The 69548-nt window shown below is 44.2% G+C and overlaps 1 protein-coding gene across 1 annotated transcript; it reads left to right on the top strand.

The window, feature by feature from the left end:
• Window positions 1-14544: 14544 nt before the first annotated feature.
• On the top strand, window positions 14545-43964 carry CCND2 (cyclin D2). The gene is made up of 5 exons (XM_006862678.1): window positions 14545-14989; window positions 16731-16946; window positions 19561-19720; window positions 31069-31217; window positions 42784-43964. Exons 1-5 carry the CDS (start codon window positions 14795-14797, stop codon window positions 42931-42933), a joined length of 870 nt encoding a protein of 289 aa, XP_006862740.1. The 5' UTR covers window positions 14545-14794; the 3' UTR covers window positions 42934-43964.
• Window positions 43965-69548: the final 25584 nt, after the last annotated feature.

Below are 69548 nucleotides of genomic sequence, written 5' to 3'. Positions count from 1 at the left end.
TAGAGGCCAAGATGGCCAAACTTCATCTCTCATACTTTGGACATATTGTCAGGAGGGACCAGTCGCTAGAGAAGGATATCATGTTTGGTAAGATGAAGGGTCAGAGAAAAAGAGGAAGACCCCCAATGAGATGGATTGGCCAGGTGGCAGCATCGACGGACTCAAGTGTGGCAACAGTAGTGAGATTGGCCCAGGATCGGACATTGTTTCGTTCTGCTGTGCATAAGATCTCTATGAGTTGGTGCCGACTCAGTGGCACCTAACAACAACAACAATATTAATAACAAATCTTGTCTAGTTTTCCATCAGTACTTACACTTTGCGAAGGCATTACGCTACGCACACTATAAACATCTACTCCTTACAGCCACTCTGCTAGGTCGGCATTGTTATTCCCATTTGCAAGCTACAAAAATTGAACTTAGAATAAATTAATGACTCACCAAGCATAGAGCCAAGGTTTATAGCTTGGTTTATAAGGTAGTTACTTTTCTTGTAAGCATACCAGTATGCCAAAACCTCAGCCATTCAAGTGCTATCATATCTTTGCCACAACAGTGGGCTAGACTGTATTATTACTTAGTTCAGTACTTTTCTTAAATTGACTCATCTTTTTTATTTAAACACTTTGTTGTTAAAAGGAATGATATATCATTACTAAAAATGGAAACCAAGCATTGATATCTGAAGAATCTCAGGATGATATGTTAATTGTCTTTTTAAAGTTTGCTAATATGAGATCATGGAGTCCTGATGTAGCACTGCAGGATAACTACAAGGTTGGCAGTTCAAACCTACTAGCTGCTCCTTGGAAACTCTCCACAGAGTTGTTACATCAACTCAGGGGCACTTAATAACAACAATATGAGGCCATCACTGCTAAAAATAAGAATGTCCTTCCATTAAGCACATAAAATCATCTTGTTCTACCCATGGGAAACACTGCACTATCCTGCTTGTAATCCAAGGCCTAAAAAGAACTATAGATGTCTCACCCAACCCTCAGTTAGGTGCATGAATTCCTTGCAAACACCCTTAAATGGCTACTATAAGGAGCTCTGGTAGCATAGTGGCTACAAATCGGGCTGCTAACCTCAAGGTCCGCAGTTTGAAACTACCAGCTGTTCCGCGGGAGAAAGATGAGGCTTTCTGCTCCCGTAAAGATTTACAGCCTTGGAAACCCTGTGCAGGGTCACCATGAATTGGAACCGACTCCATGGTACTTAACAGCAACAACAACATAGGCCATTTACCTAATCATGGAAGGCAACCCCCACCACAGTGTGATGCTTTGTAGGGTAAACTTATTACATGAGTAGCATTCTGACTTCTTCCAAAGTTTTATCAGAGATACCAGTTTGTTTTCTGTGACCAAAGAGCATAAATAAGGTAAAATTGTCCATAGCTTAGTTCATCCAATTTGTAGATAAAAATGCAATCTTGGGTTTTATTAATAAAACCAGTCTCTAGAAGACGGGATAGGGCCATGGTTCTCTTTTAGGAAAGACAAGTATGTCTAGACAAGTATGTCTCCTATAGGATGCGGGGATGCTTGCTCCAGGAGAGTGGATTGAACATGGGAGGCAGAGATAAGTGGTCCACAGCCCGAGTGTACTTTGTTGTGATTGATTTCATGGTCTGCAAATTTTTGAAGTTGTTCCAAGTTGCTCTTTCTTATTAGCTACACTTTCAGAAGGAGACCACACTTTAATGTGGCTGTCAGTGAACTAGTCAGATCCAGAGAAAGGAATCTACTACTGAATAGTTGAGGGGAAGGAGGAGTCCAGCATGGGGAAAGAGAATGAATGATGGCACCTCCAACATCTGACCAACTATCAGCATAAATGAGGAGATGAAGTGTTGTACCTTGTTAGCCACTAACTAGCTGTATAACCTTAAGTAAGCTTGCGAACATAGCACCAGCTCAGGATCTTAATATTACATAGTACTTAAGAATATTCTTTAAGACTAAGGACTTAACACATGACCTGGCACGCATTAAGTAGATGCTCACCAGTGTTGCAAAGCTTGGATTTTGATGAAGCATCCTGTGCAGCCAAAGAAAAGTCTTAACACTGAATTGTGAGACAGTGGGATTGCCTTTTGGACAGGAGCTCCTCATCAGTAGATGTTGCAGACCGTGTAAGACTAGTCAGAGGTTCGAGGCCCTCTAGGGCCGAGTGTAACAAATGAGGCCACTGGCAGTTAATGGAAAATTGCTTTCATCTTAATATTCAGGTATATATATTAAATTAATACACTGGAGCCTTTGAAAATCCACAGATAAATGTGATATTGTCCTAAAGCCGAGACTAAAGGTTGCAAGGTTAAACCTTTCTCCAAAGGATTAACTAAAAATATCTTAGCTACTTCTCGGTTCTTTGTTCTATAGACAAAGAACCCATCCTCCCTAATCCCTTTTCCAGGTGCAGCCCATTCACCTGGGCGTCTCCTGCAGAACTCTCAACTTCCCCCAACTGACCTCAGGGGCTATAGATATGTTAATTGGGCCTGAGAATCCAAGTTACTGGCCTGGGATTCAAACCAGTGAAGTACAATGTAAAGTTACCTGAATGTCTGGAAAATTACTGATGTTAGCTGTATCCTGTTTTAGTCCCTCCCAGCTTGGTGTGAAACTCCTCCCCTAAATAAAACAGAGGCCCGAGCCTCCCCAGGTGTGCATTACTGGTTAGCAGGCATGGAGTAAAGATCGGTGCATTACTGGTTGGCAGGCATGGAGTAAAGATCTGTGCATTACTGGTTGGAAGGCATGGAGTAAAGATTGCGGTGCATTACGGGTTGGAAGGCACGCATTAAAGATTGCAGGGCAGTGAGTCGCTGCCTGCAGAGGCCATGATGCCTGTAGTCCCAAGCCTGCCCACCAGTGATGTATCCACCCTGGCTTTGGGGTGCCTCATTGTCTCCCTTCTTCTGTTTGTCTGTGTATTCTTTCGCTATCCCTATCGCCGCTGGATCTCCCCTCCTCGTGAACCAAAAACTCGTGACAACTATGTCGGGGTCAGACCCCGGCAAGTAGATATGTGGGTGCAGAGGCATCATCATCATTTGTTAAGGATGTTCTAAATGGTCTTTCCATGATGGATGGGAGCTTCGGCTGGGAGACCCATGCAGTCCCATGGAGTCCCTTATAACTCTTATAATGCTGAGATTTCCATAAGAGACTTGCCCAGGCTACACAGCATGTAGAAGAGTGGGACTAGAACCCACCTCCCCCAACATCAAGTTCCTTGCTCTCTCCAAGATACTGTACACGATTTTTTTTATTGTATAGAATCCTGCTTAGAAACCATCCCAAATGTGATTAGTAATTACTACAGATTTTTTTATTCTCAAAAGTCACATGTTAATAAGAAAACTTGTGTCTGAAAATACATAATTCTGTTACAAATAATTTACAGTTCAGTGGACTTCATTGGAGTGCACAGAATTCTAATGGTTGAAGTCACTTGTACTTCAAAGCAAGCAATGAAAAGTGAGAGAGGGAAACGGGGCACAGGGGCAAGTTTTATTTTTTTCCTATTTGTTAGGACATACCAGAAAGCAAGTCTTGCCTAAGACTGTGACTCTGGGAAATTTGCTTTACTCCATTTTCACCAAAGGAGCCACCCAGTACCCTAGGAGCTCCAGAAAGCTCAAAATGAGCCTCGAGTAGAGTCCCGTGAGGATTTTGAGCTGCCACCACATCACCTAAGGATGGGTCTCCATGTTAGGAGAAACAATCTATCTGTATATACTCTAACAAGGGCTCTGTTTGAGTTGTAGGAGGAGCATTAGTTTAACCTGTGTGCTGGGCTTCCTTTAGGCATGCTAGAACAATGTTATTATATTTCTCAGAGCTCTACGTTCCATGTATTTTTCAATACTGTTATCCTGTTCTGGTGTGACATGATAGGATAAGCACTGGACTGCTAATGAAATGGTTGGCATTTGAACCCACCAGCCACTCCTCGGGAACCCTATACAAGGTTACTAAGAGTTGGTATCAAATCGAATGCACTTAACACCAATAACAATCCTTTTCTACTAACTTGTTAGTAGAAAAGAATTGTTGTTAAGTGCCATTGAGTTGGTTCAACTCATAGCAACCCGATATAGGGTTTCTAAGGAGCAGCTGAAAAGTTTGAACCACTGACCCTGCAGTTCAAACTGACCTTATGGTTGAGTGCTTATCCTACAGCACCACACCAGGACTCCTGACTTCTTGTTGTTAAGTGCTGTAGAGTTGGTTCTGACTTATAGTGACCCTGTATAGAGTTTCTTAAGAGCAGATAGTGCATTTGAACTGCCAACCTTGTGGTTCTCAGTCTAGTACTCTTCCTACAGAGCAAAGCTCCTGATTTAGGACAAGGAAAGTTTCCATCAACTGACAACATGCACCAAATGCCCATCTGTATGAAGAACTGAGCTTATGAGTTCATGATCAGTAAATATCTGTAAGAACATACCTAAATTCACAATGTAAAAATCCAAACATAAGACATAAAATATATAAAAGAGGTTAGCTAGGTGTCATTCCTAGATAGGGATAATTGTGATAAGAATAGACACTGGAATTTTAGAAATGTAAAGCTGGAAGGGAAATTAATGATAATTTATGGCAGACAGCTAATTTTGTAAATGAGCAAGCTCAGACTCAGAAACACTTAAGCTATCCCCAGGGTCACAGTGCTAGTTGGTAGCAGAGTAGGAACCAGAATGCAAGTGTTCTTACTTCTAGCCTAGTCCTATTTCAACAGCAAGATGTTTCTAGCAACAATGATTAGTACAGATGCTAGGAGATACCGCCATAATAATCAGAAGTCTATATTCTGCTCTGTCAGTGTCTGGGTGACCTAAGACAAGTAAATGAGCTAGTGTGATCTCAAGGCCCCTAACCAAAGGAGGGAAACACTAATCGATACCCTGTCACAGATTCAAGGAGGCTTCATTCAGACAAAAACCAGATGCTTTGGGAAACAGCCACTCAAAGAAAGGAATGCTGCTAAAAATGATGGACTAAGGGAACAGCTTTATCTTTGACTACTTTAAACAGAGTATCTGACAGATATCCAGCTAACAAGCTCTATTAATTTAATACTAATATTTAAAAATAAGAACATAATTTTAAAACCAGGAAATTCAAGTAATAATTAGTTGACTCAACTACGATTTAAAGAGAAGATACATTTCCATCTCCTGTTATGGGGTTATAGTTGCTGTTAAGTGCCATCAAGTCAGCTCCAACATATAGAGACCCTATGCACACCAGAATGAAACACTGTTCGGTCCTGTGCAATCCTCATAATTGTTTCTCTTGAACCCATTACTGCTGTCATGGTGCCAATCCATCTCATTGGGGAACGGGGGGTGTCTTCCTCTATTTCACTAACTTTCTACTTTACCAAGTATTATGTCCTTCTCCAGAGACTGGTCTCGCCTGATAATATGCCTGAAGTATGAGAGACAGAGTCTCGCCATCCTGGCTTCTAAGAAGAATTCTGGTTGTACTTCTTCCAACACAGATTTGTTCTTGTTCTTCTGGAAATCCATGGTCCTTTCAATATTCTTCTCTAACACCATAACTGAAATACATCAGTTCTTCTATGGTCTTCTGTATTCACTGTCCAACTTTCACATGCATATGAGGCTACTGAAAATACCATGGGCAAAGAAAATAATATAGAGTAGGCTTTATAATATCAGATCAAACAACAGTATCTCATTCTTTTCCTTTTATGTTTTGTTTTTTTTTTTTCCCCTAAAGACATTTAACTTTTCTGGGATATTGATTACTTTCCATGTGTACTTATAAGGCAATGTAATTCTCAAGAGTAGGGACTACATTGTTCAACTATTTTCTTCTTCCTATATGCTTTCCAAAATATTTATTATCTACTGTAGGTCTGGACTCCTGGTGTGGCACTTAGGATAAGCACTGGACTGTGAACCACAAGATCGGCGGTTCACACCTAACAGCTACCGTTTGGAAACCCTGTACAGGGTCGCTATGAGTGAGAACTGACTCAGTGGCACTTAACAACAGGAACTACAGGTCTACCACACCCCCAATGTCTTGCACAGCATTTATAGCATGTTAGGGACTTAATTTTCATCAAATAAAAAAATGAATAAATCACAGAAATCAAAGGCATTCTCCAAAATGTAGAGACCGCAGCCTATTTGACTTTTTCATCTAAACCATTTAAATTCTATCTTAAAAGATCTGAAACATATCCCTGATCTGCTCCAATGTATCTCTGGACAGACCTACGATGTTATCAATTTAACACATATGTCATCTCTCAGTGTGAATAACCTGGATAAATACTATATAGAATTTCAGTTGCTAACTCCCAGACACAGAAGGCATATTCAATGACTGGTCAAAATGTCATGAGGTCCTATGGTTCATCCCCATCTCAAAGCAACTGCATCAACTCTACAGCAAAGAACGATGCTTTCCTAAATCTTAAAGAGCTCCATTAAATAAAACAAACATACAGTCTGCTAAGGTAAATTCTAATTTGCCTTGTCTAAATGGAAGGTCAGATTTTGATTTCTTGAGGTGAGTATGGTTTTCATTCCAAGTGTAGCAGATTTCACTGGAGTTCTGTTACCACCTTATTTAAATAATTTTCTAGATGACATAAAATTGCTGGTAATTACACTACAAAGAGAAATTATATGATCCTTTCTTATACAAAAGCAAGTAAATTTGAGCCCTATTCAATACTCTGTTAGGGAAATTTTAAATTATATATACCATCTTATTTTAAAAGAGAAACATTAGAAGAATATATTCAGAAGAAAGTAGGATGGGGTAGAGAGTAGAAAAACTTGATATTCCCTCTTTATTGGAATCACACACTAGAGATCATGGGCTGATACTTGATACATCTAAATTTCCTGAGTTTAAATGATTTTCGGAAAACCCACACACGAAACGGCCTGGACAGACTTAGTCCATGATGTAGGCACCCCTCTCTCAAAATATATTTTTTAAAAAATAATGTTTCATGATCCTGAAATAACTGGTAACCATGGGATGCCAGATGTAAGGCATTTCATCTGAAACCTTATGTAAACTAACCCAAACCATTTGCTTCAGAACATCTTCCTTGACACTAGGAAAGAGTTTGGGTCCTGGGTTTGTTTCTGCCTGTCGGACCAACTGGCTGCTGTCAAAAATGGAAACATATGTGGCTATGATGAAGGAAAGAAAGTTTTTAAGAGTGAAGCAAAGGAATTTTCTTTTTCCTTTTTGGTTTTATTTTTCTTCCTGTAGGCTACAGATATACTAAATTGTGGTGGTTTTTAATTTTCAAAAGGGCAAAATTGAAAGCTTTAGTTGTTACTTCCCAGAACAAACATTTAAGTTTAATAGCTATAATTTCTTTAGTTTTTGAAAACTATTTTTTAAAAAGGAATAAAATGAAGGTTCACACATACATAGCCACTGCAAGAAGATGATGGAGAATAAGAAGAATAACTAGATATAATAAAAATATTATTGCTGCTATTCAGTAGGGCTTGAAGGAACTCACTTCTATACATCACAAATAACTTAATTGGTTTATGGCTGATCAGACTACAATAAAAGTGTGATATCAATGAGTAACAACAAAAAGAAACTTGGATTTTCTGCTCTAATGTCACCTTCCAAATAAATCCCTTTACTCAGGATTTGTGCTTTTCTAAATTGTTTACATACTGCATAGGTCATACTTTGTTTCAAGTTCATGTAAGAGCAGGTGCCCTTACTTAAAACTGAGTCTAAATCCAAGCTAGATTGGATTGTACAGCATACTTAGACAAACTGCTTGCTTTCAAGTCAATCCTAAAATATAAAGAATCTCTCTCTCCAGAGGTACAGATTTTGAAGATTATAAAACTTTAAAAAGAACCCGTTCCACATTTCTAAACTCATTCTTTTTAATACCCACAAAAGGCCACCAAGAAAATAATTGAGAAAAATTTTAAATCTGCCTCCAGAAATTTGTCACTGAGGGAAGGGGAGGCTCAATAAAAATATGATTTCTCCAGTTTTTATTAATTAGTTTTAAAAGTTTGGAGTATATGGTTTCAGCATGTTGTAGAATTATGTTATAAATTGTACTAACAGATACTGGCAACTCTTGTTTTAAAGATTGAAAAATAAAATACGAAATAAATATTTATTTGAAATATTTTATATTACTTCAATTTGGTTTTAACTGATACACAGCTGAACAAAATCATGAAACCAAAAGAATACTCAAATACAGTTAGAAATTATATATAGGGGAATGAATATGTGAACTTAGACACAAAGCTTTAGAAAACAAATAAAAATGACTATTTCTTTAAAAAAATTTCTAGTGCAGGTAGTCTTGATATTTTACTAAGAAATATAAGCTACAAAGGGCTTAACTTAACTTCCCATAACTTAAATGCCTAAAATGAAGCTGGAGCAAAACTTAAAGAACACTTGTCTTTTGGGGTTTTTTAATACTTCCTTTGACTCCTTCCCTTTTTTATTTTAAATAATTTATTCTATTTTTCTACACACAAGCCAAGTATCCATCAAAACAGGCACCAAAAACCATGCAGTCCTATATACAATTCGTCTAGACTCAGCTTCAACGCAATTGTTGGCATTTTAATTTATTTTAACTTTTATTTCAGAAGAAACAAAAGAAAGTCTTTTTGGTTCAGACCAGCAATCATTAAACGAAAAAGAAATAAATAATTAGTCAAAAATAGAAAAAATGTGCTAAAACGAAGGAAGAAAGTAGCATTCATAACCAAACTCTTCTCACTTTAAAAAATAAACATTTCTACACTTCTAATTCATATCTAATTCAAACAGAAAGCTTCTGCCTTACATATGAAATAATTACACCTCAAATCCACATTTTCAAAGAATCCCCTAGCATTCTGCATTTGATGCCTGTAATAGATTCTTTTTTGCCTCATTGAGGTAAAAGCTTGTTCACAATTACTGTTTTTCTCAAATATACCCACTGAAAGTTCCTTGTAAATTTCAACATAAAGTCAGTATAATTCACAGGGTGGGTTTAGAAAATAATGACACACTTCAGAAATCACTCCCTAATTGAAAAAAAAAAATTTTTTTTTTTCAATTGCCAAATTTAGGGGAAATGACAGTGCCTGGACTCACTCTGCACTTGCCGTTTTGTTTCCCCCCCCTACCCTCAGTCTAGAGGATTCTGTAAGAGTACGGATACCACATGGGTATCCAGCTAGGGGGAGGGGATCCGCTTTGCTCTATTTGTGGAACTCTTGAGAACCACATTTCTTCATGGATTTGCTCCCAAGAGAGCAAAATTCATTCAATGTTACTCACATTCAATAACTGGAGACAAATATTACATGTAATTTTCATAGTTTTTAACAAACTCAGAGGATACTTAATTAGTGAATGGGGGCAGGAAGGGATATATCGCACGTTTAAAATTCCTGGTGTAAAATGAATTAACAATTTACTACTAGTAAGAGAAAAAACACATTCCCATTTCCCTGCCTGAACCGAGAAGGATAGAGAGCTAGTGGCGAGCGTCGCGACCAGCAATCGCGATATTCGGTCTGATGTCGGTATCAAGCGGAAATCGACCACTACCGAAACAAAAACCTTTTTTTTCCAGAGCAAAAAGGTGCTCGCAATTGCACAGTAAAACAAAATAAAAAATGAAATAAATAAAATAAATGCCTTGGGGGTGGGGACTGGAGGAGGAACTGAAGCTGGCAAGGCGGAGGTGGGGGGGTATAGTGGGAGGATCTGGAAGAAGGGTGGCAACTCCTGGGAAAACAACCAAAGCCTTTTGCACCCCGCGGGGCAGCGGGCCGATTTTGCCCGCAGCTCCGCAACTCGCAGCACCAACCGCGAGGGCAGCCGCAGCACCGCAAGGGTGCCAAGGGAGACGCAGAGGCTGCCGCTCCCCGCCCGCCGGCCCCCTCCCCCGCCGCTTCCTCTCGCTCTCCCAGCCCCTTCCCCCACGTGTAGGTGACGTCAAAATTCCGCGAAAAAGCCGCGTGGTGGCTCCGCGAGCGGAGGCGCGATTCTGCGGCCCAGCGGCCCCCTCATAGGGGGCGCCCGGGGGAGGGCAGAGGAGCCTGACGGTGGCTCTTTTCCCCTCCAGGGAGGCTGGGCCCCGCCAACGCCAGCATCCAGACGCCCCCCACCCCAGATCTTTTTGGAAAATGCACTTTTATAAAGCAAATTCATGTCCAGGGCTATTTCCGATCTTGTGAAGCATGTCCTTAAACTGAATCAGACAGGAAGAGGGGGAAACTCGGGTCTTTTTAGTGGTTCTCCTCCGTCCCCCACTCCCTAGGGTGGGGAGTAAGATGCTAGGTGGGTGAACAGACGGCAGGCGCTGCCTTCCTGACCCACGCCTACGGCATCTGCTGCCTCCGGAGTACGCCCGCTCCCAGCTGAAATACAGTTTAAATAAAAAGGACAGGCTGGCTCTGCCCCCCACTGGATCCTTAGCCGCCCCCCCCCCCCATCCGACAAGCTGGAGGCAGTGACTGAAGGGCCCGGAAATGCGGGGCTGGGGACTGCAGCGCGTTCACACCTGGAAGCGCATTGCGGGAGTATCCGGGAGCCTGGAATCGCCTGCTCCCCAACCCACCCTCCCATCCAGGCGCTTTCGGGTTCCTCACCTTTCCTTTCTCATACCGCCCCCCACCCCCCACCCCATTGGCATTTATTTCATCCCCATTCCCTCTCAATTCCTCTTTCTGTTCCTCCTGTAGTTCCTTCTCCAGCACTTCGCCATCTACATTTAAATGACCGTCGGGTTTCTCTGTTTTTAATTTTTAGACCAGAGAAATATACAAACGCAGTTTTACTTTTTGGGAGAGTTGAGGAGGGAGTGGTAGTCCCCGTCCCTGCATCTGAATTGGATTCCCACAAACCTGACCTGAGCGCCTCTGCGCAGAGGCAGCCAGGCAAGACTCGAACCCACGTGGCTCCTGAGCTCTGAGCCGACTGTGGGATCACCTGGCTGCCCGGCATCCGCCAGGTGAGCTTGGGAAGTGTGTGTGCTTAGCTTTTGCAGGTTACTGCAGAGATGTGCTTATAAACACCCAACACGCGGCTGCACCCTCCACCTACAGGGTTTTGTACACTTTCCAACCGAAACTCCGAAACCTAAGTGGGGGGTGGGGAGCACGCTAGGAAAGAGGGAATAAAAGTCCAATAAAAATTACATTTGCTAAAGTTTATCACCCATCCTACAAAGGACAGGATAACCTTTTTCTTTTTTTTCCTTGAAGGGTGAGAAAGGGATAAGGAAGAACCAACTTTTTTTTTTTTGCCTTCCACAGTGCCCAATTGACTTAAAAGTCAGAGCAAAGGAGCTAACACGTTTTCTCAAAAAATTGAGTGTACACTCAAAATGTTCACGTTTGCCCAGGAGGGAAAGTGCCTTTTCCCCGTATACTAGGTGGATGTTTTTTAAGAAGCAAAATTCAGATTCTAACACTAATGCTCAGAGTGGTGAGCAAAATGGGAAAAGTCAATTTCCAGTACAAGATTCCTGGAGAAGTTCCTGCCAACCCCGCACCCTCTCATGCCACACCTCACATGTTGAAGACTGAAACACCACCGGGAATGGCTCCGAAGGGAGGTTAATGTTCGGGAACAGTCCATAATAAGAAGGGGAAGTGAATGGGGGAACTTAAAAGAGGTTTTTCAGAAGGCGAGCCCGCCACTCTGGAAGCGCCCGAACTTGCGGGTCTCCATGAAAGAAGAGGGCCTCCAAGAGGGGGGAGGGCATCAGCTCGGACCCTCTAAGTCCTTCCCCTTAGCCACCCCCCAACTCCCCCCGCTGGAATTTCTCTGTAAAGCTAGACAGGGGTGGGGGTAGGGAGAGAGAAGGGGCGAAAGAGCCCTAGGCTCACTGTTGAGCACTTGCCACCCAGGCGTTCTCCCCCGGGTGGGCGAGGCCGCGACGACCACCCGCCTCTTCCCCGCCCCCCTTCAGTGGTCCCTGAGCACTGGATACTTTTCCCGCAGAGAAGTGGAGAAAAAGGACTCTTTAGTTATCAAATGATGTCATGAGTCTCTAAGTCCTCGCCAGCTTCTGTCCTTGCCAGTACGGTTAGACTGATACTTTAAAAATACCTCTCCCAACCTGCACCTTCTCCCTTCCCCAGGAGCTTTCTTTGACACTTTCAAAAGTGGCTTAAGTGACGTTTAATTCTTTTATGGACTCATATGTTTATCTAGAGTGACTCAAAAGCTGAAGTCGGGGATTCCAACTTGACTAAAATCAATAGGTGACTGTGAGGGACCCAACTATATTCCTGTGACCACTCCTCAGCCGAGTGTCATCCTCTGCAGAACTGTTGCATTCTGAGTTTGCAACTTGGGTTTTTCAGTGAGCATTTTTTTTTTTTTTCTTTCTTTCTTCCCGAAAGCTAATGGCTTCCACAGCAATTAGACATCTTTCTCACCCGCCCCCGTCCCTCCCCTTTCTTCACAGACAGTAGATCCGATACTAATTCCCGCTGCTATTGATAAGGTCGCAGGCGTCCAAGCCTCTCCCTAGCCCTCGCCTGTCCCAGTCCCAGTCCCAGTCTCCCTCCGCCCTCCCTTGGCTTCCTTTTGATGTAGCGGGGAACGCGTCCTACTAAAAAAAAAAAAAAAAAAAAGTAATCTGCCCGGTAACAAATCAGCGCGCAGTAGCAGGAGCCCCAGAGCTATTGGCTATGCAAATAGAGGAGGGGAGACGGCGCCCCAAACTCTTACTCACCCTTTTAAAGTGATATACCACCCACCTCCCCATACCCACCCACCCCTTCCGCCCCACCCTCGTTTAAAGAGGCTGGCTCCGGGGTCTGTGTTAATCGCATGCACCTCTGGGTTTTTTTCTCCCCGCCTTCTCTTTTCCACCGCCCCTTCTCCGCCTTTCAGGGAACACAGTGAACGGCTAACCCAGTCCAGCCTCCCTTACCCCCGCCCCAACTCCCGCCACCCCGCTTGCTCTCAATGCCCCTATTCGGGCCCCCATTCTCGGTTAAGACGGTTTCATTCCATCTCCGTGTGTCCAGAGAACCCCAAAGCACGCCAAGCTCACTGCACGTGTCAGCTCGAGGGCCAACAGGTTGGGGGCGCTTGGCTCACTCCCCTTCCTCCCAAAGTAGAAAGCACTGAAATGCAGGGTCAGGGTGGTGGGAGGAAGGAGGTAAGGAAGTACCACCATCTCCCCTTTAAAATTAACCTTGACCTGAGGATGCGTTTGAGCACGTGTCAGAGCCGGCTGCGCTGGCAGTGTCTCCACCGCAAACCCTGCGAAAAAGCCCTGGTTAGCGGGTCAGGCGTGAGCCCCCAGGAAGCCTCGAAGATGTAGGCGAAGGACCCAGGGTGGCAATCTCAGGCCTCCGAGGAAAGGAAGGGGTGGTGGTGTGTGCGCTGGGGAGCGAGGGGAGCCAAACCTAATCCCTCCCTTACTCCCCTCCCCTCCCCCTCCCGGGCTATTTCCTAGAAAGCTGTATCAGTGTGGCCACGCTAGGCGCAGACACCTCAGGCGGCTTGTCAGCAGATGCTGGGGCGAGGAAGCGGGTTTTTCCTGCGTGGCCGCCAGCCGCCGAAGAGCCGCTGGTAGCCCTGCCCCCGGTCTGCAGTAGCCCTGCCCCCGGTCTGCAGTAGCCCTGCCCCCGGTCTGCAGTAGCCCTGCCCCCGGTCTGCAGCAAACCTGGGCCCTTTACTGCGTCCTCCAATATCTATCTCCCTTAGATCTCCAAGGACTGCACGATTTTTGCTCGAGGGTCACATTCTAGAACATCGGAGAAACAACCCCCTCCCTCCAAACACCCACCTCTACCTCTTCCTCTCCTTGCACATCTGGTGGGGGGGGGGGGGGAGAGTGGTGCTCTTGTCCCTTTAATTAGGCTTTTGAAATAGTTTCGAAATGACCAGGAACATAAACTTCAGGGACGTTAACTATATATCCATACATAACCTCTATCTTAAGTATGCTTGGTTGTTTTTTCTAAAACCACCCCCTTATTTTAATTTCTCAATTGTCTGCGCTTACCCCATAATCAAGACTATTCTCCATTCCTGGATCTTAAATACTGGGGCAGGGGTATTTGGATCCGTTTTGGAAAAGTCCAAGTTGGCGTACACTGGTGGGATACACCTATAGAATTGGTATACGACATTGGAGACAGTATACATAGGAATCTTTTTTTTTTTTTTTTTTTGTGGGGTTCCTTTTTTTGGTGGGTTCCCCTCTTCTGGGCCCTTGGCATGCAAGGCTGGATAAGGGGAGAGGGCCTCGGAGAACTAAGGAGGAGGGGGGCGGGGGACCGCGTTTGAAGTTAGGTCGGGCCAGCTGCTGTTCCCCTTAATAACAAGAGGGGAAGGGAGGGAGGAAGGAGGAGGGGAGAATCGAGAGGGGAGGAAAGGGGAGGAGGAACAGGGAGGGGGAGGGAGCGAGGCGAGAGGGAGGAGAGCTAACTGCCCAGCCAGCTTGCGTCACTGCCTCGGAGTGCACAGAGAAGAGTGAGCTGAGGAGAGCGAGACAAGTTTGAAGGGGAGGGCAGGCGCGAGTTCAGCAGCCCCCAGGGCTCTCTGCTCCCACTGCCTTTCCCTTTCCTCTCTTCTCCTCCAGCTTCTCTCTCTGCCCCTAACTTTCTCCCGAGAATCCCCTATTTAGCTAAAGGAAGGAGGTTAGAGGAACCTCTTCCTTTACACCATACCACCACCACCACCACCACCACCCCCAAAAAAAACTTGTCCAGTCGAGAGATTGCAGGGGAAGGAGTGCGCGCCCAGCTCGCCATGGAGCTGCTGTGTTGCGAGGTGGACCCTGTCCGCAGGGCGGTTCCGGACCCCAACCTGCTCTACGACGATCGCATTCTGCAGAACTTGCTCACCATCGAGGAGCGCTACCTTCCTCAGTGCTCCTACTTCAAGTGCGTGCAGAAGGACATCCAGCCCTACATGCGGAGGATGGTGGCCACCTGGATGCTGGAGGTAAGACTGGGAGCGACGCTTTCTAGAAACCATGCCCCCAATCCAACTCGCGGCCCCCGGGCAGGGACCCTACAACTGGGACCGGATAGACTGTACCGAGCTCCCCACTTCTGGGTGCGAGGTGCCCCCAGCCCTTTGGCGGGACGCGTGGCTTCATTTCGGTTCCTGGATGCACGATTAACTTGGGGGAGGGGGGAAGAAAATCTGGGAGAAACGAGGCTGTCCTGGGGCGGGGGTGGGGGAGCATCCCGCGCGCGAGTGCCTGCTTGTGGCTTCCTCTTCTTCCCACCCCCATCCTGACCTGCCTTTGGCGAAGCTGCGGCCGCTTTCCGTGCGGTGAAGATGGCTGTAGGGGCGCGACATCAGGACCCACAGTAAAAAAGCAGCCCCCCAAAATGCCAAAGCAAATTCCTCCTAGCTTAAGGTTCCCGCATGTGGTCGCGACTCCGCGTAGGCACTTGGGGGGGGGGGGGAGGAGAGAAAGCGGGCATTCTGGAGCCCCGGAAGTCTCAATGTAGAAACGTGTGTTTTAGGGGAACCCAAAAGAACCACTTCTTTACTCTTGTTCCAAATCTTTGCCTAGCAAATTGTGTGCCCACGTATGCACAGCTCTGGACCTGCTGTGGTTTCGCCATGTTGCTTTGCAAACTCTGGTTGGAAAGGCTGGAGACGTCGCCCGCTCCCCCTCGCACCCCGTTATCCTGACCACCCCAATTCTAATCTTGCCCTCTCCCGGGACCCCCACCTCCCGAAGGTTACTTACAGTTTGGCTTTCCAGCTTCCTCGGTGCGAAGAGTTGGGTGGGGTAGGAGGGGGGGGGAGAGGGTGTGGGGGAGAGGATGTCGGGGCACCCCTAAATAAGAGGTCAGATTCCCCCCATGCTTCATTCCGGAGACTCCCCGGCCCCGGTCTTTTCCCCAACTCTTGACCAGGTTCCCGAGTTTCTGCCCTTGTGGGCCGCAGCCGGAGACTCTCCGACGCGGCTCTCACCCCTGCAAGTTTCCCCCCGGGATCCAGAGCCCCAGGGGTCGAGATACAGACCTTTCCGGCACCCGAAACTTATGTTTCGGGAAGCCTGGATCCTCCTTGGGATTTTCACGCCAAAAGGGCTTTTCTAGGATATTTCCTCGATTTTTAATTATTTTTTGAAATCATATCCCCTTGCTCCGACTCCAGCTGCCGAGGCTGCGGTGCTCTTCCTCCTCTTCTCCCTCCCCTCTCTTCCCCACCTCTCCCCACCCACCCCCCCAAAAGCGGCGCCTGGGCCGTAGGGACCCCTCCGGACATTTTTTCCAATTGTCGGGAATGATAGAGCAGGGTCTGGGGAATCGAATGGGACCAAACAGGAGACCCCCGGAGCCTCCAGAATATTTTTATTGATTTTTTGAAAAGATGACGAAATACAAAAAACAGAGTGAGTTGCAGTGAGCAAAGAAGTGAGTCGCGAAAGGGAGTGTCGTGCAGCCGCTGCGCATTTGACTCCCGCCCCCCTTGGACCATTAGTTCACTATTATTTTTTAGGCTTCTGGGTGGGGGAATACTCAAACTTGGAGGAGCCTACTTAGATTTACCTCAGTTTCTTCATCTTTATTCTTACCACACATTCTGCTTCCCTCCCCCGCCCTGCAAAAATTAAATTGAGGGAGGGGGTGTTATTTCCATAAACTATTATTTTCATCCTTTTTCTCTTTTTCTCCTATTATTTTGTCTCCTCTCCTACCCTGCTCCACTCTTATTATAGGTCTGTGAGGAACAGAAGTGTGAAGAAGAGGTCTTCCCTTTGGCCATGAATTACCTGGACCGCTTCTTGGCTGGGGTCCCAACCCCTAAGTCCCATCTGCAACTCCTGGGTGCTGTTTGTATGTTCCTGGCCTCCAAGCTCAAAGAAACCATCCCATTGACAGCGGAGAAACTGTGCATTTATACCGACAACTCCATCAAGCCTCAGGAACTGCTGGTAATGACTGCCTCTCTCCCCCCACCCCACCCCCTACACCCTGCATCCCTCCTAGTTCACACCTGGCCTAAGGTACCTTCTCCCTAATCCCTTCCCAAACAAATCCTTAGGACCCCAAATCACCCCACCACCTAGAATTTTCACAAGCCTTGAAGGAGTCTTTCGCTGTATGTGTGTGTTCCTCACCACTGAGACTACAGGGACCAATGAGACCACCTTGGAGATTTGTATTGGTGGGAATCATTTGCAGTTGTGTGTGTATGTGTGTGTGTGTGTGTGTGTAGAGAAAGGATGGAGCACAGTGACACTACTCCCTGCTTCAATTCGACTCTGAGAATGTGTCCACATACAAGGAATGGGTTGGTGCTTTGTCTCTCAGCCCCTCAAGTTTAAAGGTGTATCATATATTTCTGTCTAGTCTTATAGTATTTTGCACATTGTAACTGTTCACTAAATATCAGCTCATTAGCTTTTGAGCAAAGTCAAAAGTTGTCCCTTTATAAGAGGAGTCTGAGCCCTGGGTTCCTAGCTCTGATGGGGTTGTGACCTCTGTACAACCCTGGTGGTCCCGACTTGCTGCAGCTTTCTGTCAGGGAACCTTTTTCCCACTGGTCTGAATCAGTTTTCCCTTCAGCTTCCCCCACAAGACATCCATATCTCAGCACCACTGGGATTATGGAGCAGCTCTAAGGCTACCCACTTCAGTGGTCTCCACACCTTTCTCTCCACTGTTTAGAAAAGGGACCCCCCCCCCTTTTTTTTTTTTTTTTTTAACTGGCCAGGCTTGCACACAAAGTCTACAGAGCTAACAGGCTTCTTGAACTGAGCTCTTTGTGAGGAACTTTGCTTTCTGGGGCTGTGCTGCCATCTAGTGGTAGACATGCGCAAAGTTGGGGGAGGAATTGTCGAGAATGTGAAGAGGGGCATGAATGACTTCACCTTTGAACCACTGCCAGATTTCAGCTGCTTCTGGTTTGGTCTGAGAGGCCCAGAAAGGTACTTTCTTCTGGGAGATCTGCTTCTTTTAATAATGGTGCAAGACGAGTGGCTTGTACTCACATTCCCCTGTGAGAAGAAAGGGCTGAGATTTCAAACCATCTTTGAAGACGCTGATTAGTAATCTGTCAAAGGATATACCAACTCTCTGTAAAAACCCGAGGTAAATTTTAGTGCTTTATAAAAAAGAAATTGTTAGAATTGGGGGCCAGTTTGATTTTCTCATGGTCATGCAGGAAAATTAATCATCCATCTGGTCCATTTGTTTCAGACTTGAGAATTTTGGGGGGACACCCCAGTTTTTCCAGAACAAGCCAAATTCATTTCTATTACTATACAAACAAACCTGCCTTTATTCCTCATTTCCTTAGCATGAAAGTTAGGATCTGAAGGAGTTCTTCCATTTTACAAATAAGAAAACTGAGGCCCAGGGAAGGGAGGGGAATTGCCTTGGCCACACCACCAGGTAGAGCAATCTGTAGAGGACCCAACTCTGACAGCATACGGCTCTCAGTTGTAGCCAGTGGAAGGGACTTGTGGTTGTGGAGATGAATGGGGGTAGGGGAATGCTAGTGTACTAGTCTCTATCTCTGATGATAGATAGGCATGTTTTTCCTCTTGTTTTTCATAGTTTTAACATTTTCCTTTTTGCGTAATTCTCCAGAAGTATCTCAGTAGGGAAGAGAAACAAAGTTTTTCACCAGGTGGGCGGCTGGTCAGCAACTTCAAATAAACAAAACTAAAGGGATTCTATGAACTTGAACAGCTTCTAGCTACCATCACCTTGTTAGGATCACGTCCATCTGCAAAATGAGTTAGCCAGTGATAACCTCAGGGTCTCTGGGTGGTGCAAATGGACCCAGCTGTTAACTGAGAGTTTAGAAGTTCAAGTCCATACAGAGACACCTCTGTAGAAAGTTGTCTGAAAAACAACCACTGGAAGTCCTGTGGAGCACCATTCTACTCTGATACTCTGGTAATCAGAGTAGAATGACAACCCTGGTCCTTTGGTCACAATTACAAAGGGCTGAATCACAATTAGGTGAAAGGGCGCACTGTGGCCGACTGTCATTCCCCTACAAGTTCTGCATGATGTGTTGAGGAAAGTTTTAACAGCAGAGAGAAAACTCACTTTTTGGCACGAAGTATAAGCAAGCTAATGGGTTGCCAAGGAGTTTGGCCAGAGAACATATTTTGAGATTTCTCTCTGTGAATCATTTTGTTCACGATCGACACATATAGGATGAGTTTCTACCAAAGGGCCACAGCAACCTTGGCAGTGTCTTATAGGGTAAACTTTCTGGGTGGGCGGTAAGCACCATTGCATGCAAGTCAGGGTGGGGTGGGTGGTGGGGGCTGGAGAAGAAAGGAAATAGAAGAAAGGAGAATCTTGGCAGCAGCTACCTGGACTCATTATTTTCAATGGAGCCTGACACTTGAAATTTAAGAATAGCCATCACATGGCTTCAAAGCTTTAGGGCCATGTTGACAAATGGGCCTGCTTTTACAATCCCCAGTGTTCTAATGGAGCATCATGAAAGCAGGTCTGGATCCCAACCCCCAGACATCAAGTCAGCCTTTGGATATTAGACGCTTCTTTTCCTCCCTTCCTCACCAGGAGTGGGAGCTGGTGGTGTTGGGCAAATTGAAGTGGAACCTGGCAGCTGTCACCCCTCATGACTTCATTGAGCACATCCTTCGCAAACTGCCCCAGCCGGGGGAGAAGCTACCGCTGATCCGCAAGCACGCCCAGACCTTCATTGCTCTGTGTGCCACTGGTAGGAACAGGCTGGAGCTAGAGAGGAGGGAGGCTGAGAAGCTTTTTTGGGGGTGGTATTGGGAACTGGGGGTTGGGGGCATGGGGTGACAACACTGCAGTCCTGAATTTCATGTGTCTGCATTTCTAGAAGGGTGGTCTAGAGTCTAAGCTTCTATTCCTGGGTGGCCATTGTTTCTTTATCTGAGCTGGTACATTCTCTTTGGCTGCTAAACTCATAAATGGTTTATGAGGACAGGTGTGGTAAGGGGAAAATAAAATTAGTGCATGTTAAAAGTATTCTTTATGATGTCTAAAGTGCTCTTTGAAGATTATATATACTGCTGGTTGGTTGTGTTTGAATCTTTAATGTTCTGAGGAAAAGGATGACTTGGAGATAAGCCCAAGAGGAAATTTAGGAGGAGGTGGGGGTAAATACAGGTTAAAGGAACAATGTCAAGATAATGACCACTGCAATTCCCAGTAAGGGAGACCAAAGGAATTCTTTTTATTGTTGGGCATTTATTGCCTTCTAGCTGTTCCTTGTACCGGATGGTTGGCTTTCGTCAAGAATTCACTACATTCTGATGCCCTCACTTTATATGGCAATGTTTCGATGGGGGAATCCAGACTTTAATATAGCAACAGTCACTGTCCTTGTCAATATTCAAGGCTTTGTTGCCCACCATGTGGACCCTACATCTGATACATAGTTCCTGTTCACTCCTTTGTTTCACCTTTTTGTAGTAAACCAAAGGCACTGATTTCATGTTGCCTCATTAAATTCAACCTTGGCTGGTTTTTACTCTTCTTTTTTCCTTAGTATTGGAGTCCTGGTGTGGCACTGTAGGATAAGCACTGGACTGCTAACTGCAAGGTTGGTGGTTCAAACCCACCAACTGTTTCTCGGAAACCCTAGATGGGGATTTTATATGTCCAGACCAACTCGACAGCACTTAACTACAGCAGTGACCACAGTAAAAACCCTGAAACCTTCCTCACTTGGGGGACAGAAGCTGTTAAGAGTCTTAAGAGATCATGTTTTCACTACCTGAACTATGGAGAACTGACCATTTGGGGCAGATATTTAAGGGTTGTTGTTGTTAAAGTGCCGTCAAGTCGATTCCAACCCATAGCGACCCTGTATAGGGTTTCCCAGGAGCATCTGGTGAGCTTGAACCCCTGATGTTGCAGTTCAAACGGCTTTGCATCCTGGCGCATTAACCCATAGCGCCACACCAGCTCAAATTTGTCAAGAGTAGTTAGAATTATAAAGAGTCCTGGTGTGGCGCTGTGGATTAATGTGCCAGACCGCAAAGCCGTTTGAACTGCAGCATCGGTGGTTCAAGCTCACCAGCTGCTCCTGGGAAACCCTCTACAGGGTCGCTATGGGTCGGAACCGACTCGAAGGCACTTTCCAGCACAACAGCAAGGTAGAATTATATGGGTGGGACTCGGGGACTCCCTTTTTACAATATTTTGTTGCATGTTATTGATGCATTTGTAGAGCTGGCCATATAACATTTAGTGCTGCAAATGGTAAAGTGCTGGAGTACAAGCCAAAAGACTGATATTTCAAACCCGCCCAGGGGTACCTTGGAAGACAAACCTGGCATTCTGCTTCTGAAAGAACATGGCCTTGAACATTCTGTGAAACACAGTTCCTCTTAACACACATGGATTTGGCATGAGTCAGAATCAACTCAACAGCAACTAAGAACAACAATGTATACATGCTCTGTGTCCACATTCAAAAAGTCAAACATTGCTGCTTATCACTGGGTAGCCTTAGGTAGGCTGCTCTGCCTCTCTGAACCCAGCTTCTTCGTATGCAAAAATGTGCCTATTGAAAGATAATCCAACAACCTTTCCACAGTGGCTGGGAAAATTGCAATCAGAGCCAGATAACTGTTCATGGAGTTGCTTTGTGGGTCAGGCACTAATTATAAAATGCCACTATTTCCCAGTTCTGGTTTTATCTGTCCACCAACACATCAAACCCACGGTTCCAACTCAGAGCAACTCTACATAGGGATTCTGGGATTGTAAATCTTAAAGGGAGCAGACAGTCTCATCTTTGTCTTGGAGATCACTTGGTGGCTTTGAACCACTGACCTTGCAGTTTAGTACAGCGTCACCAGGACTCGTAATCTTGGTATCCTGACCTGACTCTACTGCCAGCGGGACCCTTGTGCTCTGTACACAGAGCCTGCACGTATGACTCCAGGTCCCTCAAAGTGTCCCCCTTGGTGACTTTCTTTAGTCCTGGACCAGGACCAGTCCTCACAGGATGCATTTGTGCCCAGCAACCCTTTGTGAGAGAGTTGGCTGTGCTTCCTGGAGACATTCCTTCAGAGCCCAGTATACCCTTGCCGTCTTTAGACAGTGACCATTCTTGTGCATCCTTCCCTTTTCCTGTTGTCTGACCTGGGTCCTGGAGGTCAGTCTCTCAATTACTTGTCATTCTGTCTCCCAGGCCCTGCTGTCCCTGTCTCTTGCCATGATTCACTGTGGGGGAGGAGTTAGCCAATCCTTTTTACTCTGACCCTAGGATGACTGACCCCCTACCCGACCCTAAATTTCCCCATTGCCCAGCTGTTGATAGCCAGGATTCTGCTTTACCTTGTCTATTGAATGACAGGTTTTTAGGGATTTGTCCACCCCTTCCTTCTCCTGCCCTTTAAACTGGGATGGGAGTAGTAGATGAAATTACCGAAGCAGGCAGATCCCCAGATTCTGTAAGGGCTCGTTCTATAAAGTTGGGGTTTCATCCCCCACTCTTGGCCTTCTTGCCCAGATCCTTGGTGGTGGCTGCCAATTTTGAGGCCAGAGTAGGGAGCTTGGGATTCAGGGACTGAGGACTGAGGTCTGAGGGAGATAGAGTTAGTCGCCCTGCATACAGGAAAGATCAAACACCTCCAGCCCAATGAAAACTGGGGAGTCCTGCACCTCAGTCAGGAACAGACCAGAACAGAGGGAGGTACTCCCAGAAACTTGAGGGCTCTGGAATGCCTTTCTTCCTCTGCTTTGCCATTGGGTTTGTGTAAGGGACTGATTTGCAGTAAAAAAAAACAAAACCCTGCATGGAGGTACAGCAGCAACTAACAGTATGAAAGTCAAAGGCCTCCTTTCTTGGAGGAAAGCCTTCGAGGAAGATGAGATTCCATTCCACGTCTTGAGGGCCAAGATGAGGAGACTAGGAGTGCCTAAGACCATGTCTGCAAGTGTAGCAGGCACTTAGTGAAGTGAACTGCCCCTAGTCCTGGATCCACTTGCCCTGGAGCTGAGCAGCATCTGTACCTGGAGACCCTTGCAGGTGGGAGGAGATGGTAGCCAGCTTCCAGGCTGTGCGTCTAGTTTATGGGGAAAGTTAGTTGTGAAAGAGCTGGCAGTGATTTTGCAGAGTCTGTGGAGAGCGTATGTGTGTGTGAAAGGGGAAGAGAGAACGAGCGCGGGAGAGCACAGAGCTGGGTCCTTCTTCCTTTATTGTGTTTGGGAGCCAGAGAGTGTGCCTGGCTTTCTGAAATGGCTTCAGGAGAGATTGACTCAGTCAGCCTAGTATCTGTTCCCTGGCTGGTCCTGGTCCATGGAGACATTTGGGAGATTTTCCAAACTTTCAGCTCCTGGCATTCCCTTTCTTGGAGTTTTTGATGCTGGGGAAGCAGAACTGAGCCTTAGTCTTATGAGTTGTCCACCCAGGTCTACGAACCAGGAAAGAGACATTGGAGATACTCAGGATTACGCTCTGATATTGGAAGATTCTAGACACATGGTCTTCTGTGCAACAGATGATTCCAGTTAGTCTTGAAGAGCCAATAGTGTTGAGTTTGGATTTGATGAGGTTGGAGTTAGCGTTTAGCCTCCCTACACATGACATCCCACATCTCCCTCTTTTTGTATTAGGAGCCCAGCCTGAAGATGCTGCTCTGAGCTAGTTATTCCATGCCCAGTGTAGTGCCGATCCAGGCTTCCCACACCTTCATCGATGTTGCTAATCCATTGTGCTTTTCCATCTTATGAGTTTACCAAGGGTTTCACCTTCAAGACGTTTCCTTAGTTTTATCCCCAAGCTATATCAAGGCAGCGGTGGTCCACGGGAAGGTACTTGACTTGACTCTTGATTCCTAGTGGAAGGAGCTGCCTCCATATCTGAGAGGTCAGGAGGCTGAGAGGAAGTGGAGTGTTGAACCAAGAGTCTCAGTTCTTCTGTTAGCACCTCTTGGGGACAGGCAGTGTGAGGCTGGCTATCTCACTTCCCATCTGGCTGTAAAATGAATGAGTAGTAGGCTACTTGGCCGTGCTCCGGCCATCCCTTCCCCTCCTCCTCCCACCTATGCCTTTGGAGTTCAAGTGGCATTAGCTGGTCAGAGCGCTACGAGGACGAGGACAGGGTGTGCTGAACCTATTCTGGGGGTGGCAGATGAGGTGTGTGCAGCCAACGATGTTGATTTGACGTCATTCTCGGGCCTATTCATGGGCCTTTAAACCAACACCTGACTTGCAGATTGGAGGAGGGGAAGCTATGGAGGCAGGGCTTTAGCCTTAAAACAGGTAGTGACTCTCCCCCTTGTGGTGAACAAGAGCAAAGCAGTCACTTCTCAACTTCAAGGCCTCTGCAGCCAAAGCCCAAACAATCCGGTCTGGGCTAAGCTAACTGGGAATCCATGACTCTCTAGCTCAGAAGTCTTTCTTCAGTGAAATTGTACCAGGAGACACAGATTAGGAGCTGATGAATGTGGAGCTCACTCACTGTCCTTACCTGTCTGTTGGGGAGGGGCTCCAGTGGCATCCCTGAAGGGTACGCCGCTCCGTGTGTGAGTTTGCATAGTATCTTGGTGCCAGGACTTTTTCTTCTGGGCTTTTCTTCCCCTTCTTTTTTGAAAAACTGCCCTACATTCCTTAGCAGTATTTGAATATGTTAGGTAACCTTGAGGAAACTTTTGACTTGGGGAAAATTATAAAGAGCACTGAGTCAGGAATCTGAAGTTCAGTTTTGCAACCCCAGGCCTGACACAGTAAAATGACATTAGACAAGTCCCATAATCTCAGGGTTTCATGGGCTCACCTGTAAAAGGAGATGTTTGAATCCAATTCTCAGGGGTTTTTTTTATACTAATGTTTTACCACCCCCACCATGAGAATGAATAAGCAAGCACATGACACAAGAGCTGGAACGCCCCTGAAGTACTGGTCTCCACAGTGGCAGGAGGGAAGAGAGGTGCCCCAGGTCCCTAGTATGAGCTGTTGATCTAGACTCATGAGTTGCGCTACATGAGTTCTTTCTGATTGCCTGTCAGGCCTCAGTTTCTCTTGTTCTTGACAAATTAGCAGGAGGCATTAGGGACTTGATGAGGTCATTTTTGGGACAGAGACACAACTGGATAGTGAGAGATTCTCCAGAAAGCACAGAGCTCTCATTCTTCCCAGACCAGCACACTTGGCCTGCTCTAAGCATCAGCCTGCAATCCAGGGGTGCCGGGAGCTTTTCTCCTGTCTCTCCAGCTGCTATAGAGAGACTCACCCAACAGCCACATGACCCGTCAGCATCCTATAGGAAAGGCCAGTGATGATGGCAGGGCTGACCATGAGTCCTTTTTGACAAGACTTATTTTAGTTACCCTAGACCAACCCTGTGCAGTGGTGTAATTATTCTCCTTAGCAGAGATTCAATTCCTGTCTGAGCCTAGAGCTAGCATTGTGACCTTTGAGCTCTAGTGCCTGAGTGCCTCCCTCTGCTTCTGTGGAAAGTGAGCCAGTCTCTCTTCCATGACCAGGTGCAGCCACATGGAAGAAGAAGAAGAAGAAGACATATCTGATGGGAATTGGGGATAGGATTGAGGGCCATCCAGACTCCACAAACTGCACCCTTCAATTCATGGAGATGGTGACACTCAGCCCTTCAGATTCTTTCCATCTCCTTGGATACTTCACTTATGAAGGGTCTCCAGTTGTTCTATCTACCTGAGCCTGCCTCCTTTTATTGAGACGTGTATTTGGAAGTTAGCAGTACACAGCTCCATCATGTATTCTTAGCTAAGAAATTGTTGCCCCGTCCCAAGACAACTGCTGTCTTTGGAGTAGAAGGCAGTGTTTGGCTTTTGGTGTGCCTGTGTAATCCATGGTACCTGGGACAGTGAGGCTCACAGTGGAGTGTCTTGGTCAAGGTGGCGATCACTGATTGCTGCTTGCCTTTCACTCTGCTTTCAGGGGGAGGTGGGAGCTCAGGAAGTTCTTAACAGCTCATCTTTCTGAGTGGGCACCTGAAGGTGGAGAGGAGACTCTCACACCTACATGTGCCTTCTGCACTAAGATACAACTTACTTGGCATTTTTTGACCAAGAGATTTCTGCTTTATTTTTGTTAAAGTAAAAGCATGAACAAAAAATTTACAAACCTGCTACTATTCCCTCAGCTTAATGAAAAAGCTTTCATTTCCTGTGCATCCTTCTAGTTCATACATATGTATGTATCTATATAGACATTTGTTGTTGTTGTTAAGTGCTGTCAAGTCGATTCTGACCCACAGTGACCCCATATAGGGTTTCTGAGGAGCAGCTGGTGAGCTTGAACCGCTGACCTTGAGGTTCAAACTGACTTTGCAGTCCAGCTCATTAACCCACAGCACCATACCAGGACTCGTATGTAGACATAGCCTGGAGATAATGGTGGGTCCCACCCAGTCTAGCCCACTACAATAGTTACATGAATTTTGAGGTTTTCTAGTGCATCTAAAAGTTATATTTACACTACACTATAGGAGCTCTGGTAGCGTAGTGGTTACGAATTGGGCTGCGAACCTTAAGGTCAGCGGTTCGAAACTACCAGCAGCTCTGCGGGAGAAAGATGAGGCTTTCTACTCCCGTAAAGAGTTACACCCTCGGAAACCCTGTACAGGGTCGCTATGGGTCGGAACCGACTCGACAGCACTTAACAACAACAACAACAACAACAACATAGTCTATCAAGTATACAATAGCGTTATGCAAAAGTTTGAGCTATTGTGAGAATGACCAAAATGTAATACAGAGGTACAAAGTGAGCACATGCTTTGGGGTTGTTTTTGTTGTTGTTAAGTACTAATGAGTTGATTCTGACCCATAGTGACCCTGTGAAGGGTATCCAAGGAGCAGCTAGTGAGCTTAAATTGCCAACCCTGTGGTTTAAAGCAACTTTGGAGTCCCGCGCATTAACCCACAGTGCCACACCAGGACTCCCAATAGCTGAGCTCGGTGCAGCTCAAATTTGTCAAACACTGCAGTATCTGCAGATTGCAATTAGGTGAGGTATGCTTGTATTTGTGTGGAGTACTAGAGTGGCGCTATAGGATAAGCACAGAACTGCCAACCACAAGGTTCAAACCCACCAGCCACTCCTTGGAAACCCTTTACAGAGTTGCTGTGAGTTTGCACTCTAACAACTGTGTATCCATGCACATACATATTGGGGGAGGGGAGATTATGGTGCTCATCAAATGCATATAATCAGTGTGACTTTCTTCCCCCATTGCCCCAAGCACAGATTGGAAAATTTCTCCATCCTGTTACATAGCCACAGTTTAAGGTGATCAGTAATGGGTTGGGCTGGATTTTCTCAGGGTGAGAGGGTGATGAACTAGATAGTAGAGACATGATCCTTCAGATGTTTCATTTTTTGCATTTTTTTTCTCTATTCTTTTCCCTCTTAGCCAGCAGGGTTGGGAGTCGATGTCCCTGAATGGGGTCCTGCTGCTGCTCTGTGGAAAGGGATGCATGGATGCATGTAATTTTGCTGGCTAGAGGAAGCTGAGCAATTTTTCTGTTGTCTCTTCCTTATTCTTTTCCTTCAGCCTCAGTCGTATTGTAGATCTTTAAATCAGAGCAAACTGGAGCTGGAAGGCACCTGGATATTACCCAACCCCCTATCTTCAAACCTTTTGACCTTTAAGTCCTGAAAGAAGAAATACATTTTATATCAGGACTCAGGATATGCCTGCATGCTACATGAAACTGATACAAAAGTTTCTCTAAACAATATTTACTCTTACTGTATGCAGTACTTTCTGATACTTTCTATACTATGCTATGCAATAAAAAATAAACTGGATAACGACCCACAAATGGGTTCTGGAACCTACTAAGGGTTGCAGATGGAAATTTGAAAAAATACTGATCGTGGCCAAACCCCCTTTTAGACTGATAAGAATACAGAGGCCAAGTGAGAACAAGACTTGCCCAAGGTCCAGTCTGGGCCTGGCCTTAGTGCTAATGCTGCCTCAGTGGTTGGCTGACCCAGAGGAAAACGGAGCAGACACTCAAGCAGCCTGGACGAAGACACTGGGCTTTGCTATCACGGGCAGCCAGGGAAAGGAAGGAGCACGGCTGGTCTGCCCTCTGGCGGCTCCTGTCTTGCCAAGGGTGGGATCTGCTAGTCTATGACTGGCTGAAGTAGCACATCCATGCACACGGTACTGCCTAGTTCTGGGGATCAGGAGGACAGTGTCCTACAAAGAACGTCCCTCTGCAATTTGCTAGTAGAACAAGGAGAGGGAATAGTCTTTCTATGCAGTTTCTGTGCACCCTCCTCCCAGGACAACCCACTTACAGCCCCCTGGCTCCCAGAAGTTAATGAACTGAATTGGGGTTGGTGATGCAGGCAGTGGGGTTACAAAGACAGGCATGTGTGAGGTTTGCTTCCTGGTACTGTGGCAGAGGGAAGGGAGGGCCAGGAAGTCTGCCCCTTCCCTGCCAGATGCTTCCACCCAGGGCATGTGTGGGCCCAGGGCCATGAGCTGGCTGCCTCCCTTGCATTATGAATGTCACCGGGGGAGCTAACGAGGTTATTGGGCAGAGAAACACTCTCATGTGGCCCCATGTGGCAGCAGACCTACAGCAGAGCAGGAAGCAGGGAGACCGGCTTTGTCATAGGAGAGGCCAGCGGACAGTAGACATTGTGGGGAATGCCATAATGTATAATGTTCATCCTTCTAGAGGTAGAAACTGGTGAGTGCGTTAAGAAAAGCTATCTTGGAAATTCAGGAGAGACAGACAGACGTGGGTCTGCCTTTGTGGGATTCCATTGAAATGAGAGGACAGTCCCTATACTCTTCAGTGGTCCACCTGGGAGAATGGGGTCACTGTTAAAAGTGCTTCCATAGAGTATGTGTTCAGATAGAGCATTGCATAAGAAGGAAGGAAAACATAAAGATTATTGTTGTTAAGGGCCATTGAGTCGTTCTGACCCATAGCGATCCTGTATAGGGTTTCTGAAGAGTGAATGATGAGCTTGAACCACTGACCTTGAGGTTCAAACCAATATACAGCCTGGGTAAACTTATGGGGCACTAGTCTGTCACATGGGGTTACTACAAGTAAAAAATGGACTCAACAGCACTTAGCATGTAGAACTAGAGAGGATAAACCATGAAGGACCTTTCTCCTGCTAAGGTCTGGCACTAGGATGAGTGACAAAATATGAGGGGGCTTCAAAAAGTTTGTGGAAAAATGGAATTAAAAGGTAATGGAATCAACATAAGCTGTAGGGGTAAGTAAGGGCAACTTAAAACTCTCAAAACCTCAGGTTCCTCAACCAAAACATGATGAGGGTAATAATTATGTGTCCTTTCCCCAGTGACTGTGAACCCAGTGGGCTGTGAAGTTTATCCAGTACTGTACATGTTGGTAATTGGTAGGTTAGCGGCTGCAACAAGAGTAAGGTATGGGCATCTTTATCTCCCTGTTCTGGATGGGGAAATCGCTGGATCCTTGTCAGCCAGCCTATTGGGGACAGCTCAGAGGAAGCCCAGGTGTATGAGCCCAGCTTCCGGTGCATAGCAATGTTCTGTTTTTCACGTTTGGAGAAGTGGAAATGGTGAAGAGGACTTTTTGAGTCCCTCAAATTTGTTTTCATTTTGCACTTCTCTAGCAAACCATTTTTGTTTTTTGACATCAAGAAAAATGGGACCTTCCTCTCAGTGCCATCAAATTTAAGCCAAGTCAGGCATCCTCTTAGGTGCCTGATTCAAGTCCTGTCTTCATGTTCTCAGAGTCCTTAGCATTGGATCAAAAATTGGAAATTGTGTGATTATATCAATCTTCATTTCTTTTTGTTATTGTTTTGGACCAGTTACCTGCCCAGATAATTCGACAAGCTCTCTCCTCCCCTCACCCCCCTTTTCCTTTTCTTTTTCTTTTTTTTTTTTTTATAGTTTGGGTGAAAGTTTACAAAGCAAGTAAGGTTCTCATTCACTAATTTATCCACATTTTGTTTTGTGACGTTGGTTGCAGTCCCCTCAGTGTGACAGCCCTGGTCTCACTTCCCCCGAGTTCCCCCTGTCCATCTGTGTTTATTTGCGGCCCTTCTTGTCTTCTGAGCTTTGTATTTGGACAGATGCTGCCAGTTTGATCTCCTATGGCTGATTGTATTGAGTATGTTCCTCCCTGGTGTTTTCATTCACTTTACCGGCCTGCCTGTTGTCTGGCTGAACGTTAATCCCTCGGTTTGTTACTTAGTTCCACGCAGGAAGGATGTCTAAGGGACAATGTCTCTTCTGGATTATCAATCTTCATAAAATGTTGCTAGATCCCTCTACCTGCCAGTAATTTGTCCTCTCCACAGCCTTTGGATTTGGAGGCCTTGAATTGTGCCACTTGGATGGCACAAAAGGCATCTTATCTAAGTATGCTGGTGTCAACATTCTCTGCTCTATGTTAGCCCCAGGGAGACCTTGTCTCATTCATTCTCCTTGCCCTACCAGACCTGTCCTGCTAACCCTGTATATAATGTGGGACTTCAGTGTTTCGATTAAGCTCTTGTACCTTCCCTGCTTAGACCAATGCTCATGTATCAGCCTCTTTGTTTTAAACCTGGCTAGCCACCCAAACACCATGCCTGTTGCCTACAGGCAGAGTCTAACACATGGTAATCCCATGTGTTAGAGTAGGATTCTTCCATAAGCTTTTTTTGGCTAGTCTTTATGAAAGCAGATTTTTGAAAACCTTTGTTTCATGGCAGCAGAGTGTAGGTTTACACTGCCAATCTTTAGGTTAGTTGTTATTGTTGTTAAGTGCCATTGAGTTGATTCCGGCCCATAGTGACCCTGTATAGGGTTTCCGAGGAGCAGCTGGTGAGCTTGAACCAATCAACCTCATGGTTCAAACCAACTTTGCTCATTAACCTGCAGTGCCATACCATTTGCGCTACTGCAGGACAGCCAGAATGGTGGCAAGTACGTTAGTGGGCTTCTTATAATTAAAGAACTTGGGGAGGATGTGCCTACAGGGTACAGGGCCATTTGTATAGCTGACGCATCGCCATCCTGTCTCTGAATACATGAAGACCCAGGAACTCCTGGAACCGGAGTCTTTCCCTTGACCCCTGCTCTCTGTTTTTCAGACTTTAAGTTTGCCATGTACCCGCCTTCGATGATTGCAACTGGAAGTGTGGGAGCAGCCGTCTGTGGGCTCCAGCAGGATGAGGATGTGAGCTCCCTCACCAGAGATGCTCTGACGGATCTGTTGGCCAAGATCACCAACACCGACGTGGTAAGTGGCCAAGACTAGATCTTTCCGCAGCTAAGAGAGAGACATCCATTGGTTTGATTGCAATGCGATGCATCAGGAGCTCTTTGTTTTCTGTTTTCTATGATGAACATATATGGTATCCCTAAATTGAGCAGGTGAGAGGCTGCATCCTAAGGGTTTGGAAGCCTGCATGCCATAAAATACAGAAACAGTTCTGAGCAAGCAGATACCAAGAGGGAGAAGGAAGGGTGTTTACTAACTTTCCTGTGGCATGGGCTTCGCAGTGGGCCTGGATTGCTGCTTCACTTCCATTTATGTCCACGCTGTCAGGCTGCCTCTCCTCCAGTGCGGAGCATGAAACAGTGCTGCAGGCCTGCTCACACAGGCAAAGATGGCAAGGCCCATAGAGGAACCAGGACAATCAGAACAAGGAGTCTATGGCAGGAAGAGAAGCAAAGGCACAAGACATGGCCCCTGCCAATCGCGGGGTGTTTGGCCTTGGGCGAGCCTCTCAACCCCTTCGGCCTGTCACTTTACAGATTAAAAGCACTTTAAAAAAGAATAAAGTGCTGTACAAGGGACTATTATTAGCTGGAAACTTTTCCCTGTTTGCCCTGTGGACAGCCCAGAGCAGTTACCTTCTGGCTGCCAGAATCTGAAGCTCATTAGAAGAAAGGTTTTGAGACTGACGAGGGTCAAGTGAGGCTCTGAATTCTGCTGGTAGGAAATTATAGCCCTAGATGTTTCAGAGCCTGAATGGTGCTGAGAGATCCGAGACGGGATCTCCCTGGATTTTACACAGGAAGCACAGAGAACTAAAGAAAGACACAGCTTGGAGAGTTGGGATGGGGGTGAGGAGCAGTAGACTAGAAGCATGATGCCCCAATTCCTGGCCAATGAATCTGACAGCCCACCCATTCTGCAGTTACGGGATCTTGTTGTTTGACAAGGGCCTTTGGTTTAAAGGTGGCTCAAGAGAGGGATATCTGCTTGAGGGCCTCGTGAGTCACCATGGTGAGGCCCAAGAATGCCCGGGAACTTCTCTGTGACACCCTCTGGACATTCCAAGGGGGAGTCCTGGTGTGGCACTGTGGGTTAATGCGCCAGACTACAAAGCCTGTTGAACTGCAAGGTCAGCCGTTCAAGCTCACCAGCTGCTCCTCGGAAACCCGATAACAGGGTTGCTATGGGTCGGAACCGACTCGACAGCACTTAACAACAACAATGTGGGAATAGGTTGAGTTAAGGGATAATGTGGTTTCCACTCCCCGTGGGTAATGCACCTACAAGGAATGGGAGCAGAAAGTGAGGTTTCAGAGAGCCTAAGACTGCAGCTCGTTGTGTTTCTGGCTTTCTCAACATTTCCTATGTATTTTGCCTTGGGATTTGTTACCAGAGTAAGGAAACGCTTCAGGGAAGTGTGGGGTCTAACAGAACAAACCTGGAGTCCTCCTCTGACCCACTGTCTTAATTTTTTTTTTTAATGATGAGGATCAAGTCAGTTCTGACCCATATCGACTCTATATAGGGCTTCTGAGGCTGCAAGTCTTTGCAGGAGCTGAAAGGCTCATCTTTCATGGAGCAACTGGTGGGTTCAAACCACCGACCTTATAATTTACAGTCCAGTGCTTGTCCTTAGAGTCATTGCACCCCACCCGTTTTGTTTAAAATAATAATAAAAAAAAAGTATGGGCTTTAAAATGCATATTTAAAAGACCCCTTCAGTGCAGCCTGAAGAATGCTTGGCTAATCCTCCCGAGAAAACTCATGGACAGAATTTAGCATTTATAGAAATGGTATGCTTCCGTTTATTTTCTGAATATCTCCTATTAAGGTATCCTTAGGACTAGGACTCTCCCCCCAGCCCTGCTCCCCAGCAGCTGAAGACAAGCCCTTCCTTTACCCCAGAGACAAAAAGGTCAGTGACAGGAGTTTGACCCCCAGCTTGGTAACCTCTATCAGATATTTATAGACCTGCTCTAATTGGCTTGTGTATCTCCCTATGTGTCTGTCTCCAGCCTTCTCCCAGATCTGCCTTCTGCACCCCTTACTGATGTCAAACGGTCAGAGGTCATTCCTGGGGAGACTACGGAGGCTCTAGGGATGTGCCTTGCTTTTCAAGACTGCAGACCAGTCTGCCGGCTCTTTCTGGGGAAGCTGCTTGCTCTTCAGATACTATGTAGCTAGCCCATTCAAGACAGCTGTGAGACGGCTTAAATAGATACCTCTATTTATATACATGGGGGCCTGGTGAGGCACTGGAGGGTAAGCACTGAACAATTAACTGCAAGGTCAGTGGGTCAAGCCCACCAGCCGTTCAGGGTTGCTATGAGTTGGGACTGGTTCAGTGGCACCTAACAACTTGGTTTCTATAATGGGCCTGGGCTATGATTATAATGGGCCCATTATAACTTAGCTGTGAACAGTTAATACACTTTGCTGCCAGCCCAATGGTTGGAGCTTTGATTCTACCCAGAGCTACCTCAACAGAAAGACCTGGTGCTCTATTTCCAAAAAATTAGTCATTGAGAACTTTATTTAGCACATTTCTACTCTGACACAAGTGGGGTGGCTGTGAGTTGAAATTGATTCCACAGCAACTGGTTTCTTAGCTGGAATACACATGCCTCATTCCCACCAGTGGGCCAGGGCCACACAAAGGCACTATTGTCAAATCATTTAAATAATTAAAAACAAAGGTGGTGGATACTTGGTGGTGGTGTGTTGTGGAGTCTGTTCCGACTCATAGCGACCCGGTGTAAGGTTTCTGAGGCTGTATATCTTTATGGGAGCAGAAAACCTCATCTTTCCACCTCAGAGCAACTGGTAGATTTGAACTGCTACACTTGTGAATTGCAGCCCAACTGGTAACCCACTACTAGGGCTCATGAAGATAACTTACTAAATGCAAAAGTTAAACCACTTTTCAGGTAAGATATAAAACCTCCATAAATTCCAAGCTTACTTTTGATATCCTCGGGTCTCTCTGAGGGTACTTGTACATGTTCCTTTGTTTCCTAGGCTTTTTTTGTTTTGTTTAATGGAAAGGTTAAGAAGCACTAAACTTGGCTGTTTTAGGGCTACTTCCCAAATACTAAGTTTACTCCCATTCATCAGCTTGTGTGGAGATGATGCTTTGGTGTAAGGAAATTTAAAAGGACAAGAACTCAGAATGTCTTAGCTTGTAGAGGTAGGTGCGTTGTGCTTCCATTGGCCACTGCATGAGTCAAGAAACAGTGTGTTTCGAGCACTTACTTTTCATTTATTCCTGAAAGTATTTCTTGAATGCTCCCTGCAGACTGTGGCATCGTAGGTGAGTCTGGTCTGTGGATAGCATATAGAAGCTGGCCAGGTTAGACAGGGATGCATGGGAAAGAGAAGATGAAGTTCAGCCACAGTGTGGAATTCAGGAGCAAAACTGTAGCAAATTGTTTCAGATCATAAGTGAAGGAGTGCTATTTAAATAATGTATTCTGAACTATAAATACTGTACACAAAGCAAGGTACCTTGCCCCTGAGGCCTCTGAGTGGAGGAAACTTTGTGATAGAAAATGTATTTGAGGGGGCCACACTAGGAAATGCCCAGAGGTGGGTGTTGAGTTCTCCCTGGGAAAAGTCAAATACCCATGACCCCATTGTGCCCTCTAGCTATAGTGCACTGCCCAATAGGAATGAGAAAGAGCTCACCACTCTATTTAGCCTGGGCTCCCTGTGACCCCTCTGAGCACTCGCTTTTTCGAACTCTCCAAGCTTTCCTTGTTCCTGCAGGTGAGAGGTCGTAGGAGGTGAGGGCTCTCAGGGGTTTCCTTGGGCCTGTCACACATGCTTCTCTGCTTCATTAGCCAGCAGCAGATAACTCTGATGGGCGGAAACCATGCCACTCTCTAATGTTGCTTTTAGTTGCTGCTCTGGTTGCCAAAATAAACGGGAATGCCTCGTTCCAAAGAGCAAGCTGAGTGAGAAGCTCCACTGTTTTACAGGGAATAAAGACTCAGAGAGTGGTATATTTTAAGTACTTTTCCCTAACCGTCATTAAGTGTTGCTAAAAACAAACACCAGGCTTTTGGGGGAACCTCTACCGGAGTTTCCGTTCCCGGGGGTAAATTTGAAAGGAGGGATCGGCTGCCCTGGTTCCCTCGTGAACCTGTCTTGGTCTCCCCAGGCAATGTCGAGGTTCCTCTTCCGTCCCTCGACATGTTGTCCATGCCTCTGTGCCAGTATTTATCTCACTGTCTACTTGTCTATAGAACCTTTTGAACAAGACCCAACTGGCAGAGTTATGGCGGAATGATGCTGAGAGGGAGGGAGGAAGGAAGGAACGAAGGACAAAGGGCAGGCAGATGGTTTCAAGTGTGTTTCTATTTCTCTGGTGTCCCTGTGCCTTTTAGAAGCCTTTGTATTTCTTAGCATTGGTTACAGTGAAACTTGTATAAGACAGAAACCTGTCAGAGAAAGACAATTCACAAATAGTTCCCACTAAAATGAGTGATGAACTCTACTCTGTCAAAGAGGAAACTTAAATGACCCAGAAAAACAGGAAAGTCCTGTCAGGGTCTAACTCTCACTGGACAAGGTAGCTTCTGAAAGCTTGTGGGAAAGTGGAATGAAAAGATAACGGAATTTTTCCACAAACTTTTTGAAGTCCCTCGTTTACGTCCGAGCCCTATTAGGTTGAAATTCTGAGTTTAACCTGACTGTCTTTGAGCACAACACTATTTTCTCCTGACACCATTTCACTAATTCATTTCCATTAGAAAGTAGAATTGGAGCTCACAAGTAGAATTGGAGCTCACAGGCTATCAGACGTGATGAAATTTTTGGAAGATACTGAGTAGAACAGATGCATAGATTTTAATCATCTGGTCATTTTATCCATGCTTCTCACCTGGGTTAAATTTTAAAAATTGTCTCACTCTTCATCCACCAGAGAAGATTCCCTGATGTTACTTCCTTAGAGTCATTCAGGCATTTTACGATCTGATTATCAATAAGCTATTAAAATCCAATTCACAGTGCAATGAAGGAAGTCCCCATTTTAACCATGTGTGATTCATAGGGTCCTTGAGCTAGAAGTGCCATACCCTGACCCACTCAGGCCCACACTGTTCTGGACTGATAACTGGTTTTTGTGGACTTAGAAGGCCTATGGTCAAGAACCTTTGAGGAGTTGCTGGAAAGGAAGCTGGGGGTGGGGAGGTGGAAGGAATAGAATTGGGGGCTGATGCCTCTCTCTCCTGCCTCATTTTTTTTCTGTGGGCCTCATTCTGTATTCAAGGAAATACACCAAAGAGCCTGTGAAGAAAGGAAGAATGAGATAGTTTCCTAAGTTGTCTCTGCCTGAGTTGGCCGCGGGTCTGGGGTTCATTCAGCCCTTTATTCTCCCGTTGAGTGCAGTGCGTGTTTGGTGACAATGGAGTGATGCAGTTACACTGAGGGCTAATGGTAGGAGTTCCGTCAGCCCATTCATGGAGGCAGAGGAGGGTGCAGGGCTCGGAGCTCGAGCCAGCAAGCAGAGGAAGTCAGAGGCCCGTGTATCGAGCTGGAGATCACAAACACTACTGTCAGGGCTCCGAGGCTGGGGGAAAAGGGGGAGGAGAGACGGGGGCAGCGGGCAAGGGAGGCAGAGAAGGGGGCGTATCATCCTAGAAATTGGAGGTCTGCCCGACCTCCAGCACTGTGGAGTGCCACCTGTCCGAGCTGACAGACGAGCATTAAGGCTTTCCTTTTAATCAGCTTAATTTGTGGCATCTTAATACAATGCCTGGTGCTTTTGGAGGCCACAGTTCTTCACATGCATGTAGCATCTTTTCACTGGAGGCACTGTGGTTGTTTTCTGACCACTTGGGCTGCCTCCCTTCCTGGGAGTTTCTCTGCCCAGTAAGTCTGTACTTAGAGCCCAGGAGAGTCAGATTGTGTGAGGAAATGAGTTCTGAAATGGCAAGGCTTTGAACGAGGTGGAGCTAAGGGACAAGCCACCTCAGTTGGGCTTCAGTGCCCTTGCTGGAAATGAGGGTGTTTGACTGTCAGATGTCAGACCCACCATTTCTCCGTGTCTCTTATTACTCAGGTTGTCTTTTAGTCCTGCCCCATATGAAGTGCTGTGACTTCACACTCCTTCAGCGCTGCCTCCTCTTCATTTCTGGCTCCGAGAATCCCACACCCTTCTCCTTCCTTCTGCTAGTGTGACCACCTAGTAGAAGCAGCCTGTTTGTTGATTTGAGGCAGGGCTCCTCCCCCCACCATCCCTGCAGCCCCCCTGCCCTGCTGCTTTGGGGTCTGAAAGCTCCTGGGCAAGAATAAGGCTTTCTCATGGGGTTGCTTTCTCTAATTGCAGGGACCTTGCACAACCATACAGTTTGCGCTTCCTGCACCTTTTTACCAGCTCACAGAATATTCCCATTCTTTTGGAAGTCCTAAAGGGCCCCTATAATACCAAACAATGGCATTAATAGGCAAGGAGTCCCTGACCACCAGGTAGTTGAACCAATTCTGTAAGTGTTTGTTAATTGGCAGTTACGTATGCATTCCAATCATGGTCCTTTCCCTACCTGCAATAGTAATGAATCAGTCTGCTACCAGTCATGAGTTTGTGGTGATTTCTTTTGCGTCCCTTCATCTATAATTAATCCCACAGCTGTGAACTCATTAGATTCCATTTTGGCATTATGCTAATGGTTTCCTGCATCTGGATGATTGTCTTTGTTCTGTTAAAGGCTCAGTAAAGGGGAAAACTACATACATAGATATATAGAGTCCTGGTGTGATTCCGCAGGTTAATGCACGGGGCTACAAAGTCGGTTTGAATCGCAAGGTCAACAGTTCAAGCTCACCAGCTGCTCCTCAGAAACCCTATACAGGGTCGCTATGGGTCGGAACCGATCCGACGGCACTTAACAATAACGCTACATATATACATACAGGGAAGAAGCCTGAGTAGCATAGTGGATTACTAGCCGGGCTGATAAGCACAAAGTCAGCAGTTGAAAATTTCCAGCCAATCTTCCAGCCATTCAAAGATGATGAAGCTTTCTGCTCCCATGAAGATTGACAGGGTTGGTATGAGTTGGCACACACCCACCACCACTATCTTATATTCAAAGAGGAGTGTGCTTTGTCTCAAGGAAACGGGAAGGTTGGACTTGCCCTTCAGCATCATTGAGTTAGAATGCTCTGCATTGCTGTACAAGACAGGCTCTTGCCTTTAAGTTTTAAGTCTAGCCAGAAGGAGAGGTTAACACAGTTGAAACTAGAGGTGATAATGGCCAAGTTGTAAATGCAGCTTCTCTAAGGAAGACGTGGTACCTGAAGGGGTTAGGTTAGGTGGAGACCTCAGAGAGCTCTCCAGGAATGGGGACCACCAATGAGACCCAATGGTGCTCCTGTCATACGATCTGTCAAGAAGAAAAAGAGATGTGGGGTCTGGGATCCCTCATTCCTGAGCTCATTTTTCTTTTAATTTTCAAGTAAAATGAGTCATTGATCGAAAGCTGGTTATAGTAATAATTTAGATTAAAATTTAAAAGGGGGCCAAAGAAAGAAGACCGTGTTTCACATGAAATCTATGAAGTCTTCATTTTGTTCAGAAAAGCCTGTGTGCATGCATGTCCTAGGTTGGAGCTTACGCAGAAGTGACTCTCAGCAGAAGTGACTCTCAGTGCTCGTGCTATCATGGTGTGATGCCCCTTGGCTAAAAATCCAGGAAAAGTGATGGTCAAATATCCCCACACTTGCTTCTGGATTTTCCCAGAATGTTCCTTTAAGGTCTTAGCCTGCTGAAAGGGAAGGTTTAAATACCAGAAAAAGTAGGACGTAACTGGTGACCCACAAAGGAAGAAGACTCTACATGGCTTGAAATCAACTTTTCTGTTCCTGAGCTTGGTCTCCCCATTTCAAGGACCATCGATCTCAGGGATGTTGATATAATTGGTTATGCTGACCAAGATTACCTCTCTGTAGGGCCGAAATAAAGCTTCCATAGAAGGAAAGCCACTCAAGAATGGCCAGAAGGTTTGTTAGGGACAGAGGTCTTACGCAAAAACGTCACATCAGAAGGTGCTCATCAAGTAAGCTGCGCCTTGTGAAGTTCTTTTTAAACATAACCTCATGGGTGACATCTAAGAGGCATTTCTCTGTTAATTGAATGGGTTCAGAGCTATATCTCCAGTCCACATACCCCCTCATACACACACACATATGCACATACACAAGGTCTCTCAGCTGAGAACTCTGTCTGCCATTTTCTTAAGATAATAGCAACTCCTCATGTCTTAGGCTTTGGGTAGGATTTGTCTTCTGTGGAGACAGGTATACTGTTACTACCACTATGGTGTGGAGAAGGGTATGGAAGGATTTGTTCCCTCTGCTTCCTGGTGGTGGGGAGGAGGGCAGGAGAATTTACAACATAACCCTTCAACCATGACTCATGACAACGCCTTGTGTGTCAGTCGAGCTGTGTTCCAGTGGCTGATTTTTGGGAAGTAGATCACCAAACCTATGTTCTAAGGCACCTCTGGGTGATTGGACTCCTTTGATTAGCGGCTAAACATGTTAACTGTTTGCTCCATCCAGGGACTTCCAAGTTAAGATAAAAGAAGTTAGATCATTTAGTTGTTGCTCTCCAAGTAAGGTGAGTGGCCAGCAGATACTATCTTACTCTATTCATTATTCTTAGATTCCAGGTGATGTTTCACTTCTGCTGTTACTTAGCCTTTCTTCTGTTGTCTGCCCATCAGGATTTTCATTAAAAAGTATAGTTGGAAATGTGGAAGGGGTGATAGAAAAGAACCAATTTGGAGATTATGGATACTTGGTTCCTACTTTACTTTAGGTCTTTGGAGGAAAAGATAATGCTTTTTATGCTTGGCAAATAGTCATCTCTGGGCAGTGTGGGAAAACTGGAACAAAGGAGATACATATTAAGCTGGCAAGAACTGAGGAGATTCTGTTTGTGCATTTTTATATGTACATGCAATTTCCGGAAGTGCAGGAAAATTGCCTTGCAGAGGGGAGAGGCTGGACGGTCTACTAAGAGCAGTTTCTCTAGCTCAAAAACACCACAGATGAGTGTGACCCACGGTCCCTTCCTAGTGACACCGTGACTTGCTGTTGCATTCCACATCATCCAGCTAATAAACGCCTCTGCCTGAAGCAAAGACGCTCTGAAATTTTCCCACCAAATATAGACTGATACCAGAGCAATGCTGCAAATTCTTGTTTATTCCCAAACTTGGCATCTTAAACATTGGAAAGTTTGTAAACATTCTGTATTGTGTTTTTATGAACGGTACCAAAACCCCAAACCGTTGCCATCAAGTTGATGCTGACTCATGGCAACCCTACATGCCAGAGTTACAACCACTTCATAGGATGTTTGTTCTTGTGATCTTTGTGAAAGTAGATCCCTAGGTACCACTCGGTGGTTTTAAACCACAAACCTGTTAGTCCATAACTGAGTGCAGAGCACCCAGGGAGTCCTGGTATAGCACTGTGGGATAAACCACTGGACCACAAGATTGGTGGTTCAAACTCACCAGCTGCTCCTTGGAAACCCTATACAGGGTCTCTAATGAAGACTCACTTAAAAACAGCAGGGAGCCATATGAGAATTAACAAAACAAAAACCAGCCTATTGCCATCAAGTTCTTTCTGACTTGTGTCAATTGGTGTGTTACAGAATAGAACCCTATACAGGGTTGCTATGAGTCAGAACAGACTGAACGACACTTAGCAACAACAACATGGGATTTTCTTGGCTGTAAACCTTATAGATCGTCTGACTGTTTCCCACTGTGCTAATGGATAGCTTCAGGGAGCCCTGGTAGCATAATAGATTTGAACCACAAGTCAGCAGTTCAAATTTACTAATTGTTCCAAGGGATTAAGTTTTCTGCTCCTATAAAGATTTATAGCCTCTGAAACCCTATATAGGGTCACTATGAGTCTTTGGAGTCCTGCTGTGTGAGTTAATGCACTGGACTGCAAGGTCGGTTTGATACACAAGGTCAGCAGTTTAAGTTCACCAGCAGCTCTTTGGAAACCCTATTAGGGGGTCACTATGAGTTGGAATTGATTCCACGGCACTTAACAACAATGAGTCTTCATCAACTCAGTAGCACATAACCACCACACCAGTGGGTTGGTTAGAACTGCCAGCTGCTGGTGGATTCAAGCCACCAGGGCTCCTTTTTAGGTTAATTGTTGTTGTTGTTAAGTGCCGTCAAATCGATTCTAACCCATAGCGACCCTGTATAGGGTTTCCAAGTAGCAGCTGGTGAGCTTGAACCGCCGATCTTGCAGTTCAAATGGCTTTGCAGTCTGGCGCACTAACCCACAGCACTACACTGCAAACCATTTGTGCTACTGTGGTAAGTAAGGAATCTGGACTGAACACTAAGACGATTTATTTAAGGCTCAGGACATTTCGGCCTATCTCCTTCCTTATCCTCAGGTGCTGAGATTGTCTTCGACTGTAATTCTCCTGGTGGCCTTGTCATTTCTTTGTCACCTCCTAATTTGTATCAGGCAGAGCAAAGTACCTTCTTAAGCAGACCATCAGCAAGGCCAGTGCTTGTCAGACACTAATGTGGTACAAATCTCTTGGGATCCTGTTAAAATGCAGATTCTGCACTTACATCAAAGTTGGATTTCTTAACAAGTTCCCAGGTGATGCTGACCTGTGAACCTCACTTGGAGATTGGAGGAGCTGTTGGCATCTCCTTTATTTCACATAGATTGCTGTGCCCATAGCTCCTCATTTTATCCACTAAACTAGGTTCCAAAGACCTTGGCATTATGCAGAAATGGAGGGTGACCGCATCAGATCACCAAATGAAAAATGACTATGCTATATAACTGCCAAATGACATCATCACCCCAAAAGAAAACCCAAACCTCCTAGCATTGAGTTGATTCCAACTCCTGTAGCAGCTCTATAGGACAGAATAGAAATGTGCCAAAGGATTTCTAAGCCTGTAATCTTTATGGGAGCAGATTGCCTTTCTGCAAAGCAGCTGGTGGGTTAGAACCACTGTCTTTTCAGTTAGCACCTGAGCCCTCTTAACCACAGTGCCACTAGGACTCCTTACATCTTTACATAACCAGCAAACCACTGAGAATCATGGTTCAGCCACATGGCATGCAGCCTTGATCCTCACAGTAAAAGCTCTGGTAGCATAGTGGTTACAAATCGGGCTTTGACCTACAAGGTTAGCAGTTCGAAACTACCAGCTGTTTGGCGGGAGAAAGATAAGGCTTTCTGCTCCTGTAAAGATTTACAGCCTCGGAAACCCTGTTCAGGGTCGCTATGAGTCGGTACCGACTCCACAGCACATAACAACAACAACAACACACTGGCCCAGTGATTACTGCCATCAGATGTTAAGGCATTACTGTGCAAAATAGCCAGATTGTAGATTTTTTCTATCAGTGCGGAACGTTAGATAATGAAATGGTCAACAAGCAGGGAGTAAGTGTACTGGGAGACGCTCATGACCTGATAGGAGGCTTGAGTGATGTATATGTTCTTCACAAAGAACTTTCTGCCCTGCCCATCTTGCTAACACTCTGGTTTGGGTTCTTCTCTCTGCAGGATTGTCTCAAAGCCTGCCAGGAGCAGATTGAGGCGGTGCTGCTGAACAGTCTGCAGCAGTTCCGTCAGGACCAGAGGGATGGCGCCAAGTCGGAGGATGAACTGGACCAAGCCAGCACTCCCACAGACGTGCGAGATATTGACCTGTGAGGATGACAGCCAGCCCAAGGGGAGAGGCGCATTCATACTCTTCTCTCTCCTTCCCTTTGGTTGGATTTTGTTCTTTGTGTTTTAGGATGAAACTTTACAAAAAAAAAAAAAAATGTCAGCCCCCACCTAGATCATATTTAAAGATCTTGTTAGAAGTGAGAGAAAAAGGTTCTTATAAAATGAAATAATTAAAAACATTTGGTGCCTATTTGAAGTACAACAGAAGGGAATCCCTTATATATATGAGCAGTTACCATTTTGATTATGTAAATGTATTCATAGTAAAATGCTTCAGGAATACCAGCAGAATAGTTAGAGAAAATGTATGCCTGCAATATGGGAACAAATTAGAGGAGACTTTTTTTTTTTTTTTTTCATGTTATAAACTAGTGCATTACATCCCTTTTAGGATAATTTTGAGGAACTGTGTATGCCATGTATGGCTTGATTAGATTGCAAAGCAATGAACTCAAGAAGGAATTAGGCATAAGGAGGGACATGATGGGGAGAGAGCACAAAACAATCGCTTAACATGATTGAACCATTTTGGACGTAGAAGCGCCTTTGCTCTGGACCACCTGTTACTACAACCGCAAGTGTTGTTGGATACTCTACCTTATGTGCTCTTGCTGCCAACAGTAGCTGCTACCTGAAAAAGAAGATGCTTTATTTTGCCAGCTGGACACAGGTGGTTGGCTGGCTTCTGGGTTTCAAGGTTTTTGACATCCTGCTTCTTCTTCCAAACATGGTTCATTGCAGACCACCACCATACTTTATCTAAAAGGGAAAACTAGCTATGGGCCATAACCAAAATCCATATGAGTGGAGGCCAACGGTGGGATCTGGAATGCAATCTTTAATCTTACTGTTTTCAAGAGGGTCATGTTACCTTGGCATCCCTAACTAGGAAAATTTTAATTTTGGGTGCTGATTGATATATCTGGTCCACAGTTTAGCATTGTTATAAACCATTCCATTCGAAAAGCACTTTGAAAAATTGTTCCCAAGGGATAGATGGGATGGTTTATGCAAATCATGCTGGATCGACTCCTCCCCTCTTCTCTTTCCCTCTTTCCCTCTTCCCCTCCCGCTCCTGGTCTGAGTTTCTATCTTCTGGTATCTGACATTCTCTAGTACATAGTTCTGGCATCGCTGTCAGAATCAAGAGACAACTCTTTCCACTGACATTGCCATCACAACATTTCCTCACAAAAGCCTGAAAACAAAAATCTGTTACCATTTTGATGTCATGGAAGGATCTTAATTCCCACCTATATGCTTCTCCTTTGGACATGGAAAGAAAAGTTATTGCTGGTGTAAAAACGGACAGCCGAACATCAAGGTGTGGCATTTTGTTCCCTTTTCCTTTTTTTTTTTTTTTTTTGTTAATTTTATTGCAACATTGTGTACAGCTACTTGAATATTTTTTTTTCTCCTCTCCACTTCTTAAAGGCATTTCAGTTAGCAAAGAGGTTGGAGCAACAACATTTGGATTTGTCTCTTTTTTTTTTTTTTTGCACAATTGCAATTGACAGGTAATGAAGCTATTTGTTAAAATATTTACTTTCTTAAGAAAACTCAGAACAAGGCTACTCTGAAGAATTGTAAGCAGATTCTGCCTTGTTTAATAGTGAGGGTTGAAGATGGAGAACATTCTAAGGGACTCATTTTTTTCATTTTATTTTGTTCAGTTTTTTGTTTTGTTTCATTGTTTCGTTTTTTTTTTTTTTTTGCGCTGCTACGAAGCTAAGATTCAGCCTATTCACATTAACAGTACCTAGCTGTAATGTTCACAGAGTGTGCTGCTATTTTATAAACATTTTTATAATATATTATTTTACTGCTTAAATTCCAAGTCCTGAAGTAGGTGGTTGAGATAATGAGTTCTTCGTACTGGAAAAGACCTTCCATAGTTTGTTTCCTTCTGGTAGCATGTTCATGTTATTGGTTTGGTTTGGTTGTTGTTGTTGTTGTTGTTGTTTTTTCCTTTTTTTTTTTTTTTTTTTTTTTTTTCTTGTTTTTGTTTTCTAACCACATTCTTCAAAGACAGAGTGCTCTTTACCTCAGGTTTACTGGACAAACTCTATAACTACAAAAGAAAGTGATTCACATTTTAGCTTCCATAATACCTCACAACCGTATCATTTCTCCTTGGGAGCCCAGGAGCATGGGGACTAGCGAAGGCAGTAGGAGGCTGGACTCCTCTCTCAGGTGGAAAGCAAGATAGATTTGGCCCCAGGTCTCACACCCAGGGGCTTTTTCAGTCATAAAGGTCATCAGGCTTCCATTTTGACTCCGGTTTCCCTCTCATGATGGAAAAAATACATTGAACCAAGGAATCCTACCAAGACAGAGTTTCAGCACAAACATTAATGCAATAGATTAGGACGTCATAATTTACACATAGGGACCAGGTATCAGAAGATAAATTAAAAAAAAAACAAAAAACAATTTACAGCAGGCTATTTGTAGACTCTCCTCTTACAGCCCTTCCAAAGCAGGGTTTTCGTTTGTTTAGGGCCCTTTCATCTGGAAAGTTCCCCATCTCTTTTCCCCTTCCCTTGACAATGGACCCCCCCAGTTTAGCATCCTCTCTGAGGTCTAGATCTGTGGGTATGTGAATCGAGCATACAACATATGTGCTGATTCCTTCTGTCACCTCTGTCGTACAAGGTGGCAAGCTCTAGGCAAGGCTGGCCCTATGTTAAGCGGTACTCAATGGTTTTCAGGTTCTAAATGACATAGAATTGGCATGGTGGGGAAAATAGGTTCGATGAGTGGTGGCTAGTAATTGAAGGAGGTGGAGAGGCTGCTTCTCTGCAAGGATGACTTCTGGAGAAGTTGATTTTGTTTGAAGGATGTTTAGAAGTGTAGGGTTTAGGACTTGGGGAGTTGTTAGTATGACCCTGGAATTCTAGGGCATTTCTGGTGGGTAGTGGGTAGTGAATTCTAAAGCTTTGGAAAGGAAAGCTTGAGCAATCTGTCAACTAAGTTTATCAGTAGCCCACTTTGCACAAGACTCTGGGCACCAAGAAGCCCGTAGAACAGAGAAGGCATGGTCCCTGGAGTTGGGCATTTTAACCCTAGAGAGACAATGAGGTGGCAATTACTTTTAACAGTGGCCAACCCCTAAGCTCAAGCAGAAGCAACAAATGAAAGAACCTGACAAATAGGAAAGAAACAGGCCTCCCAGACTCTGCTTATGGTCTGTAATGGTCCACTTTTCCTTTTTCCTGGGGTGGGAAGGGGGGACCTTCATTGGTATTTCTCTTCCTTCATCCTAGGGGGCCTTGTGTGGCAGTAGGTGTGGACTTGCTGATGTAGATGGGTGCTGGATTTTCTGCCAACTCCCTGCTTAAAAAAAGGAAAGAACTGTGGGCTTGTGAAAGTGACTGGTGCCCTCTTTGGATCTTGATTTCCTTGATAGAAATTTCTGTCCCAGAGGGATTTGTTTCTCCCTATAGATTTGAACCTGTTCCTCCCTCCCCCAATCCCACCCCCACCACTTTTTTCTCACCTCACTTACTAGGTTCCAAGTCTATTCTGTGTGGGTTTTTTGTTGTGTTTTTTGTTTTTTTGTTTTTTGTTTTTTACTTTTTTAGCTCATTCTTTTTCTATCTCCTTTTTTCCCCCTACTATTTAGGATTTCATTTGTTTTTTTTCTCCATCAGTGGGGGCTAAGTGATTTCCCCCTAGCCTGCCAAATTTCATTTCTTCCCCTATTTTGGCCAAATCTGAGGGGTGGGAGTTGGGGGGAGGATCCTAGTATGCCAAAAATTGCATACCAAGCATAATTAAAGTCCATGCAGGTTCATAACAACCAAGAAACCTAAACCTGCAGATAGAAAGAAGCCAAGGGGCCATTCCCTCAGCCGAATGTCTCCCATCTGATGAGACTACTCAGCTTCTTACAAGAAGGAGCTGCTCTCAGAGGAAGCTTTACTCTGGAACCATCCCAGGGCCCCACTGACGAGCACAGCATGTCTTACAGCTGAGCCACCCTTGGTCTACACGCTGTATACAAGAGACTTTGTATGCTGCCTGCATCAGTGGCTCAGAGGCTGTGACTTCTAGCAGGGGCTTACCTGTCAAGGCCGGAGGGGATTGAAATCCTGTGTGCATCACACTGCATCCCCTTGCCAGCAAGATGGGCTGCTCTGCAGAGGGAGGAAGCGGTAGCTTTCCTTTCGGTTCAGCGCCTTGAGAGCCTCCCTAGACTGCCCTGGGATCTCTAGGATGGACAGGATAAGGACCTTAGGCTGGATTGCATGACTTTCTCAAAGAGGGCAGAGGAATTTTCTCTCCATGGGCCACAGGAGAAGAAATAGACTTGCACCTTATAACATGTAAATATTGATTTTCTAGTTCAAGAAGATGATATTGGTAGTGTGGAAATGGGAATAGAGGGATGGGGAAGGAAGTCTGAGTAAAGCCAGTTGGCTTGTAAGCCAAAAGGATTCCTCTTTGTTTATCTTTGAGTCAGTCCAACCCTGGGAATAGCTTTAAAAGGGAAATGAGTGCTGAGACTGAAGTTGCCCCTAAGCCAACAGACTCTCTGGAGCTATCGAGCGCATCCAGGTGTCTGTCAGTGCGGACTCGGAGCAGTTGTCAAGAGATGCACAAGCAGCCATCCGATTGTACAAAATAGGGTAGGAAGATTCAAGAGGACGTTTATTAACTTCCTTATACCACGTGACTTTTAATGATTCTGGATTCTAAACAACCCAGACGAGTCATTTCAACCAGAATTATTCTCCTACATTTGTGTGTCTCTGCTTTTTAAACTTGGCTAGGGTATCTGACCCAATTCTTGGCTCAAGTTTAAAGAAACCATCAACAAATGTATACATACACGGCAAGCCGTAGCTGCAACCTCGATTCCTTCGCCTGCAGCCTACTGTGGAGAAAAAAGTGCCTTACTGACGATAGCCATTACAGTACCCAAATGTACTTTGACAGGTGCCTATCCTTAAAGTGTTTTAAGTTTTTATTTTAGTTGGTCTTTTTTTTTTTTAACTACTGGCCAACTCCTAAATCCCCAGCAAATCACCAGGCCATTGGATTTTTTCCATTATGTTGTTAACCCTTTTACCATGTACCTCAGATCTCTTTCTTTCACTTTTTCTCTCTGTCTCAGTTACACCGTTTTTAGTCTTGAACCTTTTTTCTTTTTGCTTTAAATGAGTGTGATGCCATATCGAGTCAATGTTATTCTCTCACATTTGTACTCTTTAAGAGGTGTGGATGTTTATTTGGTCGGGATGCTAGAAAGTGCTCAAAGTAGCATGACCAATAGAAACAAAAGGTTTTTAGGAAGTTTGAAAAAACATGTTTTATTGGCTGTGATTGTGACATGATATAGTCAGCTGCCTTTTAAAGAGATATCTGTTCAGTGTTAAGTGATTTAAAAATAATAACCTGTTCTTTTGATTAGCTTAAATGTGGATTTGAAAAAATGGTTTTTGAATGCAATTAGGTTATGATATTTGGACAATAAACTGACCTTGACCTAAATTTCCCTGACCATTGTGGCTTATTTATAGACCAGTGATCTTCAGAATAAAAGCACACTGCTGGTGCAGCATTTGGTTGCTAAGTGCTAAAGGTAGGCAGTCAAACCCACTAGCTATTCTTTTGGCAACAAAGATCTGGTCATCTAATCCCATCAAGATTACAGCCTTGGAAAACCCTATGGGACAATTCTTCTCTGCCCTCTACAGTTACTATGGGCCTGAATCCACTCCACAGCACACAACAAGTCTTCAGAATGAAATATGTCTTTCACATTAGCAGCAATCGGTAGTAGCACAAAATGGAAATCCTAACCCAGAAGGCAATGTAAATGTGCTTCTGTATTAGTAACAATACAAGTAATTACTGACTTTTTCACCCCACTTTTGGGTCACTCATGCAACCATCTTAAATCCGAAGCTTCCACAGGTGCTAGCTCCGTGTCTATAGCCAGCTACCTGGTCTGCCATACTTGAGACCTGAGAGTCTGGGCACCTCCAGACTCTGGGAGTCTCTGGAGAACCTGGGTAGATAGATGTTTTGTGATTCCTGCCCACTGTGCTCAGAGTCCACATCTGATTCGTGCTCCCCTGCCTCCCTTGTGAGGGTCTCCAGGCCATTAGTGCTTGTAGTGGTGGAGCAGATCCTGGGGCTAGGACAGTCATCTTAACACAGGATTGACAGGCCCTGCTCACAATTTCTCGGGGACCCTAATTCCAGAGATCAGCTGCTTTTGCAGCAGTGATGGGAATGCAAAAAGATAGTTTAGCAGCTGTTTTGATGTTACTATAAAAATGTTTTTTTTCTATAGTAATCTACCGCTTTCAAAGTCATTTAAAGTTGTTCTATAGTTATTTTGATCGTAGTTGCAATTAGTATGATCAAAATTTGCTATTGGGAGGTCCAGATTAACATATTCCCTGTTTCGCAAGTTATTCCACTTAACATGGTTTGTAAATTTACAAAGACTTTAAAATTCCCTTTTGTCCCCATTCTATATTGACTTCCCCCCTAGAGAAGATCTGCTGGGCCTCATGGGAGTTTCCAGGTTCCCTGGTTGCCGCCTCTCAACTACCCTTGAAATCCTCTGCAGGACCTACTGTGCCCTGGGTTCCTCTCTCATCCATCTGTCTGTTCCACTGAGTCAGTATTAGGTGGGTTAATAACGCTACAACCCCACCTCCCTCTTCCAAATACCACCTACTAACACCAGGAGCATCTCCAGTGCGAGAAATAGGAGTTGAAGGATGGAAAGAAACCAGACAAAGTAGTCCTTAACGTTTCAGTCCCACGCAGCTGGCTACTGATACAAATGAACTGCCTTTTTACAGACCCAGATGAAACTTCCAACTTGAGACAAAAGTACTTTTTCTTAAGGCAGGCGTTACTACTGAATAGAGTGAGAACCTGGAACTCCAGGTCTGTGAGTAGTCCCCTGATTACTACTGTGTTGCTAACAACCTTCCAGAGATCTGGAGCTCAATACACACAGGCACCACTAATATACCAGTAAATAAATAAAACCTGCCTTTAGGCTTAGTAGTAATGGTCTCCACATGCGTGAAACAGGATTCAAAAGCTATTACACCAGATCATTTCTTTCCTGCTCTTAAAACAAAAACAACAGCAAAAATGTCCTGTAGGATAAGCAATGGATTGTTAACCAAAAGGTCCTGACAGCTACGCCTTAGAAACGACAGAAAGGGTCGCTGAGTCAGAACTGACTCTACTGCACTTAACAGCAAAGGGACTAAAATACTGGAATGAGGAGTGCCTGCCCAGGTGGTGCAAATGGCTAACACACTTGGCTGCTAACCATAAGATAAGCAGTTTGAGTACCTCTAGACTGCAAAGTTGTTTGAACTGCAAAATCGGTGGTTCAAACTCACCAGCTGTTCTGCAGAAACCCTATGCAGGGTCTGTAAGGGTTGGAACCGAGTCAACAGCACTAACAACAAGAGCTACCTCAAAGGAGCTCTGGTAGCTTGTTGTTAAGTGCCGTCAAGTTGGTTCCAACCCATAGCAGCCCTGTATAGGTTTTCCAAGTAGCAGCTGGTGAGCTTGAACCGCCAACCTTGCAGTTCAAACGACTTTGCAGTCTGGTGCATTAACCCACAGCGCCACACCAGGACTCCTCTGGTAGCATAGTGGTTACAAATTGGGCAGCTAACCTCAAGGTCAGCAGTTTGAAACTACCAACCATTCCATGGGAAAAAGATGAGGCTTTCCGCTCCTATAAAGACTTACAGCCTCTGAAACCTATACAGGGTTGCTAGGGGGCAGAACTTGACTCCACACTACCACCACCACCACCACCACCAATACTTGGCATATAGCAGCAGCAGCAGCAGCAAAATTGCCTCAGGAAAGACCTGAGGATCACTTTCAGAAAAAGCAGTTGTTGAAAACCCAGCCGCTCCGCGGGAGAAAGATGAGGCTTTCTACTCCCGTAAAGATTTACACCCTCGGAAACCCTGTACAGGGTCGCTATGGGTCGGAACCGACTCGACGGCACTTAACAACAACAACATAGAGCACAGTTCTACTCTGATCCACATGGGGTGGGTTATCATGAGTTGGAACTAACTCCATGGCAACTGTTTTGGCTTTGGTGGGTACAAGCATCATTTCTTTTAGAGACATTAGCACAAGCCTGCACTCTGAGATGAAGGTTAATGATACCCCTAAAATGTCCAATTTATTGAAGATGATCTAACACTTTACAATCCCTGGTATCAACCACCACTTCTCCCCTCCGTCAGTCCCAGGATTCTGCAATTCGTCACACAACGTCTCACAGAACTCATGAACAATCAAGAAAATGGCTCATACATTTGTAGAGGTTGACACGTCCCAGATCCCTAGTTCAGAAAGTTCAGAAGTCAGTGACCAAGAACGCAAATTGTCAGGTCAGACAGCAGGCTGTTGATTCACTATTCACTAGGCTGTGGAAGCCAATCAAGTCAGGTGCTAGGCAGCAAAGAACAAGAAATGCTGGAGGTCAGGTGGAGATGAGTCACAGAATCCTGAGCCAAAGCAAATTTTGTCAAAGCATTCCTGAATATTGGATGCAGACCATACCCCCAAGGAAACTGAGGGTCAAACCCTCTAAAAAGGTTGGAATGCCCATAATCCTTGTTGCAGTTGTCCTTAGGTGCCATCCAACTGGTTCCAACTCATAGCAATGCTATGCACATCAGAACAAACCCGTGCCCCACCCTGTGTCATCCTCACAATCGATATGTTTGAGCCCAATGTTGCTGCCACTGTGTCAGTCCATCTCATTGGGGATCTTCCTCTTTTTTGCTGACTCTCCACTTTACCAAGCATGATGTCCTCCTCCAGGCACTGGTCCCTCTTGAAAACATGTTAGGATGAGAGACAAAGTCTCACCATCCTGGCTTCTAAGGAACATTCTAGCTGTACTTCTTCCAACACAGATTTGTTTGCTCTTATGGCAGCCCATGGTACTTTTAATATTCTTCTCCTACACCATATCTCAAATGCATCAATTCTTCTAGTCTTTCTTAGTCACTGTCCAACTTTCACATGCATATGAGACAATTGAAAATGCCATGGCTTGGGTCAGGTGCACCTTAGTCCTCAAACTGACATCTTTGCCCTCAACACTTTAAAGAGGTCTTGTGAAGCAGATTTGCCTAATGCTATACTCATTTGATTTCTTGACTGCTGCTTCCATGAGTATTGATTGTGGATCCAAGCAAAATGAACTCTTTGACAACTTCAACCTTTTCTCCATTTATCATGTTATTTATTGCTCCAGTTGTGAGAATTTTCATTTTCTTTACATTGAGGTGCAATCCATAATGAAGGTTGTAGTCTTTGATCTTCATCAGTATTTCAAGTCCTCTGCACTTCCAGCAAGCAGGGTTGTAGCATCTACATAGCACAGGTTGTTTATGAGTCTTCCTCCAATCCGGATTTGATGTTCTTCATATAATCTAGCTTCTCAGATTATTTGCTCAACATACAAATAGAATAAGTGTAGTGAAAGGATACAAGCCTGGAGCACACCTTTCCTGATTTTAAACCATTCAGTAAACCCCTTGTTGCATTCTAAATTCTTGGTCTATATACAGGTTCCTCATGAGCAAGTGTTCTGGAATATTCATTCTTCCCACTTTTGTCCATAGTGTATTATGTATCAAATGCTTTTGCATAGTCAAAAAAGCACAAGTAAATGTCTTTCTGGAATTCTGGAATATCCATCTGACATCAGCACTGATATCCCTATTCCCACCATCCTCTTCTGAATCTGGCTTGAATTTCTGGCAGCTCCCTGTCAATGTACTGCTGCTACCGTTTTTTAATTACCTTCAGAAAAACTTTACTTGCATGTGATATTAATGATATTGTTTGATGATTTTCCCATTCTGTTGGGTCACCTTTCTTTGGAATGGGTACAAATAAATTCCAATCAGTTGGCCAGGTTGAGCACCTACAGTACTTTATCAGTTTGTTGAAACATTTCAATTTGTATTCCATCAATTTCTGTAGCCTTGCTTTTCACCAATGCCTTCAGTGCAGCTTGGACTTCATCTTTCAATACCACTGAGTCTTCATCATATACTACCTTTTGAAATAATTGAACATTGACTAATTCTTTATGGTACAGTGACTGCGTATTCCTTCCTTCTTTTGATGCTTCCTACATTGTTCAATATTTTGCCCATGGAATCCTTCAATAATACAACTGGAGACTTGAATTTTTTCTTCAGTTCTTTCAGTTCCTTTGCAAATTTCATTATAATACTTGACTTCATCTTCTCGAGCTGCCCTTTGAAAATTTCTGTTCAGCTCTTTTACATCCTCATGTCTTCTAGTTGCTTTAACTTCTCTTCAGAGTCTCTTCTGACATCCATTTTGCTTCCTTCCTTCCTTCCTTCCTTCCTCCCTCCCTCCATCCTTCCTTCCCATTACTTTTTGCTTTCTTCCTGTATGATATTCTTAATGGCGTCACACAACACTTCTGGTCTTTAGCAATTCCTGTTATTAATGAATCAAATATGCTGTGGAGATGGTCTCTAAATTCAGGTGGGATATACTGAAGGTCACATTTTGGCTCTTGTGGACTTTTTAAAATTTTCTTCAGCATCACCCTGAACTTGCATGGGAGCAATTGATGATCTGTTCCACAGCCAGTAAGTCCCTGGCACTATATCTGTTTTGGCTGGTGATAACAAGCTGCTTCTTCATCTCTTCCCACAGATGTAGTTAGTTTGATTCCTGTGTGTTTCCTCTGGCGAGGGCTATGTATATAATCACCATCTGTGTTGTTGAAAAAAAATGTATTTGCCATGAATAAGTCATTGATCTTGTACAATTCTATCTTGCAATCTTCAACATAATTTCTATCACCAAAGCCCTGTTTTCCAGCTACTGATCCTTCCTCTTTGTTTCCAACTTTCACATTCCAATCACCAATAATCATCAATGCATCTTGATTGCATTTTAGACTGAAGAAGGTGGTAGGATTCTTTCATTTCATTATCACTGGCTTTAGTGGTTGGTGAGTAAATTTGAAGAACAGTGGTATCCTATCACAGACAGCATTGTACTTCAAGATAGATCTTGAAATGCTGTTTTTTGGCAATAAATGTGATGCCATTCCTCTTCAGTTTGTCATTCTTGAAATAGTAACCCATGGGATTGTTCGATTCTAAATGGCCAATACCAGTCCATTTCATCTTGCTAATGCTCAGGGCATCAATCTTTATGTGTTCCATTTAATCTCTGATGATTTCAATATTGCTAGATTCATACATTGTACATTCCCTATTCTGATTATTAATGGATGTGTGCAGCTGTTTCTTCTCCTTTTGAGTGTTGTCTCATCAGCAGATGAAGGTCTCTAAAGCTCTGCTCCATTTATGCCATCATGGTCAATTCTAATTTGAGGAGGCTGGTTGTATTCTGAGTGTCTTCCAATCTGAGAGGCTCATTTTCTGGCACTATCTCTGACAGTGTTTTGTGTCTATTCACAAGGTTTTCAGTGGCCAACCAATCAGAAGTGTTCTGCCTCTCCTTCCTAGTTTGTCTTAGTCTAGAAGTTCCACCGAAACCTGTTTATCATGGGTGACCCTGCTGGTATTTCAAATACCCACAGCAACACACAAGCCACCACAAACTGATTTGACAAACTGGTAGACAAGTGGGGTTACCGTGAACCTAGTTTTTCAAGGTAGTCCTTGGGTGGTGCATACAGTTAATGTATTTGGCTGATAACAGAAACGTTGGAGATTTGAGTCTATCCAGAGAAGACTCAGAGGAAAGGTCTGGCAACCACTTCTGATAAATCAGACACTGAAAACCCTACGGAGCACAGTTGTACTCTGACGCACATGGGGTTATCATCAGTCAGAGTCAATTACACAACAAAAACAACAAAACTTCATACAAGGCTTAAAGAATGGAGACTGGAAATTTGGAGACGATTCCAAGCAGCTTTTGGTTTCTTTGGACATGAGGAGCCTCCCTGCAGAAGAGGGGCGGGTTCTATCAGCACTGACCACAGACCCAGTCAGGCAGAACTGGGCAGCCTGAGAAAACAGCAAGAAAAAACTCACCTCATTTTCCCCTGACTTGACATTATCCCACTGAAGCTTGGAGTTCATGCTTATCCAAAACATGGCTTTGATCTCATTTGCAATGATTTGCTTTGGTTCTGGCTATTATTTGTTGTTCTCGTCTCTTACCGCTTTTGCTGGCTCCTTTTGGAAACTTCTTTCTGATCAATTATTATTATTGGTTTTTGAGTCCACATGGAAGTAGAACTATAGCTTTTCCTGTAAAGTCCACTAGGTGGTACTAGTGTCACAGACAGGTTCTGTTCGACACTGGCCGGCAGGACTGATTCCCAGCTGGCACTCTGTGAATGTCAGGCTTTTCCCGTCACAGATTTTCCCTCCCTGTGTCTCTCACCTTTGTTAGCTGCCCTGAGCCACCCCAACTCCTGGTGATCTCATGCACAACCTGACAGAGTGAGTCCTTTCCTGCGCCGTCCCCATGATTAGTTGTGGATCAGACCCTTGTGGTCCATAAAGGTTTCACCGGCTGATTTTCAGAAATAGACCACCAGGTCTTTCCTCATAGTACATCTCAGTCTAGGAGCTCCACAGAAACTTGTTCAGCATCATAGCAACACCCTAACCTCTGCTGTCAGAAGGTGACCGTGCATAAGATTCTTGGGCTAGGAGTCAAGCCCAGGAATGTTACCTGATAGTTCTACTTGAACCACCACATTCTAACTCCCATCCAAGGGTTGCTTTTTGCCTATTCATCCGCTTTTCTGATTCTTTTCAGTTTCTAATCCAGAGATGGCAGATTGGCAGCCTGTAGATAAATCCAGTTTATACCAAACACCAAACCCACTGCCGTCAAGTTGATTCAGACTCACAGCGACACTGCAGGGCAAAGTAGGGTTTCCAAGGTGGTAAATCTTTACAGAAGCAGACTGCCTCATCTTTCTTCTGTAAAGCAGCTGGTGGGTTTGAACCATTGACCTTTTGGTCAGCAGCCCAATGAGTAACCCACGGTACCACCAGGGTGTCTTAATCCAGCCTGTAGATACATTTACTTTGATTTCCACTGTGATTTAATTTGTCTTGGACGTACTTGCCAATATTTAAAGATGGGAGATTTCACATAAAAGTTAGAATTTTAACTTCTCTTGAGAAATCTGAGTTCTGGTAACAACAGATCCACAAAGTAACAGGGCTACAGTTGAGGAGAGTCTGACCCTTTTACTGCTAGGCCACCTTCCAGCACCCACCAAATCTGCTTCCTTTATTTATTTATTGTGGTAAGATGTAACAAAGCATTTGGCGTTTCAACAATCTTCGCACATACAGCTTAGTGACATTAATAATGTTCATCACGGTGTTCAACCATCACCCTTATGCTTTTTCACAACTTTCCTGCCTCACTGATTTACATCACCTAATGTCCCTGATTTAGTCGGCACCTCCACCAGCTACTTGTGTCTGCCTGAACATGCAGGCCATGAAGTAGGATGCCTGGGGAAGCCCAGCTAGAGTCTTCCTACTTGAAGCATCTTCCAGAACAGACCGAGGACACGCCTTTCTCTTCTCTACAACAACCGTGCCTCCTCACATAAAGAAGACCTCCTCTGCTCTGTAGAGTCTCCCTCATCTCTTCACGGCTTTTTGGTTATCAGCTAACCCAGGCCTGGACCTAGTGACTTACGTTCCTTTGAGGCCCCAGCGTTCCAACTGACACTGGATTTGGCCTGGAGGTGAAAGTAGATTGAGATAGATAAAGGATCAACCTTTGCTGGGGTTGTGGAGGTGAGGTTACAGTTGCTTTTAGTTCTCAAGACACCATAAGGACACCAGGAAGACAGAAAGTTTGTGGGAATTTTAAAATGTGTTGAAAATGCACAAATTCTTATGGCTCTATTTCAATCAAGGAGCTCTGGTGGTGCTGGTGGGTTTGGTTTTGGGCTACTAACCACAGGGTCGACAGTTCAAACCCATCAGATTCTCTGCAGGAGAAAGAAGAGGCTGCCTGCCCCATAGAGATTTACAGTTTCCAAAACCCTAGGACCGCCATGAGTATGATGGCATGGTGCGCTACGTGTCAGGCTACTAGCCACAAGCTCAGTATTTCAAACCCATCTGCCACTCTATGGGATAAGTATGAGGCTTTCTGCTCCCTCAAAGATTTACAGCCTCCCCAGTATAGGGTTGGAGTTCTGGTGTGGCACCGTGGGCTAATGCGCTGGACTACAAGGTTGGTTTGAACCACAAGGTCAGCAGCAGCACCTCAAAAATCTTATACGGGGTCACTCCGAGGCATCTCGACAGCACTTAACAACCACAACAATTATATAGGGTTGCTATCAAAAACGAGGAACACTCCAACGAGACGGATTGGCGTAGTGGCTGCAGTAATGGGCTGAAGCGTGACAATGATGGTGAGGATGGCACAGGACTGGGCACGGTTTCATACTGTTGTGCACAGGGTTGCTCTGAGTCAGAACCGCCTCTAACAACAATGAGTCGTGACTGACACGATGACACATACCAGTAGGAAGTGGCTTGGTGGCAGTGGAGATATTTCAATCAACCAGGGGCATTATGGGTCAGAACTGACTCAATGACACTTAACAAATTCATTAATAGGAGTCCTGGTGTGGCACTGTGGGATAATACTCTAGACTGTAAGGTCAAACCTAAAGGTCGGCAGTTCAAACTCACCAGCCACTCCTCAGAAACTTTAGTCAGGGTTGCTATGAGTTGGAACTGACTCAACGGCACTTAACAACAACAGCAATTCATTAAAAATGATTGCTTTCATCATCCCCTTGCTGAGCATCTCCTTCAAGAAACGTTCCTGCAGCCTGTGCACTCATTGATCTCAATGGCTCACGGGAGAGACCTTAAAATTCAAGAAGCAGCGTGTAAGTGGATTTATACTTTGGAAGTAGCATTTCCTTCCAGTATTTTGCCTTGTTCCTTGGTTCCTTCTTGTTTCTTCACAGTGATTTTGTACAGGTTTCTCTCAGTACATGAGATTTATAAATATGTAAACTATGGTTCTCAGCCCATAAGCTCATAAGAACTCCAGTTTTGTCTGGAAGTATCTGAACCTCAGTCTATTTGCAGTTTTGTTCTCCTTTTCCAATGGCTTTGTATCTGAGTTGGCAACACTCAGGGCAATGGGATGGAGGTGCTAAGAGTGGGAATGTGACCCTAAGGCATTCAGGTCCTGCCTGCAGGTCCCTTAGAAGGCCAGTAGCTTTGTGTGTGTGTGTCTGTGTGTGCTGTGGAGTTGGTTCAGACTCATAGACACCCATATAAGGTTTCTGAGAGCAGTTGGTGGGTCTGAACTGCTAACTTTACAATTAACACAGTTAGCAATTCAATACTTACCCTAAAGCGGTTTATAATATTTTTAAGTATGCACACATACCGAAATTCTATCATTTTATATATTTTCCCTGTTGTTTTATATTATGGTAATGTCATCTTCATTGTGATGTTTGTTTTGCTTGGTTATTGTTTTCTCATTGTGCACAGCAACCACTAAGTGGTCTGAATATACGACATAACACAACCCCTCTATATTTTTCTAGAAGTCCTGGTATGGTGTTGTAGTATAAGCACTGGACTGCTAAGCACAAGGTTGGTGATTCAAACCCAGCAACCACTCCTTGGGAACCCTGAGTAGGAACTGACTCAATACCACTTAACAACAATATTTTTCTACATACTCATATAGTCATATAAAAATATGTATGTATACATTAATATACATAAGTGTACATACTCAGAATTTATCATTCTTTCACAAGAATACATTCATTTTCTAAAAATTTTCTTTTGATCATTCTAACGTATCTCATGGAAATCTACCAAATCATTCAGGTAATTCCTGTTTATTCTTTCACGGTCCATGGTATACTTGTATCATAAGCTGTTAGTCATTTTATTACTCAGGGTAATTCTATTTTATTTCTTTTACCATTATACTACAATGAATACTACAATAAACAATAAACTGCAGTAAACTTACATCTTTGAAATTATTTCTTTTTATATTTCTAAAATACAATACCTGGATTAGGAATGATTTGTCAAAAATATACATAATTTTGTGAATTTATCAATTTTGTCCAATTGACTTTCAGTGGGCTGTATCAGTTTGTATTTTCAACTTTTAAAGGCCAGTAGCTTTTGCATACTGACTTCAGTCCATTCTTAAATTCTTTCAGTCAATTGTTGTTAAGTGTCATGGAGTCAGTTCCGACCATTAGCAAACCCAACTAGAGTTTCCAAGGAGTTGCTGGTGGTTTGAACTGACAACTTTGTAGTTTGCAATTCAGTGCTTATCCTACAGTGCACACCAGGACTTCTTTTGGTCAATGTTGCTGTTCTTAAGTGCCACTATGCCAGTTCCAGTTCATAGTGACCCTTTATAGGGTTTCTGAGGAGCGACTAGTGGGTTTGAACAGCTGACCTTTTAGTCCAGGGCTTATCCTGCAGTGCCACATCAGTAGCTACCACAAAATTTAAAGTGGGTGAGCATTGACTGACTACTCCCTCACAACTCTGCTGCCACTTCACAATGAAAGCCAAACTGTTTCTCTGTAGACCAAGATAGAGATGCCTACTGTTGATACCAAAGAAGCCCTGGTAACGTAGTGGATTATAAACTGGGCTGCTAAACTCAATGTCAGTAGTTTGAATTTACCAGCCACTCTGTGGAACAATGATGAAGCTTCATGCTCCAGTAAAGATGTATAGCCTCAGAAACCCTATGCACCAGAACCAACCACTGTTGTATGCCAACAAGGCAGTAAAAACCACAAACCTTACAATTCTCGTGACTCTCCTGTTTACTGCTACTATTTTCCCAAACAGCAATGAATTTGGGCTTGGGGAGGGGTCTTTCCCCCACTAAGTGACAGGCTAAAAGGCAAGGGCATGAAAAGGGATTAGTGGGTATATGTCTTCAAATAAACGGGAGTTCCCCACAAGCATATCAGGCTGAGAAGGTATCCTTCGAGTGTCCATCAGTAGAGAAGCTGCTTGACTGGCAGATGTGATTTTTTGGAACCAGCAATAATGGGGAACTATGGGTGACAGATGTCAGATGTTGGCCCAGTGGCTGCCAAAACAAATCTCCCTCCACCTTCAGACATCAAGCTGATGGAGGACTAGGCACAGTTGGACTGGCAGCTCCTTCTCACTTGGATCATTGGGCACATTATTATTTCTCATTCACTGTACAAAGCAGATGGTTTACCGTGTATTTGTGATTTTCTTTTGGCCTAGAAATTCTTTTCTTCCATCAGGGTACAGCATGTAATCAACTGTGACAGTGGGTGGTCCAACAAAATCCCTGCCAGTAGAAACCCAAGACTTTCTCTTTCATTCAGTATGCATACATCACTACAATTTCCAGCTTAAAGGGTGTAGAAGGAAAAAAACAAAGCAGTGGTGTTAGAAATAAGTTGGGCAATTGCAAAACCATAATTCTCAGACACCCATTAGTCCCAAAGACTTTCGGCCTGTACTAATATCTGAAATCAGTAATTTAAATTAACTTTCATTTTTAAAAACTTTTTATTGTCAGCTGAGTGAAGGTTTACAGCACAGATCATGAATCCCACATGCAACAAATCATACATTATCACTGCTGTCCCCTCCATGTGCCATCAGTTAACAGTATTGACCTCTATTCATTTTAACTCTTTCACTCTTCCCTGTGTCTTCCACTACCTTCATCCTTCCTGTGCCGACTTTCTCTTGTATATTACCTTCCCCAATACCCAGGTTAATATGTGTCTACCCTCTACCCAGCGAATACTTTTCTCTTCCCTCCTACCCCTGGTAACCATTATAGAATGTTTCTTTTAACAAGAAAACTTTGTCTTAACTTTTTACAACAGTGGATTCTAATAATACTTGTCCTTTTGTGACTAATTGTACTCAGTGTAATGTCCTCCAGGTTCATCTATGTTATGAGGTGTTTTGCAGATTCACCATTATTCATCAACATTATATAGTATCCATAGTGTGTATGTACCAAATGTTGTTGAACCAATTTTCTGTTGATGAACATTCAGGCTGTCTCCATCTTTTAGATCTTGTAAATAGTGCTATAATGAACATGGGTGTGCATATATCTATGCTATCACAGTTGTCATTACTTAAGGATGTATACCAATTTTTTTAAGTGTCTATTTACAACTTCTTAATGAAGTGCCATACTGTTTTCCACAGTGGTTGTACCATTATATAGTACCGCTAGCAGTATAGGAGGGTCCCAGTCTCTCCAAACCCTTGCCAACATTTATTGTTTTCTGTTTTGTTTTTTAAACTTTGTTCTTGTAGAGTAATGCTTTGTTTATCTGATGTCTCTTTCCTTTGCATATAAAGTTAGTGATTAGTTTTCCCATCTCTTTAAAGAATGATGTTGGAATCTAGATTGGGATTGCATTTTATCTATACATAGCCTTGGGTAGTGTTGATATTTTCACAATGTTAAGTCTACCTATCCACGGGCATGATCTATTCTTCCATTTTTGTAAGTCTCTTTTAGTTTCTTTAGTAGTGTTGTGTAATTTTCTTTGTATAGGTCTTTGTTTCTCTAGTTATATTTATTTCTAAGTATTTTATCTTTTGGGTGGCTATTATAAATGGCATTGTTTTCCTGATTTCTTTTGTTCTTTATTATTGTAAAAGAATGCAACAGATTTTTGTTATGTTTTATGCGGCCAATTTGCTGTATCTTTCAATGAGTTCCAATAATTTTCCTGCTGAGTATTTGGGATTTTCTATGTTCAGAATCATATCTGCAAATAGAGAGAGTTTAATTTTTTCTTTGTAAATTTCAATACCTTTAATTTCCTTTTCTTGCCTTATAGCTCTGGCTAAGACTTCAATACAATATTGAATAGGAGTGCTGATAAAGGACATCCTTTTCTGGTTCATGTTCACAAGGGAATGCTTTCAGTATCTCTCAATTCAGAGTGATATTGGCTGTTGGTTTTGTAAATATACTTTTAATTATGGTGAGGCATTTCCCTTCTATTCCTAATTTGTTGAGTGTTTTTATCAGGAGTGGGTGTTGGGTTTTGACAAATGCTTTTTCTGCATCAATTTATATGATCATATGGGGTTCCCCCCCCCCTGTTTTATTTATGTGGTGGGTTACATTGATTTGTTTTTCTAATGCTGAACCATCTTTGCATACCTGGTATGAATGAATCTCATTAGTAATGATGTATTATTTCTTTGATATGTTGTTGGATTCTATTGACTGAGATTTTGTTAAGACTTTTTGCATCGATGTTCATGAAGGATATTAGTCTATAATTTTCTTTTTTAAGGATATCTTTACCTGGTTTTAGTATTAAGGTACTGGGGTTATGCTTGCTTCATAAAATGAATTCTGGAGGACAATAAATGCTGGCAAGGATGTAGAGAGACTAGGACCCTCCTGCATTGCTGGTGGGAATGCAAAGTGGTTCAACCACTCTCGAAAATAGTTGGCACTTCTTCAGAAAGTTGGAATTAGAAATACAGTATGACCCAGCAATTCCTCTACTTGGTATATATCCACAAGTAATACGAGCCATACCATGAGTAGATACATGCACACTGATGTTAATAGCAGCACTATTTACAATAGCAAAAAGAGGAGACAGCCTAAGTGCCCATCCATGGAAGAATGGATAAACAAACTTTGGTACATACACACAATGGGATATTATGCTGCCTTGAAGAATAACAAGGAAGCTGCAAGTCACTGCATAACATGGATGAACCTTGAGGACATTATGCTGAATGAAATGAGTCAGTCACAAAAGTACAAATATTGCTTAAGACCATTCTTGTAAAAGCTTAAGAGAAGAGATACACATACTAAAAGGAAAAAAAAAAATTTTTTTTGTTAGTTACCAGGAAGGAGGGAGGGGGAAGATGGTAGAGCACAGGGTAGGGATAGACACATCATAGTTTGGTACTGGGGACAGCATACGCAGACCCTGGGTTGATCAGTGGCAGCCCCATTAAACCACCTCTGAATATAATCAGTTTAACCCAGATGCTCGCCTTCCTCCTGAAAGTATATAGGAATATTAAGAACAATGTAGCATTTTAGGTATAGATAAATGAAGCCCGGTGCCTGAGATCTTGCTCACAAACAAAAGTTTGCAAAGTGTACAGAGACAGCTTGGCTCCTTTCAGGAACCTTGCTTTATGTTATGTATCTTTAAGAAATCGCACGTTGTTACTCTAGATCATTTAAGCCTAAAAGTTAATATATAACAGCTTGATTGAACCTTTTTTTCTGTAAAAATAAAAATGTTAGATTGTTAAGAAAAACTATGAAAATATCTTAAAAGTTGTTCCTGTGAATCATTATGTCCTGTTTTGAATGATTAATCACATTTCAGTTCCGTATCCTGTCTTAATCACATTCTTCCTTTGTGACATCCTCCCTGAGTGAATTACATCCTTCCTTTGTATCAAATCCCTCCCTAAAAAAGAGAATAAAAGGCTGAGGTAAAGTGAGTTCTGCAGGCAATGCTGTGCAATGCTAGGCAAAATGTTTGCAGATCTGTCTACCTGACAGCTTGCATCATATCTGCATGTCTGTGTTTTTTGTATATATTTCGTCTCTCTCTTTCTCTATCACTTTCGCCGCCAGATCTCCCTTCTTCATGACACCCATACTTCCTTGTCGAGGCGGGACCCCGACATAGGACCTCGACAGTTTGGGTGTTGGGGAGAGCAATATACAAGAAGGGAGGTGGGGAGAATAGAAGAACAAGGTAGATAGGGGAACACTAAAGCTGGTTTGCATGGGCTAAATGAAAAAGAGGTAAATAGTGATGCATGTTCAACTTTGGAACAACAGGGCTCTATGATACAGGGATTGAGGCATAGTCTGAATGGGTAAAAGAGGGAAAATAATCTCTTAGGAATATTGGTTTCCCTTGCCTAATACTGTAAAATCGACACTTGAGTGGGATAGAAAGGAGTATCAGGAAACATGATTACAGAAAGCTTGTAAACCCATCTTCAGCCTATAACTGATTGGAATACCTAAAAAGGGTTCTAGAATTTGCCCAGTGGAAGTCTTCCTGCAGAGCCTTTATAGTCTATAGGACCTTCGGTGGAATCCTGAGCATTATTTGAGACTTGACTCTATTTTTCTAGTTGAGAGCCCAAACAATGGTGCAACATTGCTCTGGCCCACCTTCTTAGACAGGGACATAGTGAAACTTTTTATAGCCTACCTTCCCCTCCCCTCCCCCATATCAGGGAAATGTTACTATGCCATTACACATTCTTTAGTAACATAATTTCTAATGATGACAAATATTTATCAGACTCCTACAATGTACCTAGTACTATTCTAGGTTCTGAGGACATGGAGGACAATACCTTCAAGGAACTTACATTTTAGCCTAGAGAGACAGGCAATGAACATGTAAAAAACAGTAAACAATGTTACACTGCTAGATAGTGACTCCTCAGGTTATTTTACTTGAGAATAGGCCTCTTGAGGAAGTAACTTTTGAGTTGAGACCTGAAGGATGAGAAGGAGGCAGCCATGTAAGGATCTTGGGAAAGATCTCTGCAAGCAGAAGGAACATATAATGCAGAGACCCAAGGCAGGAATGAATACGACATGTCTTGGAGCAGAAGGACACCATTATGACTGGAGGTTGGTGCATAGGGCAGTGAAGAAGCACTGGAGGTCTATGGATGGATGGGGCAAATCACTGAGGCCATGTAGGCAAGACAATAGCTTGGAATCTGTTCTAGTGGCAATGAGAATCTAGTTGAGGATTTTCAAGCAAGGGAGTGACACAGTCTGATTTTAGAAATATCACTCTGGCTGTTGTGTTTATAGGGGGCAAGAGAGAGGGCAGAACTATATTAACAGACTTTCAGTTGTCCAGACAAAAAATGCTGGAGACTTATTAGCCCAGGATAGGATGTAGCAAGGTCACATGGAGAAGCAGTAGATTCAAGATGTAATTTGGTGATAAAGTACTACAGAGATTTATGATGAATTTGATGGTGTTAGGGAAGGTGAAGAATTAAGGAAATCACCTAGCCTGAGCAACGGGATAGATGATACTGCCATATACTAGGATGCGGAAACTTGAAAAGGAGTAGATGTAATCTTTGCAGATAAAAATCAAAGGTTCCATGTGGCCTAAGTTAAAGCTTAGAATGCCTAGCAGAGATCCACGTGTAGGTGTCAAGTGGATACTTGAGTAAATGAATGAAGAACTCAGGGAAAAGGTCCAGGTTGAGGCTATTAACCACAAGCTCAGCAGTTTGAATCCACCAGCTGCTCTGAGGGAGAAAGATGAGACTTTTCTGCTCCTGTAAAGATGTACAGCCTCAGAAACTCTATAGAGGGTCACTATGAGTCAGAACCAACTCGATGGTACATCCCCCATACTCACTAGATAAGATCACCTAGGAGACTGCATGCTGAGGAGAGAAGGACAAAGGCAGAACCCTGGGTCTCTCCAACATGCAGATATTTATGATAGGGACATTGTCTACTCACTCAACATCCGTGTGTTCCTCTCCATTTCCCATCACTTGTATTTAAGCAGGGCCATGTGAGGGAAGAGCTCTGGGCTCTTCATGGTAGCATGTAAGAGCTGGTTTGGAACCTTCAATCACTCTCATTCTCTGCCTCCACAATCACAAATCCATACTTGTGGAGAAAAATCCATTTCTAATCTGTGCCAGACGTGTAGCATGAGACAGAAATAAGCTATAGGGTGAATGAATATAAATTGGCCTAATCTAATTCAGAATTGCATCATAAGATTATAGAGGGTGTGGGTTTGGGGTCTGGGGGCAAAGGGGAAGTGATGTACAGGTTGTCAACAAATTACATCTGGTTATTTTTAACTCCAATAGCCCATATGATAAGCACTGGACTGTGGACCACAAGGTCCAAAGTTTGAGCTCACCAGCTGATCCACAGAAGAAAGTTGAGGTTTTCTGCTCCCAGGAAGATCTAAAGTGAGAGGAGCTCAGGTGGCATGGTGGTTAAGCTTGTGGCTGCTAAAGAAAGAACTGGCTTGAAGTTACCAGCCACTTGTGGAAGGAAGCTGCAACAGTCTGCTTCTGTAAAGATTAATAGCCATGGAAACCTTATAGAGACAGTTCTATTCTGTCCTGTAGGGTAGCTATGAGTGTGGATCAGCTCGATGGCAGTGGGGAGTTTTGTTTTTGGTAGCCCTACCTGTATGTGTCCTGGTGTGGTGCTGTGGGTTAATGCGTCAGACTGCAAAGTCGTTTGAACTGCAAGGTCGGTGGTTCAAGCTCACCAGCTGCTCCTTGGAAACCCTATACAGGGTCACTATGGGTCAGAATCGACTTGACAGCACTTAACAACAACAACCTGTATGAAGAGGAACCCTGGCGGTGCTGTAGGATAAGCAGGAGACGGCTCAACAACACGAGGTCGGCAGTTAGAACCCACCAGCTGCTCTGCCAGAGAAAGATGAAGCTTTCGAGTCCTGTAAAAAATTTACCAGCTCACAGTGACCCTGTATAGGGCTATTTTTTTTTTTTTTCCCCTCACAGTAATGGGGTTTATTAGGGAAGTTGTTGCTGTTAAGTGCCATTGAAAGTTGATTCCATCTCAGAGAGACGCTGTACAGGAATTCCAAGGAGCAGATGGTGGGTTTGAACCACTGACTTTTTTTTTTTTTTTAAATCACAATCCCCTCCACGTATCATCAAACAACCAAAGGGTATACCCCGCAAGCATGTCCCTTGGTCGTCAGCACACAGCCCCTCTTCCTCTCTACCTTCCTCTACACACTCTGTATTCTACCTTCCTCTATACACTCTGGATCTAGGCTCCCTCTTAAAAGCTTCTTGCCTTTGTAGCCCCTGTATAAGGTTTTTAAGGCTGCAAATCTTTACTGGAGCAGAAAGTTTCATCCTTTTCCCACAGAGCAGCTGGTGGGCTTGAACTGCTGACCTTGTTGTTAGCAGTCCAGTCCTTATCCTTCACAGCTATTGCAATATATGCATACATACATGTGCACACACACATATGTATGTGTAAGTTGTTATTGCTAAATACCAAGCTGGTTTGAAATCATGGCAGCAATGTATAGGGTTTCTGAAGAGTGGCTGGTGGGTTTGAACTGCCAACCTTGAGGTTCACAGTCCAGTGCTTATCCTATAGCACCAAACCAGGAGTCTCATATCAAAGTGTGGATCACTTTGGTTACCTCAGAGTCGTTTTTAAGACCAAATGAAATAATACATGTGAAACTGATTTTAAATGTGTGCTTTAATTTCAGCCCATATTCTCAAATATAAATAGGGATTCAAAAAGACACATATAAAGGGGGAGATGGGATGGAAGAACAAGGTAGACAGGGGAACACTTACGTACCTTTGCACGGGCTAAATGGGACAGAGGTAAAGAGTGATGTATGCTCAACCTTGGAACAACAGGGCTCTGTGATACAAGGATCAAGACATAGTCTGAATGGGTAAAAGAGGGGAAACAATGTTAGGATGCTTGATTGTCTTATGAATATTGGTTTTCCTTGCCTACTATTGTAAAATAGACACTCAAGTGAGATAAAAAGGAATATCGGGAAACATGATTACTTAAAGCTTTTAAGCCCATCTTCAGCCTATAATTCATTGAAATACTTAAAAGGGGTTCTAGAACTTGCCCAGTGAAACAGGCTTTTTGCAGAGCTTTGGTAGTGTATAGGACCTTAGGTGGAATCCTGAGCCCCATCCAGACCTTTCTGAGGACTGGACATTCCCACTTGAAAGGACAAGCAGACCAGCCTGACACAGCTAGAGGAACAGAAAATACTTGTTGAAGTGAAGACCAGCAGGAAAAATCAAAAACAAAAATGGCAGTCTGAATGGCTACTACTAGGACAAGCAAGTTGTTTGCTGGAAAGCCATTAGGCAAGCAATCAAGTCCCTTCAGGGCAATCCCCCTCCAAGACTGAAACTCAAAGGGAACACACGAGCAGCCATGTAAGCTTGCTGATGACCATGTTGGTCTACTGGTGAGTGGAAGTGGGGAAAGGGCAGCAATGAAGATATGTACTGAGTCCAACCACGTTCCATAGATTCTCGTCAACCAGGACATAAAAGTGAGAAGAGAAAGGGCTGGTTGATCTGAAGTATGGTGAGACCTGGGGTCTCCTGAGTCCATGGACAAGGATATAGCCATGGAGGGCTACAGCTGAGAGTGGAGTGTCCAGCTGATATGAAGTGAGGGGAGACACACAAGAACACCAAAATTTGCAGATGGTACCCATTTGACCTGAAGTCCTGGTGTGGTGCTGTGGGTTAATGCTCCAGACTGCAAAGCCATTTGAACTGCAAGGTTGGTGGTTCAAGCTCATCAGCTTCTCCTTGGAAACGCTATACAGGGTCGCTATGGGTTGGAACTGACTCAATGGCACATAACAACAAACCCATTTGACCTAGCTTCGATGGCTTGAATATCACAACTCAACTAAAAGAAGATAAAAATTTGATAAAGGAAACAAGTGTAAATTGCTACAATTTAAGGAACTTGACCTATACTTAAGAATGTAGTGGCTCAAAATACGGAGAGGGAAGAAGTCTTCATCCTACCTCCTCTGTATGCAGGGGTGATAGAGATGGGCAACTTAGGTACTGGCTACCTAAAATAGGGAGCCTATAAAGGCACGAAGGAGCCTTCAGGCGCTCTGGCAGCGTAGTGGCTTTGAATCGGGCTGCAAACCACAAGGTCAGTAGTTCGAAACTACCAGCTGTTCCGTGGGAGAAAGATGAGGCTTTCTGCTCCTGTAAAGATTTACAGCCTCAGAAACCCCGTACAGGGTAGCCATGAGTCGGAACCTACTCCACGGCACATAACAACAACAACATAAAGCCATGAAGTGACTGGCTTACAAGTTTTCAAGAAGGAGTTTAGTTTCAGTGTGCAAGGGGGTGGGGGTGGGAGAAAGGTAGATGCCCCACTGAGTAGCTTTCAATCTTCTTTAGACAGGTCTGGTGAAAGGAGATGGGGATAAGATTTTTATGATTCAATAGTGAGTAGTTGTTACGTCTAACTGTGATCGTTACAACTGTAAAGGTAGAAGTTTTGCAACATAAAGGGGGGAAGTAGTTATTCTGACATTTCAGGAACAGAGGACCCTAGGAACATCAAAGGAGTAGAGCATGAGTGGAATGTGGAACCCTGTTCACAGAAGCAGAGACACCAGAGATGGAGGCAGAGATGATGACATGGAGAGATAGAGCAGCTTAGGACTCTAAACTCATGGAAAGAGAAAGACTGTGTCTAAACTCATGGAAAGAGAAAGACTGTGTGCTGGCAACCAGAAGGCATGCTTGCAGAATGTGCCTTTTGGTTGTTTAAATGATTATATATTCCTGAGTTTTTAGGTGTACACCCCCCCCCCCAAACAACAACAACAGAGGGAATAGAAGCACATACTGTTAAATAATGATGCACGGAGGGGATTGTAGTCATTGCAATGAAACAATGAGTGTAAAACCGATATTCTCCCATATCACTCAATTCACAATAAA

The sequence above is a fragment of the Chrysochloris asiatica genome, unplaced genomic scaffold (assembly GCF_000296735.1).
Source record: "Chrysochloris asiatica unplaced genomic scaffold, ChrAsi1.0 scaffold00050, whole genome shotgun sequence".
Taxonomy (NCBI): domain Eukaryota; kingdom Metazoa; phylum Chordata; class Mammalia; order Afrosoricida; family Chrysochloridae; genus Chrysochloris; species Chrysochloris asiatica.
The sequence above is the reverse complement of the archived record's forward strand: the minus strand, read 5'-3'. Positions and strand labels throughout refer to the sequence as shown.

Coding starts and splice junctions, on each gene's coding strand:
- CCND2 (XM_006862678.1), top strand. CDS start 14,795: ATGGAGCTGCTGTGTTGCGAGGTGGACCCTGTCCGCAGGGCGGTTCCG. Junction 14,990..16,730: donor TGGCCACCTGGATGCTGGAG/GTAAGACTGGGA, acceptor CTCTTATTATAG/GTCTGTGAGGAACAGAAGTG. Junction 31,218..42,783: donor AGATCACCAACACCGACGTG/GTAAGTGGCCAA, acceptor TTCTCTCTGCAG/GATTGTCTCAAAGCCTGCCA.